The 72,089-nt window shown below is 39.4% G+C and overlaps 1 protein-coding gene across 2 annotated transcripts; it reads left to right on the plus strand.

The window, feature by feature from the left end:
• Positions 1–27,700: 27,700 nt before the first annotated feature.
• On the plus strand, positions 27,701–52,221 carry ptchd1 (patched domain containing 1). Of its 2 annotated transcripts, XM_042334466.1 has the most exons (4): positions 27,701–28,112; position 30,526; positions 32,539–33,006; positions 50,404–52,221. In XM_042334466.1, the coding sequence occupies exons 1-4, from the start codon at positions 27,756–27,758 to the stop codon at positions 52,056–52,058; spliced, it is 2,481 nt and encodes an 826-aa protein (XP_042190400.1). In that variant the 5' UTR covers positions 27,701–27,755; the 3' UTR covers positions 52,059–52,221. The 2 variants fall into 2 exon arrangements, with proteins under 2 accessions (XP_042190400.1, XP_007908779.2); XM_007910588.2 differs by lacking the exon at position 30,526 and having other exon boundaries at positions 32,346–33,006.
• The last annotated feature ends 19,868 nt before the right edge of the window (positions 52,222–72,089 follow it).

Here is a 72,089-nt window from a genome sequence, read left to right on the forward strand (position 1 = left end):
CAATAGTCTCCAAATCCATTACAACTGTATGTAGTTGATTAATGGCGCACATTATTTCCAATTTTGTGTTTTTTTTGATCGGTTTCTTGCCCCCATCCTAATTATTTGGCATTTGTCAACATTGAACATCATCTGCCACCTATTGACTCAAAGAATCCCAAGTTCTCAATCTAATTGCATTATTTGGTTTCCCTTCAATTATGATACCCTTACTCCAGTGATTTGTATACATCACAAATAACAGGGATCTTAAGGATAATCCCAGGAATAAAAGTATAATAGTTGTCTGTATTGGAACAATCACACCTCAAATCAAAATATATCAAGGTATTTTGTGTTTTTTTTTATATATCAAGATATTCTCAGGTAGTTTAAGTTAAATTAATTTCATGTACTATTAATGAATTGTTAAGTTCATCATTTAATAGTATTTCTATGATATGAATTATGCTCTATTAATGATATCACGTGAAGTTTCTTAATTACATCCCATAATGTAATTAAATCCTTTTTTATTTTAATAAAGTATTCTCTAATTGTATGTGTCATAAAATATTGATTGTAAATCCTCCTGTATAATGGAAGAAAAATTATCTCAGTAATCATGTAGAATACATAATTATTAGGTCTCTTTCATACCTAGAATGAGTACCTCACTGCCAGCCTCCTTGCCCTGTTGATTTGCCTGGAAAAAGAGAAAAAATACTTCTAAAATACAGATTTAGGGCTCAGTCTTAATACTCACCTAATTATTTCCAGACAAAAATGGTTTAAAATGATGGGGTCCAGTTTGCAATATGCCCCAATAGATTTTCTTAATTAAGATTAAGAAATCCAAATGGGCATTCCTTTCACTAGCCAGAGTTATGTCACGTTAAAGGGGCGTAGCAGTAAACGCAAAATATAATGGCAAAAAATACTTTCAATATGAAACAGTAAGAGGGTAGTCAGGGAAACCATTAAAACCCGAGGGGATTCAAAGGAGGGGGGGAGAGTGGAAAAGAAAATGAACGAAACAAAGCAAACATACCATAAATGCCCCCAACGTCCAGCAAACATTGTTTGAGCTCCAAGATTTCACAAAACTGAGATTCTAGATAGGGTCAAGGGGCTGACAACCAACAAATCCCCTGGGACCAATATGTGAAGCGTACAGTCACACCAGGTGCTTTGTACAGCGTCTGCTGAATAAAGAATTTCAGTCTGATGTATTCAGTGAGAATGTTTGTAAAGCACTGATTAGTGGCGTTACAATCAACCTCCTGCAATTTAGCAGCTTCCCTCAGACTTTACCCCTGATTATAAGATTATTGGCTATTACTTTACAGAAACTCTGCCAAGCGTTTAGAGTTGTGTAGACATTATTGGTGCTACAGCAAATGCAAGTATTGTTATTACTACTGATGGTCTTATTAGTCCCATGGAAAAAATAGCATTCTAATCAGCAGCTAAACATTGAAACCCCATTCACTTTTGACTGAGGTTGAGACGCAGAAGATTTGCACCTGGCAAGTGTACATGGTTGATACAAATCTCCTGCTGACTTAAGATGACAATCCAAATTCTTTCAGCAACTGCAATAATTCCTCTCAAACAAAGTGACTTGAACAATCCTTTGTATAAATTGTTTAAGATCTCATTCAGTGAAGGTCATCCACACAAACAGAACAATGATGCTATAGAAATAATGTTATAAGTGGGGCTCAGGAGAGTTTCCCAGGCAATGAATTGAACTCCGTTTCCCATGGAACTCTTTACATGGGTCCCGTGGCTATGGTTGAATTACACTTACTGAAAAACTTGCATTACCACGTACAGTTTGTATTTTAAATATTTATAAAAAGACTATTAACTGTTATTTTACAAATTTGGCTTTGTGAGGTATGCATTGCATTTCAAGGGCAGCTTTAGTACCCTGAGTGATATCTATTTAAAGCTTGAGATTGTCTGCTTCAGCATAGTGAGTCATATTTGGAAATCCAATATCTTGCACTTGTTTTTATTTTGGTCATCAGTGACTGCCATTTGTCACTGTGCCAAAAGAATCCACAATTTAGAAGATGCCCCCTGCATCTTTTATTCAATACACTCGATGTCTTCTCTAGAGCGGTGCAGAACCATGATTCCGACTTGGTGGTACCAAGCGTAATGTCCGACTGTGCGGCCCAGTGGTCAAGATGTTGAGTTCAGCGTGTAAATCCCCAGGTAAGTTAAGATGTTAAAATGTGCAATCAACCAAAATCAACTTGGAAACATTTCCTAAACTGAGATCCATGACAGTACCATCTGTACTTTTCATCTAATTTAAATAGAGCCCAATTTAGACTTGGCAATAAGCAGTCTCGTCTTTGCCATTTTCTCTTTCACTCGACCTTCACCCAACATGCTCTGAAGGAGAATGTTCATCAACTGGTATTCATCCCATTCTTTCAATCTCTTTTATTTAATCTGATATCAATGGAAGTAGCTGTAGAACTTGGGAACTTTATAGAAATTATTCTGCCTTTATTCTTGGCCCAAAGTTTCAAGACATTTTGCACTTTTCAATAAAGAACGATTTTGTACTGGGTTCTTCAGATTCTCTGGAACTAAAACAAAATCTATGATTATCACATAGAATTCTCATATGGCACAGTCGAGTTGGCTTAGAATAGGTGAGTTAAATATAGTTTAAAATGCAATTCACAAACTAGAAATTTCTGCTAAAGGCGACTTCTGGTTTCTGAATCAAATTTGGGGTTTTGATTCAAAACTTTGAAATCTGTTTTCAAAAATCACAAAAAAGGGAAAAAAGGCTGATGATCCTGCAGGTCAGCAAAATACTCTTTACCAGCCGGTGTTTTGTTTTGTAAACTTTTGTTGAACTGTTCAGCCTTTTCTCAGCTGAGAAACCACCTGAAAGCAAAATGCCGACACCAGCGTAATTTGCAGGTTGTACATATGGCTTTTCAACTTCTAAATCATTTTTATTTTGTAGATCACAAAAAGCGCCTTCCGTTTGAAGCGCTGGATGCGTAGGCTGGTTTCTGTTGTTCTCCAACTCGTAAGTAATTTGTAATGGGGCCAAGCTCTGTCATGTTGTCCACTAGTAGGAATTGGCTGCAGTTTCCTGAGGAATACTTTTGAGCGGTCTTGCTCCAGGATAGAGAATGGCTCTGTGAACTTCAGGCACAAGGTGCATAAATGTGTCAATATATAGTTAAACCGAGGGACAGTTGTTCTCAAAGGGAAAAATCTAACCTTCCAAGAAAGATATATAATCTGAGATGACACTCTGATGCAGTGCTGGGCATATGCTACGTTGTTGGAAGTGCCTTCCTTCGATGAGATGTTAAATCAAAGTGGAGTCCTGTAGCTCAAGTGGGTAGAGCACTCACCTCGCAAGCGAGAGTCCTGGGTTAGATTCCCGGCAGGGCGAAATGTTGGGCAAATTTCCTTACTCCACATGCCCGTTTACCCAGCAGTAACTAGGAACTCAGTTGTTAGTCAATTGGCAGATCGCTTTTCTGGGGGTAATAATTCCTTCAAAAAAAAATTATTTGGTCACTCAAGCCATGAGTGTTTCTGGGACACTGCTATGCGCAATTGGCTACCACGTTTCGCCCACAAAATATACAATCAATTCACTTTACAGTATATTCTGTGAAACACTTTGCGACATCTTGAAGACCTGGTAAGGCGCTATATCGAATGCAAGGATTATTATTATTATCTGCCTATTCAGATGGATGTTAGAGATCCCATGGCACTGTTCAAAAAGAAAAGGGAGATTCATTTCATAGCTGTTTTATGGGACTTCTCTTTGTGCAAATTGGCTGCCGCATTCACTCACAAAATACACAGTAACTCCACTTTGCAGTATATCCAGTGAAGCACTTTGAGACATCCTCCCAAGTGAAAGGCACAAAATCAAATGTAGGCTTATTATTATAATTTTTGTGTAGCCTCTGCAGTTTGGTGTCTCCGGTCTAGAATACCTGACACTAGAATACTTTAAATTCACTTTCTAAGAATAGTCACGAAAGCACTGATCATTGTAGCATGCTGTAACCTTGCCTTGTTTTTGATACCTTTATTGAAGTAAATAATAAGCATCAGACCCTGCACATCGTGAGTGCTTACTAGCACCAGTGTGACAGACACCCATCACATTACCATTCACATATTCAGCAACAATCAACCGAGTTACATCTGCTGACATTGACTGAGCTATTATTGACTCCCAACCCACAGTGCTCTTCAATGAGATTTTATATCTGCCAAGTGCCCATCCATCTCAGTGAAAATATTTCTCGTTATCAAGCGCATGTCAAGTGGATACATTGATACCTGGTTTATTTAGAAGATGCACACACATATAAGATTTTTTGTAAAAAACGTCCAGCATCATGGGGTGCATCGATCAGAATGGAAAGATAGTTCTGCTTTCATTAGTCCATTAATACTCCTTTGAATTAGCCTCTCATGATGCATGTTTTCTCCGAGCAAAACCCTGTATGATTCTACTGACTGGAAAGACATCTTTCACTAGGGAATTAATTTGATCAGTCAATGCCAGAGGGCATTACATTTCACAAGCAGTGTAGCAATTTAACTTCTGCATGTGTAATCTATTCAGACAGTAGATTAATAGCAGTACATATTATCCTATGTTGCCCCTTAACAGCCTGGATTTGAGATTTATGAATATTTGAGTTTGGGAGATGTATCAGGTGCTTGTCTCCACAGTGGATGCAGCTGACTATTTTCAACAACCTTGCAGAATATGAATAATTTGGATGATGAAAAGCTTCTCCTTCCAAAAGTGAATGTTGCTGGTTATTATGCCTGGAACTAAGCGCTTGGTCAGGGTGATGCTGCGCATACACAGAAGCAGCACATTCAACAGGATGTCAATTAGTACACTTAAGGCGGGGGTGAGAGAGGGCAGGGAGGGTAGGGTTGGGAGGGTGGCCGAAGGCATGATCTAAGAGGAGGATCTTGAGATATGTCTTGAAGGAGGCAAGGGAGGGAGCAACCGAACGGACCATGGGATGGAGATCCAAAGAGTGGGGCCAGAGAGTCTGAAGGCCCAAGCACCGGTGATGGGGCAGGCCGCGTGGGGGCCAAGGATCAGGCTGGAGCCTGCTGGGAGGAAGGAGCGGACAGGTTGATGTGGGTTTAGCAGGTCACAGAGGTAGGAAGGCGCAAGGCCATGAAGGCAAGGACGAGGATTTTGAATTCTATTCTCTGGGGGATGGGGAGCCAGTGGAGCCTGGCGAGGGTAGAGTTGATGGGGTCACGGAGTTGGTGCAGGAGAGGACACGAGCTGTAGAGTTCTGGATAATCTGCAGCTTGTGGAGGGAAGAGTTGAGCAGGCCAACAAGCAGTGAGTTGGCATAGTCGAGCCCAATTGTGATAAAAGCGTGGATGAGGGATTCAGCAGCCTGAGGAGTGAGGTAGTGGGGAAGCCGGGTGATGTTGCGGAGGTGCGGTAAGGCAGAGTGGATCATGGTTTGATATGGAGAAACAAATTCACAAAGAGTGGAAGTAGTTGCCTGAAGTGGTGGTTGAATCAGATACTATAGATGCATATAATCCATATCAAATGCAAGGATTATTATTATTATTTGAGAGTGCTTAACAGGGAATGTGACCACCATCCACATCTTTCCAAAGCTGACTGATCTCTAGGCTCACAAATTTTTCTACAGTTTTTTTAATAAATTGTAAACAAAATACCTGCAATATTGCTGACTTACACCACAAGTTAATGCTGTGCTGTGGATTACTTCCCCTCTCCCCTCCTTTGGGTTGAAGTTCATGTTCCATGATGGAAAGAATACAGTGTAGGTTTACTAGTATGATACCAAGGTTGGCAGATTGCTGTTATTAGGATAGACTGGATAGAATAGGCCTTTTTTTTTGCAAGAGAGATGTAATAAAATTATAAAACGGTTCAAGCTGTTTCCACTTGCTGGGGAGTCCATAGCTATAGGGGATATAAGTATAAGATAGTGACAAAAGATCTAAAAAAGAATTTAGAAGGAACTACTTTACATAGAGTAGAAGCAGTTGCCTGAAGTGGTGTTTGAATCAGATACTGTAGATGCTTTCAAGAAGCTAAACTCTCACATGGCGGGAGAGGGGAATAGAAGGCTATGGAAGGGAATAAGAAATCGGTCCTCTTTGACCGTGCTTACGGCCACTTCCCACCTCCCCCCAGCTCGGAGTCAGGCTCTGCCACTGTTAAGCACTCTGAGATGCTACCCTGGGTGGAGGATGCTATATAAGTGCAAGTTGTTGTTGTTGTGAAAGCGTGAAAGGCGCTTTATAAATGGAATCTTGTTGTTGTTGTTGTTGTTGTTGAATGGTTGAGCCGAGTGGACTGGTTGAGCCGAATGGCTTGTTTCCTTACTGTACATTCTTTGGAAATCTTTGTCCACTGCTGGTTTCTCTTAAGAGACCTGACAATGTGGATATCACTGAACTCCCCAAACTGGGTGGGCACAGCCATCTTAAAGAAGACAGTCTAAGTGCTCTGGGACCGTCTAGCATCCATCTAGCAACTGTGATGAGTCCTGCAATGTGAAATGTTTCATTCTAACATCTTCTTCAGGACCGATGCTCAATATACTGACTCCACTGGTTCTGCTTACTGTTCTCCCTCCACGCAGTGCAAGGCTGTTGTCAGTCAAAGGTTCTTTGAGCTTAGTGATGTTTAGTTCGATGGGATTATGTGACAGTCTTGAGTGATTTGTGTAGAAGATAAATATATTTACTTCAGTGTTGCGTTACCACCAGTACCAACATACGACAATATGTAAAAATGAGCAGTAACATTGCAACACACAGAATAATCCAGGCACTTTTTTTTATGAAGGAATATTCCTGAAAAAGACCTGCAACATGTTCATCCATTAATATTCATATAAAAACAATTTTGGGGAGCGTTCTCATGTCACATTACAATGCAGGTCACAGAGCAAACTGACAAACACTGTACTTTCATGAAAAATGCACAATTCAGTCTATAAGTAACTCAAAATGTATTATTTCAGTTGTTACATGGAATGGTTCCCTAAATTCACATACATTTTGGATGAATTTTGCAGTATTTCTTTACAGCATTTCTTAATTAAGACATTCCTAAATCTGTAGCTTAAGTTGCTATTTTCAAAGCAGGTTTCCAGGTGGTGATGTGTGTGATATATTTCCAATTATTGGAAGGAATCCTCACACAGATTTCTTAATTCAGAATTAAATTCTGTTAAGAAATACCACAGAATTGATCCCTTTTAAAGAAGGAGTTTTGTCAGCAAAGTAAATAATAATAATAATCCTTGCATTTAATATAGCGCCTTATCATGTCTTTGAGATGTCTAAAAACGCTTCACAGAATATACTGTAAAATAAATTGACTGTATATTTTGTGGGTGAAAAGCCAATTGCGCACAGCAGTGTCCCACAAACAGTCATGGTTTGAGTGATCACATTTTTTTAAGGGATTACCCCCAGAAAAGCGATCTGCCAATCAACTAACTGGGTTCCTACTTACTGCTCGGTAAACAGGCATGTGGATGTAAGAAAATCTACCCAATATCAAACCCAGGTCCTCTCACTTGCGAAGCGAGTGCTTTAATCATTGAGGTACAGGTATGGAATGAGAAAATACCATTTCCCTACACGGTACGGACAACCTACACCACTGTAGAGTCCACCTCCTTTATAATCTCATGTGAGAAATGTTTTGCAAAGGTAAATTACCAAAAAATTCAGGAATTCTTCTATCTCCATTATTATTATTATTATTCATCCCTGGCTTTCACTGAAACAGAAATTGTTAAGGGAAGACGTGTTAGAGTCCTTTAAAACTCTGAGAGGTTTTAATATAGTTGATGGGTGAAATCATTTCCATTGGCCGATGAGGCAGTAACGAGAGGGTATCAATCAAAGATTAGCAAGTAAAGTAGCTAAGGGGGAGATTAAGGGAATTTTTTTGCTGAAAGAATTGTTAAGATATGGAATGATGTCCTAGGTGCAATGACTGAGGCAGAATCTGTATTTGCTTTTCAAGGCGGAACTGGATAGATATCTGAAAAGGAGTAAATTTGTACGGTTTAGGGAAAAGGCAGATAAATGAGCCTTATCACGTCTTCGAGACGTCTCAAAGCACTTCACAGAATATACTGTAAAGTGAATTGACTGTAAATTTTGTGGGAGAAACACGGCAGCCATTTGCACAGGCCATGTCCCACAAACAGTCGTGAATCTATCATGTCTAGCAGAGTGTTGATTCATTTCAGTCCATATCTATAATGAAATATTTTTGATGTAATTGGGCAGCATAAAACAATTACTATTGATGTGAGGAGTAATTTTACATCCATAAATAAATATTCAAACACCTTGTCAACTTTTGTGATTCCTAATGTGCTTGGTATATATACGCCCGACCCAAGTAATTTCAAGCAAAGTATTGTCAAGTACTTAATAGAGTTTGTTAGTCTGCCTTCAAGCCACCAACCAAAATAGAATTTCCTTGTTAACTTCACCAACAAGTAGAGAATTTGCACCAGGCTGAAATCATCCTGCGCAGCCTCAATTCAAAACAGGCCGCTGGCTGATAAACAGCTTATTACGGGTAACACTTTCCATAGCTGTCCTGCTTCATCAAGGAAAAACATTTATTTTATAAGAAGATTTTAGCAACGCCCCCAGCTTTCAGAATTCAAATAAATTGTACCACAAAGATAAATCTCACACATGAAACATTTGGTCATGGTGCTTTTGGCAAACAGATGAATAGCACAGCCAGCAATTAGCATTTCCATGTTAAAAGATATTTTCCAGTCCTAAAGGCACACTACACAGAGCATTAAATACCAAAGGTCTGGGGCATGATATTTGCTTTTTTATTTTGATCATCATTTCACAACACTGTGAATGTAGTACACTCGTAGGATCCTTAATAAAGGTGGGCTAGTAGCAGCATTGTGAGCTTCCTAATAACAATACCGTGTGTATGTATTATATATATAATATATATAAATTACATATACATAGTACCTTTCATACTGGAATCTCAAAGTACTTTACAAAGACTGAGTGGGAGTCCAAGTTGGAGGGAGATAGGGACAGAAGGGGGTGGTGCCTGAACACACAAAGTACAAAGTTTTTAAATGAGTTTTGAAAGCAGAGAGGGAAGGGATGAAGAATTTGGAAGACAATTCCAGAGGAAAGGATAAATTGACTGAAAGTTCACTCATAGATGGTAGGATGCAGCAGTTTGAGGAGCAAGAAGCAGGATCGGTGGCTGGAGGATTAGAATACAGAAGACAGCAAACATAGGGTGGGTAAGGCCATTAGGGCATTGGAAAAGAAGGCGGAGGACCTTAAAATTGATCTGCTGGGGAATAATAAGTCAGTCAAGCTGGTAGAGGATGAGTTTGGTGGATTCATGGAGCCTTAAGTCCTTCGGATGAGACATTAAATTGAGTTCTCGTCTGCCTGTTAACGATCCAATGGCACTATTCGAAAAGAGAAGGGAGTTTCTCCCAGTGTTCTGGCCATCAATCCCCCCAAATAAAATTGACTTCATGGCTGTGCACAAACTGTCTGCCATGTTTGACCTACAAAATGCACAGTCAAAACCACTTTCCAGTATTTTCTGTGAAGCACTCAACAACGTGATAAGGCGCTATATCAAATGGAAGGATTATTATGTGGAGAGATTGCAGACTACAGAATTCTGAATGCTCTTGAGCTTGTGGAGGGTGAAGCTGGGGAGACCAGCGGTCAGCACACAGGAAAAATCAAGTTTGAAGGTGACATGCATGAGGATTTGGGCTGCTAGGGGGGAGGGGGAGGAGTGGTTCAGGTGGGGAAGGTGGACAATTTTGTGGAGATGGAGGCAAACAGAATAAAAGGTTTACAAGAGAATTAAGGGTTGAACCAAACCAAATTAAGATGTTATATAGCAGTCTAGGCAGAGGGAGTTATCAGGTTTCTAGCTTTGGTATGACAATGAGGGATGCAGATGAAGTAAATGGGGGAAGAGACAATTATATAATAAAGATAGGGAGAAGTAATATAAGTAATAACAAATTTGGGACAAGAGAAACAAGAATTGTAGTTACTGTTATGTACACTTATGCAGCAGAATACCACACATAAAAATAGATCTCATTCACTTTGCCAAGTCTGCAATGAAAATCAAATCAATCAGTGTGACCTTAGAAGAAGTTCAAGCCAAACAAGTCATTTAAATGTATCTTTGAGTGCAAGACTTAGGTTTTAGGCTTTGTACAGAAAATGCTGGCAGCATAGGCCCTGCTATATATGATTACAGGAACCATAGCAACTTTGTGCTCTTCCTAATACATTAATGTAATTTTTTGCTTTTGGGCATAACTATGGAACACAAAGATTCTATTCTTTAGATCTTCATCAAAACCCATCAGCTTTATGTGCAGTGCATGTATAGTGTGAACTGAAGGCTGAATTACTGTTCTCAGAGAATGTGAAGGAAATGCTCTGAAATAACAACAACAAGATTCCATTTATAGAGCGCCATTCACGTTGGGATGACGTCCCAAGGCGCTGGACAGTTGGGTCAGGACCCGAGCAAGGGGGAAATGGTCAGGGTGAGGGGAGGGAAGGGAGGGAGCGAGGAGGGGGTAGAGAGTCGAGAGGGGAGCTGAAGGCATGGTCAAAGAGAAAGGCCTTGAAAGAGGAAGGGAGGAAGCAAGGCGAAGGCACTGGGGTATGGAGTTCCAGAGCCTACGGGCTGAGAGGCTGAAGGCCACCGATGGTAGGGCGGTTGGGGCGGGGGATGTGGAGCAGACCGGAGCCAGAGGAATGGAGGGTACGGGCAGGTAAGTAGGGGATAGTAGGTCAGAGAGGTAGGAGGGAGCAAGGCCGTGAATGGACTTGTAGGTGAGGATGAGGATCTTGAATTCGACCCTCTGGGGGATGGGGAGCCAGTGGAGGCGAGCGAGGGTGGGAGTGATGTGGTCCCGAAGCCTGGTGCGGGACAGTACACGAGCTGCAGAGTTCTGAATGACCTGCAGCTTGTGGAGGGAGGTGCCGGGAAGGCCGGCGAGGAGAGAGTTCCCATAGTCCAGCCTTGAGGTGATAAATAACAGGTCAGTTCAAATATCTTGTAAGGATTTGGAACCACAGTTAATTTGTCCAATGAACGATGTTTGCATTTAGTATAATATCTTTCACATCAGGAGTATGTCCCAAAGTGCTTCGGAGGATATATTGTAAAGTCCATTGATTATATTTTGTAGCCAAACGTGGCATCCCAATTGCACATAGCAATGTCCCACAAACAGCCATGAAACAAATGACAAATTTTATTCAGTGGTCAGCCAAGATACTGGGAGAAACACACCTCTTTTCGAGTAGTGCCATGTGTTGTTTAACGTGCATCTGAACAGATGGGCCTCGTTTAACGTCTTATCCGAAGGACGCCACCAACAATGCAATACACCGGTAGCACTGTATTAGATTGTTACCTTGGACTATGTGAGTTCAAAGTCATGACGTGGTGCTTGAACTCCCGATCGCTCAGAGACCAGAGTGGTACCAATTGAGCCAGACTGACACATAATGTGTTTTTTTAATTAATTGTAGATTTCAGAAGAATTTTTAAATCTATATTAATATTAATTGCACTGTGGAACATACCTTGGGTAGTATACAAACCAAATTAACCATAATAATTTGAGTTGTGTCGAAGATGCTATAACAAATGTAAGGATATTATTTATTTACATGTGGGCATAATGTGTTGAATGTGGGAATGCAAATGAAATAAATGATATAGTTAAATAAATCAATTCAAATCTCTTTGATGAATATTATATGGAGAAATAAAATGCCACAATAAAATGGTGTTACTAAAAGTGGAATGAGAATTAGCATAATTTCATGCCACAACACAATCCAAGGGGTATTTGATTGTACAGCAGCAGCGTTCTCATTAGGCTCAAGCACATTTCTGAGCACAATAAACCAGTACAAGTAAATGCTCCATAAGCCTCAGTGGTGCTATCGCATAATATTCACAACAACTTGCATTTACATAGCATTCTTCACGTAGGGCAGCATTGCGGAACACTTCACGAATTCACAAGAGAGGTTTAGATGAAGAATGCCCTTCAGTCCATTTCATTTCATCCTTCTAGAACACACAACTTATTTTTCTTCCTTAGAGCATGAAGTTGTTTTTTAATGAATCCAGCATCCTTGTTTTAACAACCTTTTCCTGGTAACCTGCAGGGAGATCGAAAGCGCGATCGAAGAGGAGAGTCTTGAGATGGGTCTTGAAGGTGGCGAGGGAGGGGGCAAGACGGTGGGACTGCGGGATGGAGTTCCAGAGGGTGGGGGCAGAGTGGCGGAAGGCCCGCCCGCCGATAGTGGGGCGAGCAAGGTGGGGGACGTGAAGTAGGCCGGAGCCCGCCGAGCGGTGGGAATGAACAGGATAGTAGGGGGTTAGGAGGTCGGAGAGGTAGGGGGAGCAAGACTGTGGAGGGCTTTGAAGGTGAGGACCAGGGTCTTGAACTGTACCCTCCATGTGATGGGAAGCCAGTGGAGTCGAGTAAAGATGAGGGCGATAGGTTCGCGGAGCCTAGTGCGGGAGAGGACACTGGCTGAAGAGTTCTGGATGATCTGCAGTCTATGGAGGGAGAAGTTGGGGAGGCCGACAAGCAATGAGTTTGCACAGTCAAGCCTCGATGTATGAGGGTTTCAGTGGCCTTGGGGTGTGAGACAGTGCCGCAGCCGGGCGACGTTGCGGAGGTGGGGGAAGGCAGAGTGGGTCATGGTACAGATGTGGGGTAGAAAGGATAGTTGAGGGTCAAGCAAAACCCCAAGTTTCCGGACTGACTCAGTGAGGTGGAGGGTGCAACCATGGATGGTGATGCTATCAGCGCCTGAGGTGTGGAGGCACTGAGGGGAGCCAATCAGGAGAGCCTCTGTCTTGTTGACGTTCAACTGAAGAATGTTAGCTCTCATCCAGGACTTGATGTCTGATACACATTCTGTCAGGACAGCAGTGGTCCTGGAGTCAAGGGTGGAAGCAGAGGTACAGTTGGGTGTCATCTGCATACATGTGAAAGTTGATCCTATGTCTGTGGATGATGTCACCAAGAGGGAGCATATAGATGTTGAAGAGGAGGGGACCAAGGACAGAGCCCCGAGGAACGCCGCACAAGATGGTTCGGGGGCTAGAGGAGAAGCTGTTTGAGGAGATGAAATTCAGGCGGTGTGAGAGGTACAATCTGAGCCAGTCAAGGACAGCGCCGTGGAGGTTGAGGTGAGAGGAGAGGCGGTGTATGAGGATAGAGTGGTCGACGGTGTCGAAAGCAGCAGAGAGGTCAAGGAGGACGAGGAGGCAGAGGGAGCCCTGGTCGCAGATGGACAGAATGTCATTTGTCACTTTGACCAGGGCTGTTTCTGTGCTGTGGGCGGCACACCTGAACAACCACCTGAAGAACAGGCAGAACCTCCCTAATGTTCACTAATTCCTTCAAAATGTTAGTCAGTATTTCGCAAACTTTGCCTTGTCTCTCTGAATTGTTCAGTGCCGAGTTCTTCTGGATTGCATTGCCTGAAAGGGTGGTGGAAGCCAATTCGATAACAACTTTTAAGAGAGAAGTAGATAATTATTTGGGGAGGACATATTTGCAGGGCTATGGGGAGAGCGGGGGAGTGGGATTGAATTGGATAGCTCTTTTCAAAGAGTCGGCACAGACACGATGGGCCGAATGGTCTCCTTCTGTGCTGTATAATTCTATGATTCTATGAAGTGAATTCACTGTTATATTTTGCGAGCGAAATGCGGCAGCCAATTACACACAGCAGTGTCCCATAAACAGTCATGGATTGAGTGACCAAATTATTATTGTTATTTTATTTTTTTGAAGGGATTATAATCTCCGGAAAAGCAATCCGCCAATTGACTACCAACCAGGTTTCTATTTACTACTTGGTAAACAGAGGTGTAGAGAGTAAAAAAAAAACTTGCCCAATGTTTCACCCTGCCAGGAATCAAGCCCAGGTCCTCTCATTTGCGAGGCAAGTAATCTGATCACTAAGCTACAGGACTCCACATCATATTTACACTCCTTAAATTTAGACCAGGAATCTGACAAAATAAATTGAAAATTGAACTTGAATGATGGCAACAGATTGAAGAAGGACAGTTGTTCGAACATCCACTGATGAGTCATGTCAACAACAAAGAACAACATCTTACATTTGTATAGCGCCTTTTATGTCGGGTGGACGTCCCAATACACTGGACAGTCAGGAATTTGGACCCGAGCAGGGGATTGGGATCAGGAGGGGTGGAAGGCAGGATGGGTAGAGATAAGTGGGTGTCCGAAGAAACGGTCGGACTTGAGAACAGACTTATGAAGATAATCTTAACTATGTTCTGTTCTCACTGGGCCATCAGCAAGAATGTTTCGATCCACTGTTTTGTAATTAACCATCAGCTTCCAATTACTGTCTGGAACAAACAATTGGGATATGAATTGAACTTTTATAATAACAATAATCTTTGAATTTGCGACAGCGCCTTTCACATCAGGAAGACATCCCAAAGTGCAAAGCTTATTATCATCTGAAACTCCATTTTGTCTGCTTACAAAATAATTCTTCCTCTCCAGTCTTGGTTATACGAGCTGACAGAGAATTACACTTCAAACTGAAGGTAACGAAGGATTGCAAAAAGCAGGAGATACCGAGATCAAAGCAGCACCTTTCTGTTATCTTAGTGACTGTACACAGTGAAACGCAAATTGGAAAAAACATTGAACTGCTACTTACCAGAGTAATTATTTTCAGTTCTTAGATTAGTTCTCATAATTCTCAGATAATCCAGTGAATAAAAAGATGGAGTTTTCAACTATATAAAGGGGGAATTCATCAAATTAAATTGTCTTTCAGATTTCATGGAGCAGAAACTGCATATCAACTGGGGAAATCATTAAGCAAGTCTGACCCTTCAAAACTTACCACCGCAACCATAGGGGATCTCATGCCCTCATTCTTTATAATTACTTAGACTCTTTTAGGTACAAAGTATAAGAGTCCTTACTGTGTACTAAACAAGCATTGGACAGTGAGATATGCATGTTTTAAGCAAAAATATAAGTAGGCTAAATAATTGTGTGTGTTCTAAGATGTTGGTTAAATTCAAATGCATTTACAAAAGAATTCTTCCCCTCCGGTCTTGGTTATGCAAACTGAAGATAGTGAAGGAATACAAAAAGCAGAGCTGCAGAGATCAAAGCAGCGCTTTGATCATTAGGCCAAACCAGCATTTGTCCCCATTGGGGTCAAATGAAGCCTGTGTTTAATACCTAAGCAATAATCTGCGATACCAAAAAGGGCTTCACATGGCTCTGGGGACTGTTTATAATTAACCATTAGCTGGCAATTTGGAACAAACAATTGGGACATGAATTGAACTTTTATAATAACAATAATCTTTCCATTTGCTATAGCACCTTTCACGTTGGAAGGATATCCCAAAGTGCCTCACAGGATGTACTGCAAAGTGCAGTAACTGTGTGTGTTTTGTGGGTGAACGTGGCAGCCATTTTGCACACAACAATGTTCCACAAGCAGCCATAGTATAAGTGATCAATTTTATTTAGGGAATTGTTGGTCTGGACACAAAGAGAAACTCCCAATTTCTTTTTGAACAGTGCCATGGGATCTTTAACGTTCATTTGAATTGGCAGATGGGGCCTCAGTTTAAAGTCTCATCTGAAGGTCAGCACCTCCAACAATGCAGTATATCTTCAGCATTGCATTGGAGTGTCATCTTAGACTGAATGAGTTCCAGTCCTGACGTAGGCATAAACTGACAATCTTCTGACTCAGATGCAAGAGTGCTACCAACTGAGCCGAGCTGACACTGGATGCTTAGTCATTTAATTTGAGATTCAAAGCACATTGGTAAAGGGATGAACAGGATATCAAAATCAACACAATTTAAAAGAAGCTTGAATAGGCTAAATGTTATCTATGAGGTATATTTTGTGACAAAATGCATATAATCAGGTCTTTGATGTTGGTGGCTATTCATTAGTCCAGGACTTTTCATTGTAATAATGCTATTTGTCACTTCAAGTTCATTACGCAATTACAATTTAAATCAGCAAATACGTACATTCTGCAGACAAAAACAGCCTGGCAGGTCTTTGTTTTTAATACATCTAGGAGGATGCCTCTCTACCAAGAGACCTAGTGATCACATAATGAACATTCAGGAATTAGAAAATCAATAAATAAAAGTCATAGAGGTGTAACTTAATTTAAACTGTAGTATTGGTTGTACAGACATTACATCATTTGCATTTTCAATATTATGGAACACTGAGTAATTCAGTAAGACACATATTAACAAACAATCAATCTTGTTTTGTCACAAATTAAAAGTTGGGAACCAGTGCCCCAATGTTACAAATAACTTATTGAACTAAGAATAAAGTCCTGTTTATATTCAGGAGATTATGAGTACATATCTGGGGTTGTTGCTTATATTCTGTTAAATTGTTGTTGCTTATATGAGTTAAATTATAATAAATACACAACAACCATATAACTCTTGCCTCTGAGTCAGAATGTTGTGACTTCAACATTCACATTGGGACTTCAAGCATAGAGCAGTGAGAGATGTGAGAGTTTCTCCGGGTATCCAGTCTAAGAATCCCCAGATAAAATTGATCATTCAATTCATGGCTGTTGTGTTCAAATTGTCGGTGACACTTACCTACAGGTGTAGAGTCATACTTATCATTATAACATATGGTTCAGCCTCCATGGGACTATACTCTTGTATGAGATGCTATACTACAGTATGAGATATAATAACAATCCTTGCATTTGATCATCTTATCATGTCATTAAAACGTCTCAAATCGCAGACTCAGTGGCGAGAGTGCTACTGAATGAACCAGGCTGACATCCATATATCTATGAACATCTATACTTACAAGCTTTGTTGTGGGTATTAAGATAACATGATAAAAAATAAAACATTTTATTGTTCTTACGGTATCTATTCTACGAAGGGAGCTATTTCCTTCACCACTATTTCTCATTTGCATTATCCACTAAGACGTTACTTACCCATAGAATTACATAGAATATGCAGCACAGAAACAGGCCATTCAGCCCAACTGGTCTATGTCGGGGTTTATTCTCCACATGAGCCTCCTCCTGCCCTTCCTCAACTAAGCCTTCAAGGATAACCTTCTATTCCTTTCTCCCTCATGTACTTATCTAGCTTCCCCTTAAATGAGTGTAGAAGTCCTTAGTAATCAATTGTTAATCTCCAAATTCCGTGAATAGGATCATTATTTCAAATGGGGATATCATTAGGCATATCTATTTAAGACTTATTCATCTCACCAGTGACAAACCCTTTTCTTACTCATGTTCGGTATCTATGTATTATACAGCACCCCCATGTGGTGATGTTGAAAAAAAAGCTTAACTCTTATTTATTTTCAAATATTGCCACCTCTTCCTTTATAACCTTGCATCCATTGCATTGAAAAATGGTTCCAACATGCTTCTCACAAACAGCTGTTGTTGTTTGGTTGACGGATCTTTACCAGTTGGCAGGCCCACTTTTCATAGGTAAAGTTTCTCATAGATTAGTTTTCTGATGAAAAGTTCCATCATAATATTTTCTGTTATTAGACTGCCCTTTTATGCAACTTAGTAACTTCTGTACCAACACTGATCCTCAAAACACCCTCTTTGAAGTGGGTAAAAAGCCTCATCCATTTTTGTTTGGTAACATTGTTATTCTGTAGCAGGCGTTAGCCTAGCTCAGTTGGAAGCATTTTTGACTTTTGAGTCACAAAGATGTGAATTCGAGCACTGCATCGAGTTCTTAATCCAGGGAGAAATGATTTGCACTGGTCAGCGAGTTGGTAACTAGAGGAAGTCGATTTAATGATCGAAGGTAAATGAAAAGCTTAGAATTGTTTTCTGCACAGATTGGTTGTTGGGATATAGAATGCCTTACCTAGAAAACACGGTTGGGGTATGATCCACATTATCTTTTAAAAGTGGATCAGACAAATATCTGAAAAGGAGAAATATAAGATGGAACAAGAAAAAGGCAAGAGTACGGGACTGAGCACACACCTCTTTCAGAGAGGCAGTACAGGCACAATAGATTGAAAGATCTCCTTGTGCGCTGTACATTTATATGGATTAAAGCAGATAATAATAATAATAATAATAATGTTAAGATGTTAAGAAATGCACCAGAAACTGACGTTGTGTAGGATAATTCAGTATAATACAGTATATAGGAAATGTTTACCTATTCCTTCAGCTTTTGGGGAAGGGAGGATCTTATGAATATTATATTATTTGTGGTGCTTCTACACTGTTACCAGTGTTTGTTGTCACTCACTAGGTGGCAGCACACCCTTTCCAGTATGTCATTTCCTCCTTTTCAGATCCCAGTATCTGCCATTTTTTTTATTTGGATGTGCAGTAAGTGTAATGGTAAATTGTAGGCTCTAGAGTGGTTGTTAAGGTGTTCTTTTCGTTTATTATTGATTGTCTAAGATTGATCTCCCAAGGAGGATTAAATAGGAACAGGAGGAGGCCATTCAGCCCAACGAGCCTGTTCCACCAGTTTATCAGATCTTGTCAAATCTTTTAATACCGACGACCTGTCTTTCACCATACCCCTTAATACCCCTACTATCCAAGCACCTGTCTCTCTGTTAAACTCCAGCAGTTTCCCAAAGCACATTCTGGGGTCCCCGGGCTTTGGTCTTACCAATCTGCCTGATATTTAGATGTAAGTCCTAATATAGGTCCTGATATGTAGAGCTTGAACCCATAACTTTCTGACTCAGAGGCAAGAGTCACCAACTGAGCCAGGCTGAAACCTGAAAAGTTGACACTATTAAAACATTGTAAATAGAATTTTATCCCATTTTTGACATGATTGTTCAAGTGACTCCAGAAGGACAGTTCAAAATACAGTATTCTACGTAGGTCTATTGCTTATATTAGTACTTTCAAAAGACTCTAGTGTTCGCAGCTCTAGACAGTGAATAACTGTATCCCACAATTTCTTTAAGCAGTGCCCTTCAAAGGTTTCTTCAATTTATAATGAAGGTCAATTATTGTCAACATAATATCAATCAAACTGGACTTTTGTTAGCCTCAAGGATGTTCAGAAAGTGACTTCCTATCTCAAGCAGTATGCTATTAACCTAATCCTTACATGAATGTCAGAATCATCAAAGCTGAGTTGCTAATACATTGTTTCACCGACAAAATACACAATCAAAACCACGTTACAGTATATCTTGTAAAGCCCTTTGAGACGTCTTGACAACGTGATAAGGCACTATACCAAATGCAAGGATTATTATTATGAATGTCAATGAACTTCATTCTAGCAGCTTTAAAGAGACTGAATTTCCTCATACATTACTCCAAGAACCTGTTAGAATTCACTCAAAATATTTCAGCCACAAAGTTTACTTTAGAAACACCCAGCCCTTTGTTAATAAAAAGTCAACTGAGAAAGACAGAAAGAGTCCTGCATTGTGAATGGAAGCATGCTCGAGATTAGGAATGCATATCCTAATTGATGTTTCAGATATGAACTAATCATCGAGAAGCACTCTAATCTGATGTTCAAGGACATCAGAGCAACTACTCACTTGTTCTCTCCTCCTCCTCGCTCTCCTCCCCGCATATGCTTACTTGGCTTAGTTTGAGACGTACTTCAGGCGCTATACCAAATGCAAGGATTATTATTATTATTAGTTGCATATTATCATGTTTTTAGTTTAAATGGTTTTGGTTAAAATTAACCCTTTGAGGAGTTGAATGGGTAGGTTTGGATGGACAAGTGGTCTACTGGTGCCTGAAATTTTTTATGTTACTATTTAAAAATAAGGTGTGAAGAGACACTTTTTTTTAGAACCTTTTTAGAACCTTCAGTGATGTTTTCAAGTTTTGCTGTTCTGCTCTTGTGATAATACGAGTGAATACTGTTCACTGTTCTCATTAATGATGACACTGAGGTGGAAATTTCATATCACTGATGGGAATTGTCTGTTCCCCGGATACATATCACCAGCGGTTTTAAAACAGGACATGACAAAAACATGGGAATGTGAACAGACATGTCGTCGAACAGCAACTTGTATTTATAAAGCAGCCTTCAGGCGGAGGAGCCCTTAGTGTTGGAGCTTGATGCCAAGTTAGGCAGAGAGCGGAGGTGACCATAGGCACGGTTGAAGAGGAAAGTCTTCAGGTGTGATCTGAAGAAGGACAAGGAGGGGGCAGTGTGAAGGAATTGAAGCAGAGAGTTCCAGAGTCTCGGGGCGAGTGGCTGAAAGCTGGGTCGCTGATGGTGGAGTGGTGGGGACGAGTGAAGTGCACGAGGCCGAAGCAAGCTGAGTGAAGGGGGCGGTTGGAGTAGTGCGGTGTAAGCAGTTGGAGAGGTAGGGACGTACAAGGCCATAAAATCATTTGTACATGAGTCAAAATTGATCTGTTTTGCAATAGGGAGCCAGTGGAGCTTGGCAAGGACTGCAGTGATGGAAATGTGGAGTTAGGATCCGTGAGGCTAATGGCAGTGGAGTTTGAATTACCTGTAAGTGAATTTTATGGCTGGTGGAACCGGCAAGATTGGTGAGGATGGCTTTGGAAAAATTAAGGCGAGAGGTGATCAATGTATGAATAAGAGTTCGGCTGCATTAGGTGTGAGGTATGATCAGGAGCCGGCAATGTGATGGAGGTGGAGGTAAGTGGTTCTGGACAGGGATAAGATGTGGGGTAGCAAGGACAGCTGGAGATCACACTCGATGCCTTAAGTTGCGTAAGTCTGAAGGATAGGCAAGGGAGTTTAAGGAGATCAGAGCTTCCTTCTCCTACTACAAGTGAGAAGACGTTGACAACAGCCAAAGAGGATGGCTTCCATCTTGTCAACACTTAGAAACATTTAGGAGCATGTGACAATTTAGAGGCCTGTATAAGCATGATGTGCTATTGTCACACTTGTGTGTGTGACAATAGGCTGCACATGCTGCTAAATGGACGCCTGCTGTTGCTGCAGTTGTAGTTCCATCTCACATCTCAGTGCTCAGTGAAGAAAGTGGTGCCACAGCTGCGTTTACTAAACCGACAATTCAGGAGTATTTCATTTATTGACTGGTAATTAGATCAGCAGAAATAAGAGGGTCAATTTTGCTTTGCTCACTTAAATTTAAATTGCTTCACATGATTTATATAAACATGTTTTTATTCACTAACCTCGTCATAAGACAATTTCTTTGTTGCCAAGATAAATGTATGCACTACACCTATCAAATTAAAACATTCTGATTGCATTTTCATAAAATAATTTGACTTTGAAAGAGTGTTCTGCCAAAGTTACCTTATCATACTGTGACACTATTGTTCAGGTTCGTAAAGCAAGATTTCTTCTGGTCTAGACTTAGTAGGATGCTCTCAAGCATTAGAAATTGTCTGGTTTTAATTATTCAAGGTTTGAGAGGTACTCTACTATCTAAGGACCATTAATAATAATAATAATAATAAAAGCCTTGTATTTGACAATGCCATATCACATTTTTGAGGTCTCAAAGCACTTCACAGAATATACTGTAAAGTGAATTAACTGATTGTTTCCTTTAATTCATAAAATGAAAACCTGGATGTTTTATTGGCGTCTATTTTTTTGCCCGAAAAAGGGAAATCAAGATGAAAAATTCATCCCAAAAACAACTCAGATAAACTTGGTGAAAATCCTGATCTGTTTGGGGATATTCGCGTAACCCTCGCATCTCAAAATCTGCCTCACTGCAATGGCAGTTCCAGTTTCCATTGTACCATTGGATAGAAATAAAGGAAAGAACCAGGATTACAAACATAAATAGCAGTGGACAAAACCTTGTATTCACCCTCACGTCAAATTTCATTTTAGCTTTAGAAAAATTGCTGTTTTATTTATAATGTATCACTTTCTTTGACAGCTTTTTAACTGAGAGCGTTCCTCGAAATAAAATGGCCTGTTTTGGTAAACTATTTAATTAATAAATGTTACATTTAATAAACTGTTGCAGCTTTTTATTAGTTCTGCTCTTTGCTGCAAAGGTGACATAAAAAGAAGTCTCCTAGGTCAAGTGATGCATTGCCACCAGTTAAGCCAGTTATTTGCAATTACTACAAGTAATTGGATGTCATTCATCATATTACATTATTTAATTGATCAATATAACATCACATTCACAGCAAAGGCAGATATTATGATGGATAGATTGAAGGCCCAATGTAGATGTAAGTTGTTGTTGATAAACATTATAGTGTATCGTCAATAATAATAATCCTTGCATTTGACGTAGCGCCTCATTACATCTTCAAGACGTCTCAAAGCACTTCACAGAATATACTGTAAAGTGTAGTGTCCGTGTATATGTGGAGTCCTGTAGCTCAGTGGTTAGAGCACTCGCTTTGCAAGCGAGAGACCTGAGTTCAATTCCAGGCAGAGGGCGAAACCTTGGGCAAGTTTCCTTACTCCACACAGAGCCTAATAATAATCCCTCCAAAAAACCCAAAACAATAATAAATTGGTCATTTTCAATCTACGACTGTTTGTGGGACATTTCTGTGCGCAATTGGCTGCCGCGTTCGCCCACAAATATACAGTCAATTCACTTTACAGTGTGTTCTGTAAAGCGTTTTGGGACGTCCTCCCGACGTGAAAAGCGCTATATCAAATGCAAGGATTATTATTATTATTATAAAACAAAAGTGTTAGCTTCATTACTTCCTACAGATTTTTTTTAATAGGCAAAAGTTTACAAGGCACGATTAGAATAAAATTCACAGGATTTTTGTGCACTGATCATTTCAATGGAGCAGAAATTATAAGTGTACCAATGGAACTGCTAATCTGCAAGAGGCAAGTAATTTAGCGAGTATATATGGATAGGGGCGTAAGTATACAGACCAAATTATTTTGAATTGTTTCAGGCTTTTTTGATGGTTGTAGTACTAGTGCCAAGTCAATTATCTCCTCATTTAACAAAAGGCAAAATACTGCAGATGCTGGAAATCTGAAATAAAAACAGACGTCGCTGGGAACACTCAGCAAGTCACACAGCATCTCCTCATCTAATTTGCATGAGCTAGTTGGGCGTTTGTCAAATTGCATGATTTGGGGTACGATGCAATCAAAGACTAACTAGGAATGACAGGATCCAGTGTACACAACCTTTTTGGAGATTCTGAGAGAAGATTCCCAGTGACAACAGGTACTGATTTTGAGGAACATTCAAGCTGTTATTTGGAGAAGTGCACGGATTATAATAATAATAATAATAATAATCCTTGCATTTGACATAGCGCTTTTCACATCTTCTAGACGTCTCAAAGTGCTTCACAGAATGTACTGTAAAGTGAATTGACTGTATATTTGTGGGCGAAACGTGGCAGCCAATTGTGCACAGCATTGTCCCACATTACCGCATTATCAATTATTTATCTTAAAAAAGTTCAGTGGCAAATATAATTTGTGCAGTATTTTCAAACTTTGCATCCTGCTATTTTGAATTCCTTCCACATTTTAAAATATTTTACAGTGTAGAGAGCATAATTCTACTCCTGTCATGATTACATGTTCTATACTAATTTAATTTAGATTTTAAATCAATTTAAAATTATGCCTTTTTTAATTTACCAGGATAGTTTTATGTATTTATTTTGGAATCAAAGTTTGTATTGATCATTTCTTCAACCTGTGTTTCTGCTCACACCCCACTCCTCTACCTGTCGCCTTCACTCAGCTGGCTCTTGTCTTCTGCACATGCCTCACCCCCTCTGCTCCACAACTGGCAGCCGTACTTTATGCCCTGAATCTCTGGAATTCATAGTCTCAATCCCTCCATCTTGCCCCTCTTTGCCCAAACTTCAAATCATACCTGAAGATTTTCCTCTCCAATCTTGCCTTTTGTTACCTCTCCTCTCTTCCCATCAAACAATGGTGCTGCTAAGCACTCTGAGACACTACCCATGTGAAGGGTGCTACATAAATGCTAAGTTATTGTTGGTGGTGATGTTTTTTGTTAATCCTGGCATTCAATCCGTCATTTTTATCTAAAAATTGCAGATGACTGCTGACTTGTCAGTACAATGTGAATTGTATTTGTAAAGAGAGCTTCTGAAGTGATCTATTTTAATGGAGTTTCTCTTTTTTTTCAATGCCCTCCCTGGAAAGCAATATTCCATTCTGAAGCAGGATGAAGCAGGATGAAACTCTGAAATCCTGAACTAGATGTGTAAAAGAAGAGTGTGTTAACTTATTCTACCATGTTCTGTATCTAAATGTTGGAAGATTGGGAATTCCTTTCATTGGGAATTTTAATTGAAAACCTGTAGCTTTCTTCCCACCTCCTCCTCCACAAAACAAGCTTATTAAAGCATTCTTTGCAAAGATTCGGAAATTACCTTCGGAATTCACAAGATTAATGGAGAAAAGAAAGTGTGTTTTAATGCTGATGAAAAACATAGTTGTGCAGCAACCATAACAAATTGCATTTAGATAGTTTATTTTACATAAAATAAAGTATCAGTGTTCTTGCATTTGATATACTGTAAAACCTATGAAGTTGAAAAGTCTCAAATCACCAGTAATTTAAAATTAAGTACAGTATTGGTGGCAATCACAGTAGCAAATTTGCACACCAGAGTGTTCCACAAACAATCAGATGATGAATGATACAATTTAATTGTAGGATTGCTGGCCAATACACCAGATCATATACTTGGTATGAATGAAGAAGGCTCTTTGGCCTTTTGGCCCATCCGATCTCATTCCTCTATAATACCCACCCAACCATCCTTCTATCACAGCATCAAGCTGCTTGATGGATGAGTCCACGTCCTGGCCTCAACCACCCTCCCCGGAAACCTGTTCCAGTCATTAGTTACCCTCTAAGGAAAGAGAAAATTCATGGTATCGGTCCTGAAATTACCTTTACAACTCTTAATAGATGTCCACTTTGATTGTCTTGATGCATCATCCTAAAGTATTGCCTTTGGGTTTACTTTTTCAAACCCATTTAAATATGTATACATCCCTATGAGGTTCCCTCTGAGACTTCTCTCAAAACTGAAGAGCCCTAGCTTGTCTAATCCTTGCTCATAGGTCATTCCTTTACATTAAGGATCATCCTCATTGCTCCCCTCTGCACTGCCTCTAGGCCCTATGCGGAACTCTAAGCGTGACTTGACCAGCGCACTATACAGCCTGAGTATAACCTCTGGGGATCTCAGATCAACTGGTTACTAGGAGAAAATCTGTTCTCTTTTCAAATACTGTCGTGAATGGGTTATTTGCCATCAGGCAGGACATCAGTTCAACATCTCATCCTGATAATGGCACCTCCAGCAATTCAGCCTTCCCCCAGCACTACACTGGACTGTCAACCTTGACTCTGAGCTCGAAGGTCCCAACAGGACATAGATGAACACACAAGGACCAGGTCCAGAGGCAAATGTTCTACCCACCGCTCAAAGCTGACACTTGGATGAAATAAGAGATTTAAAGATGCTGACCAAAGGAAGTATTGTAGTCGCTTTAATACTGTTTCAGACATTCAAACGTTTGCCATGGAACACCATGGTTGAATTATTTAGAAGAATGCAGGATTCAGATACCCAATTCAGTGCCAGCTTCACAACAACACATTTATAGTTACATAGCACTTGTGAGGACGTTTTTAGACGTCTTAAACGTTTTAGAGGTACAGTACAAGAGTTAATTCGATTAATGGAATAACTGGAACCTAATACAGCATTCACACGAGCTTTGTGTTTGTGGATGAAATCCCCTAAAGATGTACACTGATCCAGAAAGACTCCTTCAACACCGAAGCAGCCTGAGACTAGAGACTCAGCTCAAGTTAAGACACGTTTCTGTGCAATGTATTTCTAAAAACAAAGCGTCCGTCTAAAACATGTGCAATGTCTGTGAAATCACGTCTGCCATCCAGGACTCTTTTGCCCTACTGTGCTGTGCTGAGCTGAGCTTGTCTTAAACTTTGTGCAAATCGGGCCAAGGAGAAAATAACAGGGAGAAGCCCCAGCTTCCTTGTGTAATGGACCATCCTCCACATACGCTGTGTGTGTGTGTCTGTGTGTGTGAGACCTGCTGTTGTTGCTGTGCGCACAGCCCCCCGTTGCTGTGCTTTGTTGTATACTGTACTGTACAGTCGGGCGATGCAGCATGTTAGCTGGCAGCCTGGCTTTGCTTTCACTCAACAGCAGCCATCCATCCAGCCAGCCAGCCAGCCAGCCAGCCAGCCAGCAGCCAGCCAGCCAGCAGCCAGCCAGCCATCCAGCCAGCCAGCCAGCAGCCAGCCAGCCATCCATCCATCCATCCATCCATCCATCCATCCATCCAGCCAGCCAGCCAGAGCCGTGGATCCTCCTGCTCTGCTTTCGCTGTGTAGCTATTTGCAGGTGTGTTATTTTGCACAGTAAGTGTCAGCTCGCAGTCTCGGCAGCAGTTTTGTGCATCAGTTGCAAACGCTTTCTTTTATCTGCTGTAACGTCGAATCAGCGGACTCTCTCTCTCACTCTCTCCAGTCCAATCCAATAGCGCCATCCCATCCAGCTCCTTGCTCTGGTTTTTCCCTGCCTTGCCCTGCCCTGCCCTGCCTTGCCTTGCCCTGCCCTGTCTTGCCTTACCCTGCCTTGCCCTGCCTTGCCTTGCTCTGCCTTGCCTTGCCTTGCCTTGCCCTGCCTTGCCTTGCTCTGCTCTGCCTTGCCCTGCCTTGCCTTGCCTTGCTCTGCTCTGCTCTGCCTTGCCTTGCTCTGCCCTGCCTTGCCTTGCCCTGCCTTTGCCTTGCCTTGCTCTGCCTTGCCTTGCCTTGCCCTGCCTTGCCTTGCCCTGCCTTGCCTTGCCTTGCCTTGCTCTGCCTTGCCCTGCCTTGCCTTGTCTTGCCTTGCTCTGCCTTGCCTTGCCCTGCCTTGCCTTGCCCTGCCTTACCTGCCGGGGATTAAAGCTGATGCTAATGGAGCATCTAATAAAAAGCACAAAGTGGATTTTATGAATCCATTCTCCCTCCCAGGACACTTCCTCTCTGAGAGATCGGTGCAGCCAGTCATCGTGTGGGTTATTTTCTCTGTGTGTGTGTGTGTGTGTGTGTGTGGTGTGGGGGGGGTGGGGGGGGGGGGGGGGGCAGACATGCATCAGCAGCAGGAATGATGTGGACCTACACGCAGGGGAAGGAGGAGGAGATGGAGATGATGGGGGGTGGGCGGATGGGTGGGAGGTGGTTAGTGTGGTTGGTGCTGGTGGTGGTGGTGGCAAAGCTTTGAATTAAAATAGCCGCTATTCGTGTGCGTGTGAGTGCGTGGTGTGTGCGAGTGAGTGCGTGTGAGTGCGTGAGTGTGTGTGAGTGTGTGTGTGTGTGTGTGTGTGTGTGCAAACCCCCACCCACCACCCACCAAAAAAAAAAAGAGAAAAGTATATATATTTTTTTCTTCTTCCACCTCGTTTCGTTCGAAGGAGCGGGAGGACACACACACCCACACACACACACACACCCACACCCACACACACACACACACCCACCCACACACACCCCCCCACCCACACCTGTGCCGGGCCAGAGCTGATGGTTCGGTCCCGGCTACTGGAGACCGTCAGATCGCGTGTGACCGCCCTCACCCTCCTCCCGGGCTGGAGAATGCTGCGGCAGCTTCTGCACAGGGGGCTCAAGACCTGCTTCTACCGGCTCGGCTTCTTCATCGGGAACCACCCGGTCTTCTTCGCCTCGGCCCCCGTGCTGCTGGCCATCCTGTTCGGGGCCAGCTTCAGCCGCTACCGGGTGGAGGACAACGTGGAGTACCTGTTCGCCCCCCGGCACAGCCTGGCCAAGATCGAGCGCACCCTGGTCAACAGCCTCTTCCCGGTCAACGCGTCCAAACACCTGCTCTACTCGGACCTGCAGAGCCCGGGACCGTACGGCCGCATCATCGTCACCGGCTCCCCCCCGGCAGCCGGCAATCTGCTGGACACACACCACTCCCAACTCATCCTGAAGGTGATCACTCTGCACACACACACACACTCGCACGCACTCACTCTCTCCCCTCCTCTCCTTCTCTCCTCTCCCCTTTCCCTCCTCTCCTCTTCTCCTCTCCTCTCTCCTCTCCCCTCTCCCTTCTCTCCCCTCTCCTCCTCTCCTCCTCTCCTCTCCCTTCCCTCTCCTCTCCTCTTCTCCTCTCCTCCCCTTCTCCTCTCCCCTCTCCCTTCTCTCCCCTCTCCTCTCCTCTTCTCCTCCCTCCCTTCTCCTCTCCCCTCTCCCTTCTCTCCCCTCCTCTCCTCTCCTCCCCTTCTCCTCTCCCCTCTCCCCTCCTCTCCTCTTCTCCTGTCCTCTCCCCTCCCCCTTTCCTCTCCCCTCCTCTCCTCCTCTCCTCCTCTCCCCTCGTCTCCTCTCTCCTCCTCTCCCCTCCTCCCCTCTCCTCCTCTCCCCTCTCCTCCTCTCCCTCTCCCTTCCCTCCCTTCCTCCTCTCCCCTCCTCTCCTCTCCTCTCCTCCTCCCCTCTCCTCCTCTCCCCCTCTCCTCCTCTCCTCTCCTCCCCTCCCCTCCTCACGCTGCCTTTCACCCATTGCATTGTAACGGGGAGGAAAGTGGGAGAAATAATGCACCTTAAGCCTCGCAGCAAAACCGTGGAAGGTCTTTTCTTTTGTCGTGCGTTTGGTCCAAAGATCGGCTCATATTCATATGCATATTCATATTATTATTATTATATCCATTTTAATAGGAGTGGTGGTGGTGGGGAGTAAGGGGAGGGGGTTGGGGGGGTTGGGTGGTGAGGAAAGGGGAGAAATATTAACCCCAAAGCCCACAGCGTACAGTGAATGCCTTTTTTGTTGTAGTGTTTTTTTTTGTGTTTTATCCAAAGATCATCTTCTATTCGTGTTATTATACATTATTTAAAACTGTATTTTTTTTTTAAAAAATCATATGCATTTTTTTAATCATACCATATTGTTATAAAATAATGTACTTTATAAATGATTTAATAAATTATTATTTCTAATAATATTGTACATTATATTATGCAGTGTTTTAAAGGGGTGGAGATGGGGGTGGGGGGAGGGGGGGGGAGTGGGGGGTGGGGGAGGAATCGCGGTTAAGCAGCTTCATTTATTTGCTAAGTGGTGGTGCTGAAAGAATTGAAGGAAATATTGAATCAAACATGTAGAGGGGGAAAAAAACCAAGAGATTTCCTTGATTAGTCTCAATGGCTGTAAACAGCCCCAAAAGGTTGTTTTAAAGGGAAAGAAAGGATCTCGAGGTGATACTTTCTGATGGGAAGAATGACTGGTGCTGAAAGAATGACTGGAGCAATGCCATTTCCAGCTGCTTGTCCCGTTTGCAGGTAAGTTGGGATGCTCTGGGGTTGGTTCCCGAGCAGGATGCGCTTGCTTGGTCCTGACCAAACCTGGGAGAGAGGGAGAGATGGAGAGAGGGAGTGATGGAGAGAGATGGAGAGAGCAGCTCTCTTTCTCTCTCTCTCTCTCTGTACGATCCGGGTACCACAGCAGTAACCCAGCCCTAAATGGACGTGCTGCCAGGATCCACTCAGATGCGATCCAGAGCATCTCCGGCAAACGACGAGTGCAAAGCGAGACTGTGAGATGGGAAGCATTTCCTGGTCAGTTCAGGGCAATCGTACATTCAGACAGGGCAGGACGAGGAGGCTGGTGGGGGTGGGGTGGGGGCATGTGCTGAAAAGGGCAGGGAAATGGTTGCACTCACCAGTCAGCTCAGCTGGTGCGTTGTGTGATTGGGTGTGAATGAGGATGGCGACTGGGGGACAACTGTCACCATCTCCCCTGCTTGCATATGGGAATGTGCTCTTTAATGCAATAAACTGGACATCTCTGCTTCCAAGTACCGTAACGTTGACATTTGTTGCCAGTTACCCCCCCCCCCCCCCCCCCACCCCACTCACTCCCACATCATCCTGACCCATTCACAACCCATGTTGTATCAACCGCCTTTATTCACTCACTCACTCACTCACTGACATATGTTCTTTTCACAGTTACACATAAGTTCGTTTTATAGGAAGAAATACAAATATGTTGTAAAACACATGTTCCAAGGATGTGTCATTGACTATCAGTATATTTTATACGGACATAATTACACTTTTGTAATAAAAACGGAATCAAATTTGGGGCCACTTTTTGGGCGACATAAAATGATCAACATTACCAATAGTTAAAAGGGAAGTCTAGATTAAGTACTCTCAATAGAAAGTATTATCTCTACATTTTTCTTTCCGTTTAAATGGTTATCTTTGTGCTGTTTTACTGTTTACGGCTATTCAGATTAATCAAAAAACCTGTTTTATAGGTGTTGGATTCAATATTTTCTTTAATATTTGAAATAATAGCCCAGTTCCCCACCATCATTTCACCCACACAGCTTTGGATATACAGGGTAGACAATGACATCTGTGATTTATAAGACTATTTTTCCAATATTCTCCATGATGCAAACATGATTCTACAAAATAATTTAAGGATTTGTGCTTTGCATACTTGCATGCACCACTTCAACTCATCTTTCGTCTTTGGCAGTCTCAGAACCGTGACCTAGGGACTAGGCCCTCTGGGACACTACCCAGGGTGAGGGCGCTATATAAATGCAAATTGTTGTTGTTGTCTGGGAGTATAGATCGGTGGAGTGACCATACAAACCATGTTCCCAAGATTGACTTCTCTCAGAAAGCTTTTAATGTCTTCATAATGAAAGATGTTTGGAGAAAAACACATTTCTGTGAACTTGGTACAATTACTTTAGCTCCCGTCTGTATTTTGGACTTTTATTTGGAAGTGGATTCAACAATGGGTTTAAACTTTGAAGACTTGCTCTATTTTGATGCTGTTCAGCACGTTGGGATGTCCTCCCCACGTGAAAGACACTATACAAATGTAATGTTGTTGTTGTTGTTTGTGCCTGTATTATTCAATAGAAACTGCCAATGTTAATTTAACTGATTATTATTCAATTTGCAGTATTAAATGAATAGGGGAGATATTGACTACTTCCTTATGGAATTTCAAAGCTAAAGCCCATTCACAAATAATTTGCAAAGACAGCAATTGAAACACAGAGAAAGTGAACTGGGGTCATTGTAATGTACTATGGATAATCATGTGAAACAATCAAGTTGTCAGCTGGATTTCCTTTAAAGTCTATTGGTATACAAATCTTGATAGTTGTATATGTGTGTGTGGGGGGGGGGAAGAAAATTAACTTAAACATAAATAAGCAACAACAACAACAAATTACATTTGTATAGTGCCTTTCACATCAGGAGGACATCCCAAGGCATTGGACGGTCAGGGATCCACATCCAAGCTGGTGGTTGGGATCAGAAGGGGTGGAGGGTGGGGAGGGTCGGGGTTGGAGGGTGACCAAAGGCACAGTCGAAGAGGAGAGTCTTGAGACGGGTCAAGGAGGGACTCGGATGGAGTTCAGTGAGTAAAAGATTTGTAGGCGAGGAAAGGAAACTGGGAACCCGTAAAAGTTATGCACTTGAAATTAGTTACCCTACAAGCAAATCTTTAGCAAGTTCAATTTTGGGGGGATTTAATAAGTGCAGTACATGCAGCTGGAATAGCCATCTGTGTTACATACAGTTGTTTGTAATATGGTTGGTTTATTCTGTAGCCTGGGATGCTCATTTCCCATGAAAAAAATGGGCATGTTCTCAATGAGTGGTTGTTGTGAGATTGGTTGTTTAGCTATGCTTTCTGGGCTTCCAAGCTTAAGAGTAGCCAATTTTTCAAGGTTAATTAGGTATACACTGTGCCTTCTAAATTGAAATCGTACATACAGTGCTATTGTTCCAGTTTTTAAAAAAAAACACCAACAATGAGACAGTGAACACAACAGCAGTGTTCTGAGACTATAATGTTCTGTTTAGCTGTTTATCCTGGATTGCAATCTTAAGCTACTAATACTAAACAGAAAGCTTCATTCCACTCCATGTACGATTAGCACTGATAAAATTAGATTAGTGAGATGACTGGAGTTTACCTTGGTACTATGTTTTTGCCATCAGTAATGCTTACATCATGATTACTACTCTCAATTACTTTCAATCAATTGTTTTTCTGACACGTTGTGAAGTTTTACTTAACTCTTATAAATGCAAGTGAAATTAATTCCTGTAAAGTATAGGAATGATGTAGAATTGTTGCTTTTTTGGTAAAAATGAGTCCTACAAAATCTTTTTATTTCTTCTTTCAAGTTACACTCCTCTGTGACCAGAATCCAAGTCCCGATGATGGGCTTCAATTACTCTTTTGCCCATATGTGCATTTTAAAGGACGATAAAATGTGCGCATTGGATGACATCGTTCAAGTGCTGGAAGAGCTGAGAGCGGCTCGTGCTGTGAATCGCACTGGAATTATCATCAACTATCCAAATACCTATCTTAGAGATGGCCAAGAGGTGTTTATAGGGCATCAGCTTGGAGGTGTTATGTTACAGAGCAAAGATCGGGTTAAATCTGCCAGAGCTGTGCAGATCACCTACTACCTTCAAACCCGCAACTCTTTAAGTGATTTGGTTGCGGAGAAATGGGAATCCGCCTTCTGTGAAACTGTGGAAAGCTTCCAGAAATCCAACAAAGAGCTGAAGCTGTATCCGTTCACATCATCGACTTTGAGGGAGGATTTTCAGAAGACCAGTCAAGTATCAGAATGGTACCTGATAACCAGCCTGGTGGTGGTATTGATATTGGCTGTGCTGTGCTGCTCCATGCAAGACTGTGTCCGTAGCAAGCCCTGGCTTGGGCTCCTGGGTCTGGTGACAATGGGCCTTGCCGCTCTCACCTCTGCAGGGATCATCAACTTGATGGGAGGGAAATACAACTCTACCTTCCTAGGAATTCCCTTCATTGTCTTAGGTAATTATGCACCTGTAACTGGCATCCATATTTGAGTTTTTGCCAACTTTCTAATGTAGAGACATCCACATGGATCTAGAACCGCTCAATTTATCCTTTGAGGACTGACAAATGCAAAACTTCTCAAAAACAAGCTTGTTTTATATCAAATGTATCTTCTAAAATAATCTTCTGCAAAATTAATACAGAGCACACAGATTGCAATTCCCAAGAACCATAGAAATATAGAATTTGATCTTGAATAACTGGGAATTAAAATTTAATCATCTTCTAAAACCTACGGTTAAAAGAATGACTGACTTTTTCTTAAATTTCCTTATTTTAAAGTCTTGATACAAATTTCAGATAGCGTGTTAGTGTATGTTTGATTCGTGTTTGATGAAGAATAGGAATTTATGGCACAGAAGGCCATTCAACCCATTGTATCTGGGCTGGACCTTTGAAAGAGTAACCCATTCAGTCCCATTTATCTGCCTGTTTCCCATACCTTGGTAAATCAAACAGAATCTTGTGCCTTAGACATGAGAAGTTCCCATGGTTTGGTTTAACCATGGGCCTCAGATGTTGCTGCAGTCCTGAAAGGGTTAAACATGTTAAACATGTCAAAATGTGATTTACCTGTGAGAATCCATTCTTTCCCATCAAAGCTGAAATTTATTTCTAGTCATACAGATAGAAATTGTTTCTGATCTTGCAGGCTTCATTCTCTCAGTCTTTTCTCACCATTCCTCAAGCTCAATTTACATTTTTGTAACAACTGTGTAAAACTGATACTGCTTTGACCTGACTTAAATAGGCATTTTTAAAACTCAAGGAGTTGTAGCTGTTCACATAACCTGTGCCCGTAATAAATAGCTGTCTTTTACTGTAGAAACAACAAATGCAGTCAAACCTATTAAAGCAACCACCTGTTATCAACAACCACCCTCGAACAGTTCTGACCGATTTTCCATAATAAACCACCTCGATTTAGCAACCACCTCCCTGAAGCAACAGCGTCCCCTCTTTTTGTTAACCCTGTTGGTGTTTTGACATCCTTTCAGTAGCCAGTTCTAAGTGAATTTAAGTTTACCAATTTCCGTAGGGCCATGTATAGATTCCCGCCAGACTCCCAGATGGAGAAGGGTTTAGTGTGGTTCAAGGGAATTGCTAGACATTTACCTTAGGATTTGATCTCCTCTCAATTGCAAATGCAGGAAAGTCGAATCTGAGAAATGGAGTAACAATTCTGCAGTTTGCTTTTTGTGTATAAAATTAACTAGAATATCCCTCTTTGTAATATTACCATGTATTTGATGTTGGTATATACTGACAAAATTAATTAGTGCAGTAAATTCATCTTATTTATAAAAACTACCTGTAGTTTGATTTATGGGTTTGTTTGTGCCTGTATTTTTATATACACTTAGAAATTGTACACACACCAATGAATCCTTACTTAGCCTTACATAAAGACCACTTTGGTCCAGTCCACTAAGTGGTTGCTGAAGACAGACAGGATTGTCTGTGGTTAAACGCAATGCAATGAAGTCCTTTGCTTGTCTGTGCTATCTCCAGCTGAATTCAATCCCAATACCATAGCTGCTAACATTTTTGTTAGAAAAGTGGGGGGGGGGAGTGTAGAATCTGCTAGATATTACTAGGTCACATTGTAAGTATTATTCTGTACAGCATGCCTAAATACTGCTATTAACGTCTAGTGGCAATGTATAAGCACTACACCAATTTTAAACACTGCACCAACATATAAATGTGTGGTGCAGGAATTTTACATTAAGTAGTATCGTTTCTCCTGTTTTTCCTGTTGCATTGGTTGCTGCAGTACGAAAATCCTCCCCTGAAATTTATAAATAGTAAGTTTGCTCCAGAGTAAGTACAAGATTTTATTTTCCAAGGAGACATTTATTTTGATCCTCACTCCCATTCCCAGAGAGGGAAAATCTTAACATTGAAAATCTCAGTTGATTAACTGTGGTGCTATTTGCACTTTACTTGTGGCTGCTTTTGAAGTTATAACCAGAAAGGGACAACAAGGAACCTTGTCTTTAATAACTCACTATCCTGAAGATTAGTGAAACTATAAACCTCAGGACTGCTTTATGCTAATTATTTTGCAGTCATAAAGAATCTTTACAGAGCAATTTACCAAAGAGTTATAGAATTTGATCTTAAATAACTGGGAGCTAAATTTTAAGTGGGGTTTCATCTCCTAAAACCCATGTATTCTTAAATGTCCTTATTTCAAAGTCTATGCACCGATTTCAGATAGCATGTTCATGTTTAATAAAGACATGGAATGAATGGCACATAAACCAGATAATTCCCTTCAAAGCTGGTGTCAAGAATATGTATTTAAATGTTTACCACTCATCCAGAGCTAACCGCAGTACTAACTCTGTATTTACGTTGTAAACAAGGAGCAGTATCACATGATTTTTGCCATGTTAAGATAATACTGTACAAGAAGTTGATGGAGGAGGAAGGATTGCAAAGCTGGCTCTTATACAGAACTGCATTACTTTAAGAACTATCCTACACAGGAATCATGCCGCACTGCAGAACAGTGTAGACTCTTTTTTGGTGGATCGGTGATTCCTACAAATCACTTTTGCGCTTTTGGTCAAAGAGGAAAGACTTCAAGTGCAATCTAAAGATGGGAAAAGAAGAGGCAAGGTGGAGGGACTGAGGCAGGGAATTCCAGAGTAATTACAATAAGAATTATTTTTAGTATTTAGCACTTGTACTCAAAAATACTCATCCAAAATAAAGTAGCTTTGGTGGGCTTTACCACAGCATTTAATATAGGATCTTTGATACAATCCATTGCAAAAAATATCCATTAAACCACTGTGTGACAATTGCACATTTTGTATTCTATGGCTAACCGTGAAGCGTGGTTATTGTGGTATTTTAAGAACACATTGTGCACATTTGATATTTTCTCATTTTGACATATGGTTACACGATGAGCTGTATGGGTTTGGATTTAAAAAAGATGCTTTGATACATTATGGTTTGCCCTTTGTGCTTTTAATCCAGTTGTAAAGTCAATAAGAAGAGTCTAGCATATTACATTTAATATATTATATATTATATAATATATATTATTATATATTATATAGTTTGACTCAATTACACAGCAGAATATTGTTACGATTTATAGTAAATAATAGCATGGCATGTTTTTGGTAGTTTTAATAGCACAACTAGATTGAATCTAGTTGTGTTATTAATGCTGAATGAAAAACGATAAAATGTGAAAATTCTAACTTTGTGGCTTTTTGACATTTTGGGTGCTTGAAGCATTTATTAGCTTTACCTACATATTCTTGAATTATTCTACCTTTAAATTATGAATGAGTAAGGAATTACTGATTTCTGAAGCGGTCTGTTTGATATTTTGAGGATAAATTTACCTTTCAGAACTGATTGTTATAATTGACAATTACCTCTTCAAGAGATGTGAATTCAATTATCTGTGGGTTAGTTAATAATACCCTTAAGTTATGAAGGCTCATATGGCAGGCTTGGTAATGTGAATGTATTACTCAGTGGATGTACATCTCATATGATACTTTCAGATACACAAATACAGACAGCAAAACAACAGGTTCAGAATTGTGAAAGGCAATTTTAAGACAAATACCAGGAAGTATTACTTTGCACTGTTGGTAATTAATGACTGTGATGGGTTTCCAGGAAGGATGGTGGGCAGGGAACTGGTCTTATTTAAGAAATAGCTGGATACTATGATGGCAGTTCTTTATGGATGAAATCAAATAAGATGAAGGGATATTTTTCCTACACTTTTTCTGGCCTTCCTACACATCACAGTAAACAGTTGTTTAGTGTGTCGGCGTGGCTCAGCTGGTCAGACTCATACCTCTGAATCAGAAGGTTGTGGCTTCAAGCTCCACTTCCGGATTTTGAACTCAAAAAGTCTAAGTTGATATTCCATCACAGTGCAGCGGGAGTGCTGCATTATTGAAAGGGCCATCCTTCAGATGAGTCATTAAACCACTTTCCAGTGTATCTTGTGAAGCATTTTGTGATGTCCTCCCAGTGTGAAAGCTGCTATATCAAATGCAAGGATTATTATTAATAATAGTTGTTGCTGTCTGTCCAAAGAATTGTGAATGCAGAAGTTAATACAATGGAGAGATAGAATGGAAGGAGATTCAGAAGGAGTCAATAGACAGGCCTGCTCATTTTTGTATTGAGAAGCCTAAGTGAAGAAATTCCTTAGTGCTGGTTGAAAGAGTAGGTAAGGGCAAGAGAAACAAGAAGCTTGTATGAGAAGGGAAAAACTGAGGGAGATAAGAAGTTTCATAGCCATACAATCAAAGGAAACAATGAGCTCTGGGAATCAGTGCAATAATCTTTCATTTCAATATCATGAGACCATAAGGGGGATAAAGAGTGTGTTGCGTGATGTATGTGAAGCTCAGAAAGAGCAAGGGAGGGCAGTTCAATTGAGAAATTAAATTACAACATGCTGTTGAAAAATTGATTGCTGCATTAACCTACAAATACCCAGGCATACACTTTTACAGAAAACTCTTGTGACAAAGCGCTATATCAAATGCAAGGATTTTTATTCTTCCATTCTGAAATCGTTTTGAATGCAGGGTCAAATACATATATTAGAATTCACATGATAAGCAACTGTGTACTATAAGGATATTCACATTATTAAAGAGCTTCTTTTATTCCTAGGCCTCAGTCACTCACCCTACCTTCAGGTTCATCAATTTTCAACTCTCATTTGCCAAATTCCAGATGAAGTGTTCAACACAGTTCAAACAATCAGAGTCAAGCTATTGCAACACACAAGCACAGGATTTTGCATAGTTTATAGTCCAGACTGCATGGCTTGCTGCAGACTATTTAGTACAACACACACAGCCACACACATTCTCGGGCCTGGCTGCATCACATTATATTTCAACAAATCTATGTAATCTATACTAATAAAGACCAAATATCTGTCTGTCTGTCCGATCGATGTAGAGACATGATTTATACCTCATCAGAATGGGGGAGCGTCATGGGCATAGTTTTTTGGGGGATCTCCTATTGCCGATGAGCAATATTAAAAAGTATATTAAAAAATGCTTTAATTAAGCTCCCAAAAAAGGTATGCATGGTATTCTGCAACAAAGTAGCTATCCATGGTATAAAGTAGCGATAGTGATCACACACCCTTCTAGAGAGATACATTTATACTAATAAAGACGAAATTGATGTAGAGACATGATTTATACTTCATCGGAAAGGTCTTGTATGGAGTGTCATGGGCATATTTTTTGGGGATCTCCTATCGTGACCTAAACAAGCTCATCACATATTTATGGACTCCCAACAAGGAGTCCTCCCAAACGAGTCCTGCCACAGAAGTCCTCCCAACAAGGAGTCCTCCGTACAGGAGTCCGCCCTACAGGAGTCCTCACAACCAGGAGTCCCCCCAACCCGGAGTTCTCCCACAGAAGTCCTCCTAACAGGAGTCCTCCCAACAAGAGTTCTCCCACTGAGTTTTCCCACTGAGCCCTCCCAACCGGAGTCCTCTCACAGGAGTCCTCCCAAAAGGATATGTGTGCAAATATGTGAACAAGTGATGCTAACGAGTTCAGTAGCACATTTTCTTAATCTTAAGGGATAAAATCCTTCAGAATCGAAGATCAAGCCTTTCAAGGACAAATAAAAATGCCAAACGAAAGACAGAAGGCCGATTAGATGAAACTGGTTGCAATCGTAGCTGCAACGGGTACAGCTAGTACATTATACAAAGATAAACTCAGTCTAGCAACTTGTTGATCCACTGTACAACCTATAATTGTAAGCAATCATTTGGTACAGGTACTGGTAAACGTGTAAAATTGTTGTTGTTTTTGATTGGTAACAAATAATATCATGTTTGGGCAAAGTGTAACAGGTAACTATTATTACAAAGTGATATCCAGAGTACAAATGCAGGGAAGCATGTCGGAGCGCTTAACAATAAAGGAGAGAGGGAAGGTGGAGGGAGGAAGGGAGGGAGGGAGGGAAGTAGGGAGGTGACGGTAGGCACAGTCAAAGAGGCGGGTCTTCAGTATAGAAAACAAGTATAGTCTTCAATACAGCACAGTATAGCCAACCAAAGTTTGCACCATAATTACAAGACCTCCCTCTCCCCAGTCTTAGATGAAGAAGAAAATGATAGACTGGAAACAAAGTTTTAAGAATAATAGAAAACCAGTTTCAAGGTTAAGACTGAATTTTAAAGTTTGCCAAAATTCAGAATTGGTACATAAACAGAGTAAACCTAAACCCAGGTGGAATTTCTTCTCTTTTTGTCTGAAACACTCTTGTTACATGCTTCCAGTGCCATTACAGTATAGATGCTGAATATCATTTTATTTTTATTTCGAGTGTTACCAATATTTTGTCCTGTTCTCCTCTCCTAAAAGCATTCTTGCTGGAATTCACTTTCAAGTGGATTGAAAGGGCAAAACCAACAATTTTCTAGTGCTGTCTGAACACTAAGATATGTGGTTACTTGAAACATTCTCAAGGCAATGCTATTGTATAATACTGTCTGTGGGTGTTGCTAGTGAGGAGATTGTTACAATGTTTTAGGCCAGTATGATTTTTGTGTGGGAGGGGAGTGTGCTAATAATTCTAATAATTCATGCTATAGTATAGCATTGATACCAGTAGTTGGGAAATTCCTGAATAATTTGATTTAAACTGACACAATGTTGGGTCTCATTTCATTGCATGTTACAGGGGATATTACATCTTGTGTTTACTTAAAAGGAATCTTGCCCACTCCGATGGCTCAGTTGGTAAAGCCACTGCCTTGTGTGAAACTGACCTGGACAGATCTGTAAAGTCCTGGATCTGATTCATGGTCTGGGTAAGTTGACATCTCAATTGGTCTGCTACAATTAGCTTCACCGCTCCAGGCGTGTCAAGGTTAACACTAGGAGGGCTTGAATGACAACTGCAAACAGAAGCCTAATATACTAATATTGGTGAGCTCTAGCACTGAATGTCATGTCACATAGTGAGCTCTGGTACTGTCCATGGGTTCATGATTGCATTGCAAGCGGATATTGTTGATACATAAAGGAGGTTGATGTGTATTGAGGATGACATTGAGTGAGCTTTAGTGGCATCTTGTGCTTTACTAGGGGTGCAGATGTTGACACAAACTTCAGGAAAAACTCTAAAGGGGTCATATTGTCATATATCAATATGGCTGAGAGATGAAAAAACTCTCATTCCAATGACTGTGCTTCCCATGTCAGGAATCGCATAGTCTAAACTGACACTCCAATGCAGCACCGCGGGCGTGCTACATTGTCAGAGGTGCCATCCTTTGGATGAGATTTTAAACCGAGATCTCGTCTGCTTGTTCAGGTGGATGTTAAAGATCCCATAGCACTATTCGAAAAGAGAAGGGAATTTCTCCCGTATCCTAGCCAACAATCTCCTGAATAGAATTGGTCACTCACTCCATGGCTGTTTGTTGAACATTGCTGTGCGCACCTGGCTGCTGCATTTTGCCCTCAAAATATACAGGCAATCCACTTCATAGTATATCCTGTGATCATCAATTACAATTTGAGACATCTCAACAACATGAAATGGTGCTGTATTAAATGTTAGGATTATTATTATTAGTGCTATTATTTTTATTTTACCTATTATTAGTAGTAGTATTATTACAAGAGGGCACAAATTCAGGATTCCAAAGGGGAATTTCAGAACAGACACCAGAGAGTATTTCTTCCGCAAGATGGTAATTAACTGGAACTGGACTGGAACAGGTTACCAGAAGGAGTGGTTCAGGCAGGATGATGGACTCATTTGAAAAACAGCTTGATTCTGTGATGGGAATAGGCTGGGGATTCTGGCATGATCAAATAGTTTAAAGGGCCTTCTTCATCCAAAGCTCTCTTGTGATCTTGAATTTCTGCTTGGTGAGGCTGCTTTGTTTGACCACAGAAGTGAACTTTCAAGTACTGTTTTACAGGATATTGATTCACTTAAGTCATTATCACGTAAATCAACATTGAAATGCTCTAATCTGAGATGCAAAATGATCACCAGAAATCAAGCAAGCTTCGGGTCATTTGCCATATTTGTAATTGAGATTTGCAATCTTTGTATCCTCTATCTCGCATTTTGTTTTTAGCCCAGCAGGACATTTGCACAGAATCCTGGCCTTGCTATTGAGTTAGTTGGTGTTCCGTGCATCCACCTAGCAAGCCCCAAAAATAAAGGGAGGAACCCACAAACAACCACAAACTGCAATGGTGGTTGTTTTTATAATGGCAGTTTCCGTTTCTGATTGAGTTCTTTCAATGCTGCTTTACAGGATGATGTTGAGTTATGTAAATTCATGTCCTGTAAAGTAGCAACTGAATGTCCACTCTCAGAATTAAACACACATGATCCCACTAAGCCGGCAGTTTTGGATCCTACCTTTATTTCGACAGAGGAGATGGGGGGAAGTTACTTGAAAACACATTTTAATTTTATTCTTAAATTTAGGATCAGAATGTGCTTCGGTTTACTGCAATTTTTCATTTTGTGTTTCGCCCACAAATATACAGTCGATTCACTTTACAGTCTATTCTGTGAAGCGCTTTGAGATGTCTAGAAGACATGAAAACGCACTATATCAAATGCAAGGATAACTATTATTATTAGTTTGACCCTAAGTCCCAAGTTGATAGTCCGCCACTGTCAAGCACTCCGGGATGCTACCCTGCGTGAAGAGTGCTATACAAATGCAAGTTGTTGTTGTTGTTCAAGTTCAACAACAACAACAACATTACGTTTATAGAGCACCTTCAATGTTGGGAGGACGTCCCAAGGCGCTGGACAGTCAGGGGTCAGGACCCGAGCATGGGGGAGGGGTGGGGTAGGGGTGAGGGAAGGCAGAGAGGTGGGAGGGCGACCAACGGCACGATTGAGGAGAAGGATCTTGAGACTGGCCTTGAAGGAGGCAAGGGAGGAAGCAAGGCGAAGGGACTGTGGGATGGAGTTCCAGAGTGTGGGGGCAGAGAGGCTGAAAGCTCGGCCACCGATGGTAGGGCAAATCGGGCGGGAGACATGGAGCAGGCCGGAGCCCGCTGCCCGCTGTTCAGAAGGGGAAAGGTGAACAGACAGATTAGATTAAACTACTCTAGATCACCCTAGGAAGCAATGGAAGTGGATAGAATCAACAAATTTCAATGTATGAGTATGAAGGTATATGATAGTGGTAGGGATTGGGGGTAGTTAGCAATGGCTTTGTAGAAAATCGAATATGCCAAAAGGATCACAATGTTGTTTTCTGGTTTAAGTGCACTCCCTTGTTCCTATTTTCAATAAATACTGTCACCTGATTACCAGGAAGTCAATTCATAGTGTCAGAAGTCTCCTGGCCACTCAATGCATTCCGTCACGAGAGGACCAGTTACTTAATGCTTATTGTCACCAGAATATTAAGGATTCAGTGCATACAGTCACCAGGCTATCAGGAAATCAATGAATTCAGTCATTTGACTCCCAGAACACTGAATCAATTCTGTCACTGGACTCCTAGGGACTCAAAGTATACTGCCACTAAACTACCAAATACTCCAGAAAACCTCCGGAAAAGCTTATTTGTGGGCTGGGAATTGTGTGAATTTTGCGCTTCTTCACCAGATTGTGGCTAGGAAATAAATATGAAACAATTTGCCTTTGAATTAAAACTGCTCCAGAAGTTACAATTTAAAATAAAAGAATTGTTATTTCAAATTCAAGATGACATCAATCCTAAACTGAAAGAGAAGCAGACTAGAGAAACCAGTCCCTGGTAGAGTTTGCTAGTAGAGCAGGCCAGACTTGCATTTAATATAGTGCCTTTTCACATCATCAAGATATCTGAAACAAGGTTCTGTGATGTACAGTGTCTGTGTATTTGAAGGCAAACACAGCAGCCAATCTACACACAGCATTGTCTCAAAGCTATGAAGTGAATGACCAATTTTTATCTGGTCGATTGTTAGCCTGGACACCGGAAGAAACTCCCCTCTCTTTTCAAATAGTGCCTTGGAATCTTTAATGTCCACCTGAACAGATAGACTGGATCTTAGTTTAACATCTCAATAAAGAATGGCACAATGCAACAGACCCTGTCATATCCCCAGGATCACATTGGCATGTTAGCCTAGATTATAAATTCATAGTCTTGACATAGGCTTGAACCCAGTACCTTCTGACTCAGAGGTGAGAGTATTACCAACTTAGCCAGGTTGACATCTAAATATAGGGTTTTTGGCACATATTTGATCTATTCCATCCCTAAGATGTACAAGTACATTTTTGATTTCCTTGTTTAATTAGTGTAATTCATAACTTCTTGTTCTCAAGAAACAATTGCTTGGGCACATCTAACATCAATTCCTGAGTAGTTCAGTAAATAATGATAATTTTCTTGTAATTGAGGGGGTCATTCACGAAGGCAACATGGTATATATCTCAACTGTTGATCTTGCTCATTCGGGGAGACTTAGTAACTTTCCCTTGCAAGGCATTCAGTGAATTAGTTATTATTTGTATTAGTGTTTATAACCCAGAGATACGATTGCCAAGTCCCAAGTCTGTGTTATGGTCATTAGAACTCTTTTAACTCTCTATCATGGAACTCCTTTTAGGCTAAGAATGATTCTCCCCAGGTGCCCAATCTTGCTTTCTAGCACGCTTAACATAATTGCTCCATTGCACAGTCCTGAAAAAAATCGTATTCATAGCAAAGCAAGTCAATGTTATTCACAGGCTCCTTGCAAAGACTCATAGAAGCATAGAATTATACAGAACAGAAGGAGACCATTCGGCCCATCGTCTTTGAAAAGAGCTATTCCAAATCAATCCCACTCCCCCGCTCTCTCTCAATAGCCCTACAAACTTGTCCTCCCCAAATAATTATTTAATTATCTAAAGAATAATAAAGCATTCGTTTTCATCCTCCAGGGACCTTATAAAAAGAATAGAAATAATTCTACAGTGAAATCCTAAATATGCAGTAATTTGGTAGGATAGTGGTTAAAGATGCCTTTTGTGGTTTGCTTTAATTGGCAGGAGCTATGTTCCTCTGGTTTGTGTGCCAGAAACCCAACAGCTGAAGTAGATTCTAATTAGTATCTGGGCTGTTAAAAGCCAAGCATTTGACAAGCAGGAAGCTTATTTCCATCTCCAGTGTAGAAGGCTTTAATCTCTGGCAATACAGTGGCCCTGCCAGTTTCTACTTGTCAGAATATTGCAAAATTACAAAAAGTACGAGGAGATAAACTGTTTCCTTGCTGTTTATTTTGGGGGCTGAATATCATCTCCACACATATTTCATACTGCAGAGCAGTAACTGTGACTGTTATTGATCTTATGGAATTCATTTGAGGATCCCATGGTCTTTTAATATAATGTGGACATTGAAGACTTATCCTTTGGGTCTTTGTTGTGCTCTTTGAGTAGTATTACTGGGTCTTCAATTAAGTTATCTGGGAAGGGTGCTACCAACTATCACAAGGTTGATTTGTTTGGCCACACATCACACTGCTGCTATTACTTTCATCATTCAAGTTTTACACAAAAATTCCCCAGTGAAACATAATACAAAAAAAATCTATTCTATGAATACCAAGGGATATACTCTGCTTATATTCAACAACCAATTTGTTGTTATTGTTTAAGTGTTATTTTGCTCTATTGAATAGATTTTGTGAATTTATCCTTGTGCACTTATAAATTGTCACAGTCCAATCTTAACTTATAATATAACTTTCAAAATATAAAATGAATTGATACATTTAAAATTCCATCACAGTTATTTATAAACACACAGGGGCAAATCCATCAAACCCGTGAATAGCATTTAGCTCACAGCCCAAAAAATCCTACATTAGAGAGCACAAAGCAGAAATATTGAGCCCAAATACTTAAAAGTTAAATGTTAATTGACCAACTAGTATAGATACTGAAAGATAAATGTGAAATGCTAAAGTTGGGGGAGTAGCTAATTGGGTTCTGTCTGGGGCTGAGTGGGTTCCATGGTGGAACGCCTAGCAGTGGAGGATCAGAATCAAGTTGATCCTCTGGAGCGGGTTCGGTAGTCTGGTTCCTGAGCCAGACAGGTCTCCAGTATGCCAGAGCGCTGAGGTAGGCAAGCCGGCTGTCTCACTGCAAGGACCTAGAGGGACAGATGAGTCTCTAGTCTCATGCTAACCCACACAAGTCCTAGGTGTCCTATTTGGGCAAGCAGCAGGAAGCTAACCAGGACTCTGCAGGGACAAGCAACATAGTTCTAATTGGTTGGACCCCATTGTATCTGTTCGGGGGTGGTTCTTCAGGCTTTAATCAATTATGTGAGGGATTTCATCTTTCTCTGATTCCATTGCCCTCCCGATGCCACAGTCACTAGTAATTCTTTCCATTGCATTTACTTTTTACAGGATCATAAAGTTGATTTGGATGAGGAAAGCCCTTCGGCCCATCTAATCTCATCCCTCCAGAACACCCATATCCTCCTCTACTAAAATATTCCTGTGGTCCAACATTTCGATTCCCAACTTATTTAGTTCTCTGCCTATCTCAATGTTGCCTCCAACATATCACTTTCACTCTTGCTCTGCTTATTAATTATTTTCTCCACCCAGGTTATGTCCAATGTTTAGGCATCATTTATAACATTCAAACCTCCAAATCATTTATGTGTGAAATAGATGCATGTAATAGACAAAACTGCAATTTGTTGTAAAAACAGAATATACTGTTGGAAACATGTTATATTCCATCCGTGCCAAAGAATTTCACAGTGTGCACATGGCTTTGTCACGTTTGGATTACTGAGTCTTCCTTAGGCAATAATGTTTATTTATGGTTGGCTGCATTATCCATAAGCTATATAAAAAAACATAATTTTTTTTTGTGGTATTATGCAGATATGAATACCTCTGTGTAACCACTTTATCAGTGGAGCTAGAAAGCATGACCATTTCTAAAGCCTGTATCTAATCTGAGTTATGCTGTTCTAGCAAAAGGCTTCAAAATGTAATTTAGTGGGGAGGGGATGCTGTAATTTACTTCCTGTGTTATTGGTGCAGAGCTGCAGTTGCATAAATGTAACCTACGGTAGCTCATATAAACTCCCTAATATCTGAATTAATTCTAGCAAATGAAACTGCATCTCTTTGCTGTGTTTTACAGTTGGACTACTTCAGAGTCAGTGTAATTATAAACAGCCGTGGATTAAACTGGAACCTGCTAGTAGCATAGAACCAGCAGGGGAGCATTGAAAATGTTCTTAGGCCACATCCTCCTGAAATGTAACCTGACATATTTTTTACAATATTACAGTATTTACATTTATATAGTGCTTTTCAAATCAGGAGGACTTCTCAAAGTGATGGCTTAATTGGCTGAACTCCAACTGTTCAGGGCATTGTTCTTCAGCCTCTACGTCAGGAATATAAACCTCCAAAGAGGGAGTCTGAGTCAGCGCCTAATGGTTGTCGAATAAAATATGTGGAGAATTGGAGATCGCTAACTGTTCGATGCTTAAGGCTGAATATCTGGCACAAGTTATTGATACTTCAGGCATGCCACACTAGTGTTCACTTGCAATATTAAAATGTGCAAAATACTATTGAGAGTTTGGTACTCTCAACTGAAAGCTAGCAATTTAAATGGCAGCTCCACTTAATCCAACATTGTGGATTGCAAAACCCAGGTTAGGGCACTGAGACTCAGTGTAGATGAAACCTTGTCTTAAAGAATTCTTCACAAGGGGATCTGAATGTGAAATAAAAGTTAATGCAAAATATGAATTGGACTAGGCTTAAATGAACAAGTTTCTTAACTATAATAAAAAAAGCTCCTAAGTTCTGTTTTGAAGAAAGATTCAGAAATGTCCAAGGGTAAGTGTGATATCTTATAGCATAGATAATATAGTATGTCCAGTCCATTTAAGAAATACAATGATGTTCATACATTTTTGGACTGCTGATTTTGGATTTGTGAATTTAGTGAATCCTCCAAATACTGTTCAAGACTGAATCCAAATTGTTCATCCACAGAGGCATGTTTATGCATTCCCAGTTACTGAGGTCTATTTACTTTACAGTTGAAACAGAAGAAATAAATATATATAAACGGTTCGGTGGAGAAATATGTTCTTACTGCATTAAGAAATGTGGTTAACAAAGTGTACAATAGATTGGTAAATGGAAGGAAGGACTGTATTCATCCAGGCCTTATCAGCATTATGGACTAGGAATCAGCACTATTGAGTACAGATCAGACCTTTGGATACAGGGATCACATCACACCCTTTGGACAGGGGATCAGCACTATTGAACACTAGAAATATACAACATATTTGGCCCATTATGTCTTGCTGATTCTTTAGAAGAGCAATCTATTCAGTCTCATTTACATTTTTTTCCCCATATCCTTGCAATTTTTATTTTTTAGATATCTATCTAGTTCCCCTTAAAGCTAATATGGATTCTGTTTCAACAACCCAACCAGAAGATCATTCTTCACCCTATCTAATGACCTCTATCAAGTCTTCCCTTGACATTTTCTGTTCCATTTCATCTAGTCTCTTGCCCAGCCTAGCATTGGGTCCATGTCCTACAGTTTGATACAATGAGCTAGGAAAGAGCACTGTGGATTGGCTGGGGTGGGGGTTGGGGGGTGGGTGTCTACAGACCAGAGATAATCACTCTGGACAGGAATCACCACTCAAAGAGAACGAGGACCCATGCAATCCCTAGTGTACCAGGCAATCGGGTACATGTAGCACTACAGATTGTCATAAATATATTGAATACCACTTGATCAACAGAAAATAGACATTGTTAGTTAGCCCCAACCCTGATATAATTATTTGAATGCGTTGTCATATGAAATTGGATAAATGTAGCCCAATTCTCCAGTAGCACCAGTCTATAAAGTGTATTCCATTAATAAAAGAGGAAAAATAAATATTAAAAACAAAAATACTTCTATGGCTCCAAACACAGATGGTTCCTCCTCTATGCTTGAAAATGAATTGAACATTTCCTTTTCTTATGTAAGGAGACGTTCCGAATGTGCACAACATTGCCAATTTATTTAATAGCCATAGTATTACAAATACAAGTTTTACATTTTCCTAGTAGTCAATGTCAAAAAGCCAGAATTAGTAATAAATTTGGAGTAAAATCACATTCAGTTGGCATCCCTGCAAGAATGAGTCGAGCTATAAGACAAGCATAGACAAAGGGAAATAAATAGTAATTACATCTATTTTGCATGATCTTGTCTGAAATTGCCTGACTTTTTGACTGAAATTGCATGATTTTCAAAGAGAAATTCTGCATCGAAAATTAACCTTCATGTAGAAATCAGTGACATTTTAATGTCAGAATGATGAAACCTTACAAGAAATTTAACATTATTTCTGAATGGGGTGTGAGAATTTTAGTTAACCTCTCTCTCCCTGTTGCTGCCATCATTTGTTATGTGTGACAAAGGATTTCTGTAACTCTTTGTTACATCTCTCATAACCAGACTAAGTCTCCTATGATCTAGAATTGCACCCTCTCTTGGGTCACAGAGCTTTCCTTGTCAGTTCAGCCAGTCTAACAATATGACCTTTAATAATTAATATTATATCATGCAGGCCTTTGATAACTCTGTCTCCTTTGGTAAGGGGCGTTTCTTTAGAGATACAACTGAAAGCCAATTAAATCACAAATAGATTTATTTTATCATGGGATTTAAACAATTTAGCTAAATATTTAACTACAGCATAAGAGCACCACATTAGATTAATATTAGAAACAACAACAACAAATTACATTCATATAGCGCCTTTTACATCGGGAGGACATCCCAAAGTGCTGTACTTTGGGATGACCTCTGGGGGTTGGATGCAAGAGGGTTGGAGGCCAAAGGGGGGCAGTGGGAAGTTGACTGAAGGTGCAATCAAAGAGAAAGATCTTGAGACCTTGAAGGAGGTGAAGGAAGAGGTTACTGACTGGTTGAGTCCCATGCTGCAAGGGATTTCAATTCATTTCCAGATGTATGAATGGAGCATAAAAGTACTTAATCAAGGTGCAGGTGTTGTTAACAAACATTGTTGTAATTCTGCCCTTTTTATGGAATTTACGACAAATTTGTGATAATTAGAATTAACCAATCAAAATGTGATGTAAACATAATTTGGGAATCACGTTGTAACTTGATACACAAAAGAAAAGAATTATATCACAGCTGTGAAGCTAAGGAAGAGCTCAAAATGAAAAATAATACTTGTATTTGATGTAGCATCTCACCATGTCAAAACATTTCAAAGTACTTCATGCAATGAATTATTCTGAAGTGTATAGAAAAGAATTGGAATTTTACAGTTCACAATGAGGCCGTTTGGTATATCATGCCTATGTCGGCTCACTGAAAGAGTTATCTGTTTAAACCCACACATTTACCCTTTCTCCATAACCTTTTCTATTTTACTTTTTCAAATATTTGGCTAATTTCTTTTTAAAATACTATTATGGATTATGCTCCAACCATCGCTTTTGAAATAGCAATTCATATCTGAATAATTCTTCTTCAAAGATATTCATTCTCCTGAAGTCTCCCTTAGAATGACCTATGAAAGTAACACACGTTACAGGCATTTTATTTCTCCAATGCCAACCTTGATACCATAATTGTATAATGGAAACCACCTCCACTGCCAAAGTCAGTAAAGACCATCAACAATGGTGTGTTAGTAATGAAGAAACCAGCATGTACTAAGCTAGTATCTCACATAATTTCAACAACTACAATAAATTCTACCTTCTGTAAAAAAATAAAGCATTTTTTATTTATCTTGGGAAATGGATAATGCTGGCAGGGCCAACACCACGACGATGTTGTGTAGAGCATCTGGATTTTGACCCAATGATGATGAAGGAATGGTGAAACATAGTCAAAAGAGTTTCTTTTTTGAGATTAAATAACTCTTATGGAAATACACCTCACTCTCATGTTATTTGCCAAAGGTTATGTGGTGGTATATTTCTTACCTCGGACTAAAATATCTAATTATAAATTACAATAATAAATTGGTCATTTTCAATCTACGACTGTTTGTGGGACATTGCTGTGCGCAATTGGCTGCCGCGTTCGCCCACAAATATACAGTCAATTCACTTTACAGTCTATTCTGTGAAGCGCTTTGGGACGTCCTCCCGACGTGAAAAGCGCTATATCAAATGCAAGGATTATTATTATTATTATTATTATAATTATAAAATAACCTGCTTTTTGGACTAAAAACTAGTAGTAGCTTTGATTCTGTGATTTTTTAATCAAACTCTATCTTTTTGTTCCCCTCCTGTCCCTCAGGTCATGGACTGTATGGAATGTTTGAAATGCTTTCATCGTGGAGGAAAACCAAGGAAGATCAGCATGTAAAGGAGAGAATAGCCACAGTGTATGCTGATACTATGCTGCCCATTACACTCACCACTGCCATGTACATGGTTACATTTGGCATTGGTGCCAGTCCCTTCACCAACATAGAAGCTGTGAAGGTGTTCTGTGCTAACACATGCATATCAATCTTTTTTAACTACCTCTATCTGATGTCATTTTATGGCTCCAATTTGGTGTTTACTGGCTACTTAGAAATTAATTACCAGCACAGTATTTTTTGCAGAAAGGTGCCAAAACCTGAAGATCTACGAGGTAAGCCTGCATGGTACAGATTTTTCATGATGTCCAGATTTAGTGAGGAGGCGACAGACTCCGCTGAAAGTAGCACCTATGAAAATCATTTTCTGCTATGGTTTCTGAAACATTATTATTGTGACTGGATAACAAACACTTATGTCAAACCTTTTGTTGTTCTGTTTTATCTTGTTTATATCTCCTTTGCCTTAATGGGCTATCTGCAGGTCAGTGAAGGTTTGGACCTCAGTAATGTTGTTGCTTCACAGTCACGCACTGTTTCATATACAACTGTTCAGCAGAAATATTTCAGTAACTACAGTCCTGTCATTGGCTTTTATATTTATGAACCAATAGAATACTGGAATGCCAGCGTTCAAGAAGATCTGCTGGAAATCACTGAAGGATTTGTGAGAATATCATGGTTCGAAACTTATTTAAATTATCTTAGAAAACAAAATGTAACTACTTCGGTGTCCAAAAAGTACTTCATAGAAACCTTACGAAATTCCTTCTTAAAAACTCCACAGTACTCCCACTTCTCAGACGATATCATATTTGTGGAGAAATCCAACAATGAGATGGAAGTTGTTGCCTCTCGGATGTATTTGGTAGCCAAGACAGCAGAGAATACAAGAGAGGAAATTTATGATCTGCTGGAAACTCTGAGGAAACTGTCTCTTACGTATAAGGTTAAATTTATGATTTTCAACCCGTCTTTTATCTATATGGATCGATATGCTTCTTCCATTGGAGCACCTCTGCAGAATTCTTGCATTAGTGCACTGTTTGTCCTCTTCTTCTCTGCATTCCTTGTAGCAAATTCTTTAGTAAATGTCTGGGTCACTCTGACTGTGGTTTCCGTGGAGTTTGGAGTTATAGGCTTCATGACACTCTGGAAAGTAGAACTGGATTGCATCTCTGTATTGTGCTTAATATATGGAATAAACTACACCATCGACAATTGTGCACCATTCATATCCACATTTGTCTTAGGAAAAGAATTTACAAGGACAAAGTGGGTTAAAAATGCTCTGGAACTACATGGAGTAGCTATTTTGCAGAGCAACTTTTGCTACACAATCGGTATGATTCCTCTTACTGCTGTGCCTTCTAATCTGATCTGTACACTATTCAGGTGTTTCTTTCTAATAGCGTTTTTCACCTTTCTCCACTGCTTTGCCATTTTACCTGTGATTTTGACCTTTGTGCCACCCTCCAAGAAAAAACGGACAGAAAGGAAAAGCAACGAAAATCATGAGGAAATCGAATGCATGGAAATGGTAGACCTAGACAGCACTCGGGTGGTTGATCAAATCACGTCAGTTTGATGGACTTAGCTCGTGAGGACATGTGGAGAGAAAGTGAGCATATAAAACTGTGGTCTGAATGAACACAGCAGTAGGCAAAACAATATCGTGAACAGGGGGGAAAGGAGTGAAAATTACAGTGAGAAAAACTGATAATACGTAAGTAGCTTATATTGAAGAGTAATATTGAGAAATCAGGCAGCTCAGGTTGTAGGATGGCTACTGCTCTTTATATTTGTTCAGTATTAAAGGAATACTCCAAGGATATTTTGGAATGACTGTGACTATTAAATACTTCCTGTGCTCATTTCCACAGTGCCACTGTGTCTGACGTGCGAGTGCTGAATCAATAATAATCCTTGGATTTGATATAGCGCCTTATCACATCTTCAAGATGTCTCAAAGCGCTTCACAGAATATACTATAAAGTAACTATATTTTGTGGGCGAATCAAAGGGAACATGAAAACAGTTTATTAAAAGAGATTAGTATTGTTCCCCCCCTCCCCGTCAGATAGTATATTTGCAGTTTCTAATTGATACTTAGAGCGGCCCAATATTGAACATTCAACACTCCACTTAATCATTCACCAGTTTAAAGCACTCTCGTGGTTTGAAACTGTTTACAGAAATTGTCTAATAGCGATAATCATTGCAAAATATAAGATAGACATTGAAGACTTAGTACCTGATAGACCAATGTGGAACAAGAAACCTGAAATATACTTCCCATTTCTCATCACCATAGTCAGGGGCTGCTAAAAAGATAACACCTGATTTCAGAGCTCTTCGCATGTACTACGTGCACACACATCCATACGCCTTTAAAATCTGTGACAAGTTTTCTTTTCTTTTAAGAGTGCGTTTGTAAATGCCGTTTATTAACAAAATATTGTCCTTTGAATGTTCTTGAGTTATCCAAAAGACCATGGCACTGACGCTGAAATCAATTCACACCGACTGTATTTAAACCTCAACGAAGTATGTTGCCAAGTTCTAGGCAGCACAGCTTAATTTGGAAGTAAATTATATTACATACAGTATCTTTTGGTGAATCACTGTAAAATCACACATTGATTCCCAAATTGGGACTTTAATCTCATATAGTCTAGGGCCTAGACTCTAGGCTGACACTCCAGTACAGTGCCAGGGGTATACTGCATTGTTGGAAGTGCTATCCTTCGGATGAGTTGTTACACCAAGGGCCCACCTGCCTGTTCAGGTGAACATTAAACATCCCATAGCACAATTGAAAAGAGAAGGGAGTTTCTTCTGGTGTCCTGGCCAATAATCGCCCAAATAAAACTCGTCATTCACTTGATGGCTGTTTGTGGGACATTGTTGTATGCAAATTTGCTGCCATATTCATCTACAAAATACACGGTTACTACACTTTACAATTTATCCTGTGAAGTGGTTTGATACATCTTCCTGACATGAAAGGTGCTGCTTCAAATATAAGTACCATAAAAGTTTAATTTTTGACATTCAGGTCTGGTTTGTGTGAGCCTACCAGGAATATTCCTTCAGTACTCCATGAACAATTCTAAATAGGAACACCAATTTATTACCTATCGATGATGGATCAGACTTCAGGTTCATTTGACAAGGCTGAGCCACTCCACAGCCCAGCAGCACAATGTCATTCTTCAGTACCCTGTATTTTGGTTCCACAATCTCTCTAACAATACAGTTTATGATTAATTGTCCAATACGTAATTCCAGTAACAGTAACAGAATTAATGTTGATATCTTTGCAGCTTAGTGCATTAGGTTTTGTGCAGTCATGAAGTGCAGATTGCTCAGAACAAATGTAAACATGAAATATCTCCAAATTATTTATTGATTTTGTAGAAACAGAGAAAAACGTTTAAATGTCTGGTCTGAACCTAAATGGTAAATGTGGATAAACCAAGTGCAGAAAACAGATTTTAATAAAAGACTTGTCATCTGACCTTTTGCTGCAGAATTGGTTTCCAAGAGCTTTCATAGCTGCTTAGTGATCTGTGGACTAAAACTATATGTAATCTTTAGTACTTAACAACTATAGGTGCTATTACACCTTGCCCTAGGTCCCTATCCTATAGATCACAGAGAATGGATGGAATATGGCTTACATGCTGCTTTGCTAGCACTCAGGGGTTTAAAACTATAAAGAAAAGTGGTTCGACAGAGTTTCAGTATAGATTAATTTCCATTATTCCCCATGAAGTATCATCATCGAATACAGAAATATAAACTTAAAAGATCCTAAGATATAAGAGCTCAGCAAATTGGATCATTTAGTAGATTTAACTTACCTCATTAGCCAGTACATATCTAGAAGCACATACTAAAGAATTAGGAACATTGTCCTATTAGACATTCTCACAGATTTCAGGGTAAGTTGGCAGAGAGGAGAGACCTCAAGAAGAGAACAAAGTACCAATATACAGATCAGAAATCGTATAATCTTAGTTCCTTTTGAATGCATTTTTAAGTTTTAAGAGAAACCCAATAATTTTGTGTTAAGCTTCACAGATGGTACTTATACTTTACTGGTCATTAATATAGAAACACTGTATACTGTTTTACCACTGACAAATGTTCCCTATTTGTCTCCTCTAAACTATCACCTGTAGTTTTCACACAAAAAGTAAATTGTACTTACTATAACTATATTTAAATGCTGGTTGGAATTTTACAAGGTGACATGTAGATAAAAGGACTGTCTGTTTATATATGGTATATTTGTACCATAGTAAAATATTTGCACAGTCCATTTGTAAATATGCAAATATATCCAGCAAATGTTTATGAAGGAATTTATCCAAGGCATGACATTTCTCATGGTCTTAGCCTTAAGAACATTGCCTAAAACTTTAAGATCATATGGAATTTGAGAAAATTCTTAAAATCAGTCTTATTATGGTAGTTCCTTTCAAAAAGCACTTCCGAATTGAGATTAAATTTAAAAGTTAGCCAAAATTCTACATAATCTTAAATTCTAAGAAAATAGCCTTAAGGCTTAGATCAAGAGAACTTTTGAAACTGATTTATTGTACTGTATTTAATTATTGTGTTCCAATGAAGTGATGGGATTGATAGCAGCAGATATTAGGAAAAGGCTAGGGATTACTCTAATGGTATTATGGTACTGACAAATACATTGGTAATTTTCTTAGCCGTGTTTCTTGGCTTCAACATTTAACAAACTTGTTGCAATTCTCTTTGACAGTGGGGTTGAAAAAGGTTTTGTAGGAATGTCGGCAGCATAAATGTTTCACACCACAAAAAGGTACCTTAGGACATAAAGTGAGTCTTCTCCAGGAAGTCCATTGTATGTTAAAGCAACACATGAGAAGTCAGCCCCAACCCTACATCACCTCATAGCCAAGTTCTCTCAAGTTGGTTTAATGAACATGGACTTTATACTTTGCGTCCTGAAGCATTTTTTTCAAGATGAGATACAATTTATACCAACACAAGTGTTTATGACAAGTGCTTTTTCAACCTTTTTATGCCAAAACACAGCCAGTCCTTATCTCATATTCTGGGTTACTTTCCCTCAAGATCCACTACTATAAGTTTTGTCGTGCCATTTCATAGTTCAAGTGTGATGGATGATCCTTAAGTCTTATAATGATGGCAAGATAAATCTCATACTAACATCTATTTATTTGTCATAAATACAATCAATGTTTTCAGATTTGTATTTTTGTTGTGGAAATATCATTGTTTTGGCACGAATGGGGTTTAAAACTGTGGGAAGATGAAACTCAGTTGAATCTGTAAAGCAGTGCCTGAAATAAGGCAACATGAGCATGTAGTGCATTATTGCACTTCCGCAAACAAATACGCTCAGCACGTTAAATGTAGCACACATCAAAGCATGAAGTCAGATTATCACTTAGTTACAGCACAACATTTTTCATGGAATAGCTTTCCATTTCCATGTCGAACCTCACATTTTTTATTTTTTTAAATCACAAATAGGTTACATTTTTGCATTTTTTAAAAAAAAATAATTTTGTCCTGAAGATTCACTTCAGTTTCAGACATTTATAGCATTCTGCTAATACATACCTATAGGCTGGACTACCACTAGAGTAAATGGGAAGACAAAACACATTTCATTTTTCAAGTTCAATGCCTGAGCCATATTCTGCTATTAGTGCTAGCTCTGAGGTCTTGCAATTTTCCTCTAAGATACTTTCAAACTTAAAGTGTTAGGTGTTTGACTATTAGGTGGAACCCAGAGAGATGCTAGCATCTAATTAACAACTTTTAAACAACATTTCAGGTTAGTTTTTTTTTCTCCTACAGTGGAGTTGATAAAGTGAAACAGATTCTTAAAATAAAGTAGTTGATTCCTTAAAAAAAATCCTTTCAAATTCCCCTATGGCATTGCCCCTTCCTAACTAGCCCTATTCTCCCAGTGCAATCTGCTCTTCCAACTCTGATTTACTGATCGTTCCTTGTGCCCTCCTTCCCAACATGATTAGAGAGCATTTGCTATTGACATATGCCCATGCTCTCTGGAACTCACTCTTAAAATCCCTTTGCTTTGCTCCTTTTATGCTGCTTCTAAAACCCTTTTAAAAACCTATTCTTTCGACCAGTCAACACCCTGACATTCTGTTACATCTCTTTACTGTCCGCTACTCCTTAACGGCTTTCAGAAACTTTGAGATGGTCACCTTACATGAAAGGCACCATATCAATCAAATGTTCTTTGAAACAGAGCTGCATTAATATCTCATTAAGAATGAGATTGAATATTTCATGCATATAGGTATAGATGATCAAGAACTCTACAGAATATAATGTTTGCTATGCTGCTGGAACTATGGATAAATGACCTGCAGAATGAAGATGGTAAGAGATAAATAAGGCAGTTTGTAAGATTACTGTATATTAATATTTTGGACTCTTTCTTGGTTACCTTTAAGGGAAGAAAATGTTGTAATATTTGCATTTTCCAGAGCTTTGCACCTTCAGAAGTCGGTTGAGTGAGTTGGATAAAATCAATGCTGTGTGTAAATTGCATATGGTCTATAAAGGAAATGGGCTGAATGGCTTTTTAAATTGACTAGTTATTGTTGCAAAGCAAGTGCAAGAAAATAGAGGCAAGACGGTCTCTGTTAATGTAAATTTTAAAGAATCAGCTCAATACTATTGTTAAAACATTTATTTAATATTTTTTTATTAGTAGTATGCATTTTTGTCTTTCTTGTTTTTAGACAGGCAGAGTTAAGTTAAGTTAAGCCTGACTTGAAAACACTGACCGGGCACTGTGGTTAAATAATAGTCTGTTCATTTATCATAATCCCCAACCACAAAAATCATCAAATAATCCATTATTGTTCTTGATCAATTGAAACCATGGGGTCTGAGAAGATCCAAAATATATTTTGCAGAGATATAATGATTGTTTATATTCTTGGATTGAATTTTATTACAAGATGCACCTTTTGTACTCGTGTTTCGAAATTGTTCTGATAAAGTTCATTTTCATCTATGAAGGTACATTCACAGCCAAAAGTAATTTCATCTTGATTGTATCAATATGTATTATATTAATGTTCCTTATCTATTCTATTCATACCTCAGTGAACAAAAGAATACTTTGGGATAAAATATTTGTTGAACTTTTAACTGAAGAGAGTTGAGATACATTTAATATACTTTGACAGTGGTGTTTTGATGTTCCACTTTAATGAAACCATAAGCAGCAGTAAAGTACATAAACAATATAATATGTTACAACCCAGATGATGTACAAGGAACAGTAGAATTAACATGTTCTGTCAGTGAAGAAGATCCTCCAATTCACATATGACTTATGAATTATGTCTTCCTAATGAATGGAGCAATTGCTATCGAGTTTTTTTTAAACAAACATGATTTACATAATATTTATTTAGTTTCAATAGATGTTCACTGCTGCTTCGAGATTTGACTGCCTATTTTCTGGATACTATAATAATACTTGCATTGATACAGTGCCTTTCATGTCGGGAGGACGTCTCAAAATGCTCTGTAGGATTTACTGTAACGTTTAGTGACTGTATACTTTGTAAGTGAACATTGTGGGATAAAATAATAATGTCAATGAACTATTTTAATCCCAATTATTAGCAAATTGATGACTTCATACAAAATATTAAAAAGTAGAATATATTTTCAGACCTGCTGCTAGGCAATATATAGAAAGGATTCTGTTTTACAGTGTAAGAATGTAAATATATTTACATTTGGAAATGTCTGAAACATTCACAGTAGTTGGCAGGAGGGAAATGTAGATCTTGTTACAATGTTAACACTGATAAATTTCCTGTCAATCTTGGTTCCTCTAAAATCCTGGATGTCAACAAGATTTATCAAAGCATTTCTTGTAGAAAAATAGTTAAAAACAGAAAAACTTGACAATGACATACAATTTTGAAGACTTGAGTTTTAGACATTGTAATGGCAAAAAAAGGCTCACTTTAAAGCTGACCTGTTCTTCAATTACTGGTTGTCTTCAGTCTAAAAGAGCAGTGCATAACCCACCCATCATAAGGCGGGGCAAAATCTTAGGCAAGTTCTCTTACTCGACATGCCTCTGCTTATCTAGCAGTAAGTAGGAACCTGGCTGTTAGTCAATTGGTAGATCATTTTTCTGGGGGGAATCATCCTTTCAAAAACTAATAAAAAATAAATAATTTGGCCACTCAATCCATGACTTATTTGTGGGACACTTCTGTGCGCAATTAGCTGTTGCGTTTCGCCCACAAAATATACAGTATATTTTGTGAAGTGCTTTGAGACGTCTCAAAGATGTGATAAGGCGCTATATCAAATGCAAGGATTATTATCCAAACTGTTTTTAATTAAAAAACATACAATAGCCTATATTAAATGGCTAACATTAAATAACCATGATTTTATTAAAAAAATACATATCATTGTGTTATATTCCCATTGTGTATATTATACTTGAATTGACATTGATTAAAATCATTTGGTATGTACCTAACTTTGTAGGAACCAGAAATAGATTCAGTTTGAGGGACATTCCTGTGAATCAGTGTCACAGACTTCTAGAAATCTATTAAGAAATGTCCCAGTGTTTGTTAACATTAACATTACTAACTCCATGTTCACATATGGTATATGGAAATGTTGCAGTTTGACTGCTTTATTAACTAAGGCAAAATGTTTATGAAATCTTTTTATAGTTGTGCCAATGTCTATGCAGAACAATTTCAAATGGTACAAAGTACTTCTCCAACCGAAATTAACTGGCATGGAGTTTGATGATGAACATCTTCAGGTTTCTCCTATTCCTGGTTCTAATATTGTTTTCATTTCTCTGATAATGCATTTGCTCATTGTTTTAAGCTGGTTTATTTTTTAAATTCTGCATTCTCTGTATATTTGATGTTTTTTCTGAACACTGATTTGCTTTTACATTCCCTATTGCCTACCTTTGATCAACAGTATTTAGATGTCGTAGCATCGCTCTGATACCTTCGATATACTATGTTTCAATGATGAAAGGGACTGTTAGCATATACTTTGATACACGAAAATCACTGTAACAGTATTGCATCAAAAGTAGAATTGTAATAATGCAACAATCATCATTGTAAACCAGATCTGTAATTAATATACAGTAATCTGCAGAGTTCTAAGATGAGCTGAATAATTGTAGCTTCACTGGAAACTGCATCAGAAATGTCATCAGATCAGGATCAACTTTTATATCCAGATATGTATAAAATGACTGCACTATGTAAAGATGTTCTTAATAGTTACTTGGTCTAACTAGTGCACTGAAGACTTAAGTACCAAATTAATTCAACTTTTAGTCTATTTTGAGGGTCATATTTAAAATAGAAATGTGTGTAATAATGCTACTGTGCAAAATATGCCTTGTAGATATTAGTTGCATCTCTGGTATCCCTTCCAGAACAGTTCTGATCAGCCTGCAAGATTGTTGAAGTGAAATAAATGTCATTTCTGTATCTGTCTTAGCTTTTATTGTTATTGTCAGCGGGGTCACTGTGAATGAAATAATGTATAGCAAATACTTAATTATTTTTAAAAAGCTAAATTTAACTGTTTAGAAAAGCTTTAGTGTTCTAACATTGCATTCTATTATGAATTTTGGATCAGCATATTTCTGATAAATTCATGTCCTGCCTGATATCAGCAACCATAAAAAATCACCTTGATTGCACTTCATATGTATATGTTCTGAATTGTAAATTCTAAATCCCCTCTGCAGCCTTGCCCCACCCTACCTTCAGTGCTCCAAGATTCGTGAAGGGCACTATGTAAATGCAAGTTGTTGTTCCTTTGCAACCCTACCGCCTCACCACTCCCTCTGTTCAGGAAACACCAGCTTGGTCATGTCCTATGCCCATCAATGGGTGGGCTTTCAACCACTCTGACCCCGTTCTCTGGAACTCCATCCTGGAGTTACTCCATCTCGCCCCCTCCTTTAAATTATACGTTTTTGGTCACCTTCCCCCCCCCCCCACCCTCCACTTCCTCAGCTCCCCCCACTCCCAGTTTGGCACCCAGCCAGCTATGTAAAGCATGTTGAGACATCCTCCTGAAATGAAAGGTGCTACATAAATGTAATGCAATGCTGCCAACCACATTTAATTTAAAGCTGGAGGGTAAAGATCGAAGGAAGGAAAGGAAGAAAGGAAGAGTGCTCAGCAGATAACCATTATATTCAATGTGTTTATCTGATTTTTTCCATTGAATAAAAGTAGAAATTGCTGAAAATCAACAGAAGGTTAATCAGCATCTGAAAAATATAATGAATCCATCATATATAGTGTGATTGTGACAATAACTTGTGATTGTTTCAATGTTCATGTTAAAATTTTAGGTATGGTTCTTCATGAGATGCTGATTGAGCTGCTGTAGATTTCCAGTCTTCCTGGTTTTATTTTAGATTTCCAATATTTCCAGTTTTCCTTTTAATTCCTTTCATGCTTATTTACGTTTCTTATTTTTTCTTCATTGAGTTTATTAACAACATAATAACAATTTGGTCACTGAATCCACGACCATTTGTGGGAGTTCGCAATTGGCTGCTGTGTTTCACACGCAAAATATACAGTCAATTCACTTTACAGTATATTCTGTGAATCGCTTTGATATGTTTCAAACAGGTGATAAGATGTTATACCAAATTCAAGGATGATTATTAATTTCTCTTTCTGTTATTATTTAGTAAATTTTGGTTTTGCTTCATATTTATTAAAATATTCTTTGAATTATATTGGTCACAATCATACTATAATGAATTATTGTATGATTGTGACATTAACCTGTGTTTGTATCAATGTTCATCTTCAGATTTAAATAGAAATAAAATGCAACTTCAGTAGAACTGGAGATTTCTCTTCAAATTAGCATTAGTTTAATTAGAGCAAAGAAAGTTATAGACACATAAGCTTGAGTATCGATATTTTTCTCTGTTGTCATTTATAAGTTCTCTACTCTATTTCTTTTGAAAACTAACAGGTCAGTCAAATCTCTGAATAATAACTTCATCACTGGAAATCAAATCTCAAAACCTCTGATCAGTTAGCTTTAGAAAAATAAATGTTCAAATTTACGTTTGTTGCTTAATTATGGATGGAAACAATAAACAGCATTTTTTATTTAGAAACAATAGTTTCGGAGAGACAGGCTGGATGCGTACAAAACATCTATTTTCAAATATTTTATACATCATTTCTCTTAGCACAGTGCAGAGCCAAGTAAGTGCACCTTAGCAGAATGTAGAACAAAGCAAATGTGTCTTAGAACAGTGTAGAGCCAAATAATTGTATCTTCATGCAGCATAGACCTCATCAACTGTGTCTTAGTATCATATAGAACCAAGCAAATGTGGCTTACCACAGTATAGAGCCAAATATTGTACACTTTAGCAGAGAGTAGATCCAAGAAACTGTGTCTTAACGTGGATTAAAACAAAGTAAAATAGCTTAGCAGTGTTTAGAGCCAAACAAATGTGAGACAGCATCTTGCACAGCCAAACAAATCAAGCTCAACATATAAGTCAATCCTTGTATTAACAAAGTATGTGGCGTAAAAGTCAGCCAACTATGTCATTATGGGAACATTACATTGCAGGATAATGATCAGCATTGAGATTTTATCAATAGTCCTGGAGTCCTGTAGCTCAGTGATTAGAGCACTCGCTTTGCAAGCGAGAGACCTGAGTTCAATTCCAGGCAGAGGGCGAAACCTTGGGCAAGTTTCCTTACTCCACACAGAGCCTAATAATAATAATCCCTCCAAAACCAAAAACAATAATAAATTGGTCATTTTCAATCTACGACTGTTTGTGGGACATTGCTGTGCGCAATTGGCTGCCGCGTTCGCCCACAAATATACAGTCAATTCACTTTACAGTGTGTTCTGTGAAGCGCTTTGGGACGTCCTCCCGACGTGAAAAGCGCTATATCAAATGCAAGGATTATTATTATTATTATTATTGAAAAAAATAACAAGGTGTCACCCAACTGGCACATTAATTTTTTGCTTTCAATCACAAGCTATGCGGTTTTAGATTATTAAACTCTAGCAGTACTCCAACACACATTCTGGGGTTGCCTGCGCTAATGCACTTTGGATTTAGGTAAGCAGGATGCTTCCATTCCAATACGCAGGGATTTCCATGTGTAGATGGGATGCATGGAAATCTCAATTTGGTGAAGATACTCTTTAAGTATGGTAATGGATTTCCATATGTATCAGACAGTCAGCTAACCCCCCAAACATTTGCCATTTCAGGAGACACCACTTCAATAGTTTGTTTTACAGGAAAATTACGGAACAGTTCATAGACATTTCTGGTATCTTGAGCTCTGAGTTAATAATTCAAAGCGCACAGAGCTGAATTTGTGATGGGACATGAAACAGAGACCCACAATTCCTCATGGTTCTCGCCTATCATTATTGTCTTCAAATTCAAGATAATGTAGAATCTTTGAAAATGCTCAAATTATTTGTTCATTTGGAAGTTGCTTTCAAGAACTATGGAAACCTACCAGTTTGCAGATTAAGTCTAAACTGATAAAATTTATAAAATTTTGCATGATCTTATGATCTAAAATAATACTTTTAAGGCTTAGAACTCAGTTTCAGATCTTTGATTCATTGTTTTCATGCCATCATTATTGCAATGAAGTGCTGACACCAACAACAGAAAAAAAAACTAGTGATTATTGGGATGCTATTCTGTTTAGAGTAACAGCAAATACTTTGGTAATTTCCTCGGTTGTGTTCATTCAAAAATTAAGAAACTTGTTACAATGCTCTCTGGAGTTGAAAAAGCATCTGTTGGAAAAACAGCTGCATAAATGGTGCCTCACACTGGAAAAAGTACCTTGGGATGTAAAGCAAGTCTTCTCCAGGGATTACTATGTATGTCAAAGTAAGATCTCAGTAGTTCACCTCAAAGTCAAGTTCTCACAGGTTGGTACGTTATGCACGGTGGAGAATACGTACTTTACATTCTGAGGCACTTTTCCCACACAAGGTTCAATTTATACTGCCATTTTCAGAACTAGTGCTTTATCAACCTTACTGTATCCAGACACATTCAGACCTTATCTCATACTCTATATGTTTTCTTCAGGGTCCATTATTATAATTTTGTGTGGTGCCATTTCATAGTTCAAATGTGATGAATGAATGATGGCAAATAAATCTTTTGACATAAGTTTATACTTTAACTTATATATTGTAAATAGTGTGAAGCAATTTGAGACATTTTCCCGACGTGATAAGGCACTATATCAAGTTTACATAATTGATTTTTGTAATTTAAAATTAATGTTTGAAAAACACACATAACCACTGGGGCATTCATACTAACCAAACTATAGGAATAAAGAAATATATTGCAATATGGTTCGAATTTATCACCTAATATTGTTTTTCTATACACTTGGCAAAGGGGGACCCCTATAATTTCTCACACGAACCCCAAAAATGGAACGTAGGGACAATGAGGATCTAACTGATCTATACTCCTCCAACCACAAAGTGGTCTTTGATCAGTTTTTTTTTCAAATGTAAATGCTGCTCACTCAAACACCACTTAAAAATATGATTTTACTATTAAAGTCATATTTGGAAACTAAGGAGTGATTTTTGTTACAACAATGCTCTACATTTCTCATATGCACTGGTAAACTTTTTATATATTTCAATAGAATATGAGTGATTTAGACATGGTGTGGATTGTGAGTCTGTATACAAACAATATACATTAGATTTAGATATATGCTGCAAATTAATACCATATGTGAGAAATTGTCACCATCAATGGCAACATTTGCCTTATTATTAGTTAAGTCATCTTTATTATATAGTCCATACTCCAAATGGTTAATATATCATGTTGTATAAGATACACATTAATGTTCAAATTGTCAACAGTAATCTATCTGTCACATTACTCTCACCTTGTTGTAATTTGTATTTATCATATTAATAAACTCAAGTTTCAGTTAACATATGTAAAAGACTCAGTATAACATATCCATGAACTCATTGAAATAGGCTTTATCCAAAGCTGCTATTTGGAGGGCCTTCCAGTTACAGAATGAAAGAAATGTCTAGCCTATGATGTGTGTAGTTGTTTAGCAGGAAATGTGAACATGTAGCAATAGTCTTGATTGGTTAGCCAGTTAACTGTTGACATATGTGTATGTTTTACAAGGCAATGTCTGTTTCTGTTAAATAGTTTAACTTTTATTGTGTTTCTTTATTTTAACATTTAGATGGAGTGCTAGTGCTTAAAGAATGACTTTAAGAAATGAGTACTTGTGCACAATCTGTAGGTTCAAAATCCAAAATAATTTTAATAAATGTTGAGAATAATCAGAAATATAAAAGCAGTTTATGCATGACCCTTTCTACCAATTTCTGTACAGTTACATATCTCTAAGTAGAATTAACTCACACGTGTTTGCTATGAATTGTAGCAAATAGAGCTCACCTCCATTTATAGATGAAAAGGGTAGTTTAGACTGGAAGTTAAAAGACCATTGTCTTCACAAAAAAAATCTTAACTTGTATGAACAACAAGAGCTGTTAATCACTTTTGTCACGATAATTTCAAGTACAAGTAGCATATCACATTTCCAAGCAGATTTTGCCATTGTGTTCTGCGTTTCTAAGGAGACAAGAACAAAACTGTCAAATATTTTTTCCGAAAATGGCAGTCCTTTAAATTGCAAGAGAAAGAATAATACAGTATCGGAAAGAATTGGACATCACAAATGCTATGACTTTGTTTTTCTAAATTGATAACATCAATTTTGTATTCTCCTGAGCTGGCTTTCAATTTGTTAGAGTTTAGGGGCACATAAATCCTATCAGAAAAATTCCAAAGGGTTTCCATATATGTTACTAACTAAACTGTTTAAAGTTTTATTTTTTGATAATTCATGGATTGTTTTTCATCATCGCAGTTACCAATTCACGTTACACGGAATATCTATAAAGATAATGTCAAAGTATCAAAGTAATTTCAAGGCAAATGTATAAAATAAGCAGCCGCATTCATAAAGATTTCACACGGGATATATGAGGGAACATCTCATAGACGGCAAAAGCTGGAGGTTTAACTCTTACCTACGTTTACACAGAAAGTTCAATTTCAATGGAGATTACAGCATACTGCACTTCCACTCCCAATAATACATTTCCAAAATATGCGGTACCTTAACTAAACCTTTTTACATTTATCTCTTCCCTGGAGTGGTGTTATACATCATGCTCCATCCATGCATTCATTCAGAAACGTAACTCCCTTCTCGGCCAAAAGCCTCTATTTTTCCAACATTGTGGTAGAAAAAGTCCTGTGTAAACACCTTCTTGTTAAATCGTAGAGTTGCATTTTTGCATTATAGTAAACTCCTAATAACTCAACCCTGGCTTAACTTATCACTACCACTTAAGTCATCATGCTGTCAATATCCCGGCCGCATTTATTTATGTATTTGTACATACTCCTAACTCGCCATTCCAGATAACTCGTCACTGAGCTCTTTCCCCTTGGAGTGAAGAGTATCAGGAGTTTACCGTAATTATATTCGGTGAATTATAGGTTTTAGTTGCATACTAAATGAATATGTGTAGTTTGCCACCTTTCTATGCAAATTTACTGTGCAGAAAATGAGTTGAATTAAAACGCGTATAATGTGTCAATTTAGTTTCATCCATTCCACAAGCAGAGTCCCAGTGGAATAAGAAAACTGCCATTGCTTGCTGTGTAAAAATAATTGTTCATTTACTGCCATTGGTCAAGATATGCACTAAAAGAATCTTTGTAAATAACTATCAGGGTCAGAAGTGACAATGAGGTTCTTCTTTAAAACATGTCAGCCTGCTGAACATCTATGTTAATAAAATTCTGATATCACTTAAAACATTTAAGTAAATTGTTTTGTTTTGGAAAGATCTATTTTTGGAGCTTTTGAGATAGTTGTTCTTATGTGTTCGTACATTTTATGTAAAAAAGCCAATAAATTGAAGGTGTTTGTAATTTGTGTTGAGCAACTTATATCTCTTGGTAACTAATTATTAGTAGTATTATTAATAGACACATAAAAAAAAGTTTAAAAACACCAAGCTGGGTAATGCAATTCATTACCTTGTGATATCTTCTCGGGATCAAATCTGTTTCATGTGATTGGTAATACTGCTGATCTTGCTCTGCTTCTTCCCCCCTCCCAACCTATTGCCTTTCTTCTACATGTTTCTACCGCTTAGTGTGTGATTCAATTGCTGTATGCAAACTGAGGTGCAGGGGCAATACTCACGTCTTTGAAAACAGTAATAGGAAAAATCATTATATCAATAAAAACAATGCAAAACTACATAACCTAAGCATGCAGAATCTAGCTAGATTTCTCTTGTTCTCTTCTCCATAAATTGTTGAGCCAGACTAAAGGTGGGTGCTGTACAGAAGAAAGATATTCTAAACAGGAAAATGATTTTCAAACATTCCTGTCAAGAGGTTATGGGGAAGATCAGCCCGTTGACATTGTTTTTTTTTAGAAAGATGAATGGTGGTGAGTGGCCTGAGAGTAGGAATTAATTTTTAAAAACTTAAGGTATCTCAGAATTGTTAAGATTTACAAATTTTGTCAGATGTCATGAGCAGTAGGTTTCTCACAGCTCTGAAACGTCACTACTATGCAGAGCTCTGAGTTGCTTTCCTGTGTGAATAACAGTATACAAATGCAAGTTATTGTTGTTGAATTTTGGTAAAATTTTAAATTCAGTGTTAATTTGAAAGTTGGTGTTCAACAGTTCTTACACAATAATTTGCATTTATATAGAGCCCTTCGTGCAGAATAGCATTTTGAAGCACCTCACAATGAAGGGATTGGACACCAAGTGAGGATGAAAGGGGAGAGGAAACCCAAGGCACAGTCAGAGCCTTAAATGTTAAAATGAGACTTAAAGATACAGAAGATTAAAAAGGGGGCAAGACGGAGGGATTGAGGCAGGGAGTTCCAGAGGTTAGGATCATAGTGACTAAAGCCACAGCAACCAATGATTGCAAGGAGAAATCAAGGACTCAGAGCAGGTCTGCATCTGCCGAGCAAAGGGGGCAGTCAGTGAGGTGAAAGAAGGGGTGCAATGGAGTGGTATAAACAGGTTAGAGAGGTAGGGATGTGCTAGAATGTGAAGGGATTGCAAGTGAGGGTGAGGATCTTGAAATCTATGCTTTGGAGACAATAAATATATCTGTGGAAAAACTGCTTCCAAATTAAAACTGAATTGAAACTCTCATCAAATTCAGAGAGCTCTATATCCCCCTCTTGTGGAGAGGAAACAAAAGCCTTCGGGACCATGTAAGATTAAAGAAATAAAATAAACAAAATACTGTAAATATATAAAATATAATAAACATTAATATGGTGCAATTAACTGACAATTAATTGACAATATAATTCAGTGGTTTAGAACTGGTTTAGTAGTCAGTAAAATTAAATATTTTATGATACTTGTAAAAGTAGGTTTCATAGGAACAATTTCAATAAATATCAGTAGAGAATAAAATTTATTTTGCCTAACATATAACTACCAAAGTGACAATGGAAGGCTTGACTGTCCCAAAGTAAATCTTGTATCAAACAGATATTATGAGAGGAGATTAAACGTAGGCTATCTAACAGCCTGTATTTGCAAAGTTTTATAACCAAAAGTAAAGATTAAGGCTGTTATTAAGGCTGTTAACACAATTTGCGATGCTCAGTGTGGAAGACTAAAGAACTTCTGAGTGTAGCACCTCCCACCAAGAGAGGTGTCTCCCAAATTCAAATTGTGAAAACAATTTTTCTTTATATGAAACAGGTTTGATATAAATTATAGCTGCTGCAGGGACCTGTATTTTACTTTTATGATTGAATTATATAGTCAATTATTTATCAGTTAATTGCACCATATTCATGTTTTGTTATATTTTATATATCTACAGTATTTCTCGTTTATTTTGTTTCTTTAATCTTTTTGGTTTCATGCTTGTTTTTGCTCCACAATTCAAATGATTTGAATCACAATATCTTGTTCTCCCTGAACCAGAATCACTTTTACCAATTGGGCCAAAGGTGGCAGCTCAGTAACATGTGATTTCTGAGGCATGGAAAGTGTAGATTGTCCAGCGAGTCACAAGTTTATGCACCAAACCAAATATGAAACCAAAAACTTAATTTATAATCACACTCGTCTCACTTATTTAAAAAATGGCATTGAATTCCCAACATAAAAACCTGAATTCTCCAGTTGCCGTTTAGTCTTCTGCACTAAACATCGCAAAATATATTCATTAACTGTCACCAGTGTTAAGTCTCACTGAAACATTGCAAATTAAAGACATATTTTTGTGCAGAAATCGCTTGTTATGCAGTATTTAACATTTAAATTGAATCACTCCTTATTTCAATTTTCACACCAACCATCCTCATGGCTTTCCTGAATGAAATTGCCAATTTGTGTAGTTGTTGGTAGTTTTGTGTTGTCAGATCTTAAGAACTTGGTTGAGACTACCCAAAATAATTTCACAGCAGACACATCCATCAGTCTTGATTTAATTCCAGGTCCCAGAGGTGAAAGGATGTTTTGTTAATTATTAAATAATAATAACAATCCTAGCATCCCAGTGCCTTGGGACATCCTACTGACGTGAAAGGCACTATACAAATATAATTTGTTGTTGTTGTAGAGTTTAATATAGATTCTTTCATGTCAGGACGTCTGAAAGCACTTTAGAGGATTTATTGTAAAGTGTGGTAACTGTGCATTTTTGTAAGCAAGGACGGCAGTCAATTTGCGCATAGCAATGTCTCACAAACAGTCATGAATTTAATGACCAATTTTATTTGGGGGATTGTTGACCTAGACACTAGGGGAAACTGTATGTTTTGACCACAAAATACACAACAACAACTTGCATTTATAAAGCACCCAACACGCAGGGTAGCGTCCCAGAGTGCTAGACAATTGAGGAGCACGGCGCAGGGGGGAAGGGGAGGTGTCCGTAGGCACGGTTGAAGAGGAAGGTCTTCAGGCGCGACCTGAAGATGGGGCAGGAAGAGGTAAGACGGAGGGACGTAGGAAGAGTGGTCCAGAATCCAGCTAGGTTTCTCTTGTTCGGGGAGAAGAGGCTGAAAGCGCAGCCAACAATGGTGAAATGGAGGGCACAAGGGACATGCAGAAGGCCGGAGCCAGTCCCGTAGAGGCAGTGGATAGTGGACTGGGGGTAAGCAGATCAGAGGATTGGAGATGCCAAGGCATGAAAAGATTTGAAAACAAGTGTGAGGATCTTGAAATCGATCCGTTCAGTGTTAGGGAGCCAGTGAAGCCTGGCTAAAACTGGTGCGCTGTGGGTACGGAGTTTAGTGTTGATGAGTATGTGGGCGTCAGAGTTTTGGATCAGTTGGATCTTGTACATGGTGGAGCTGTGGAGACTGGCAAAGAGGGCACTTGAGAAGTCAACTTCGGGAGATGTTTCGGCTGCACCTGGAGTAAGGTACTGTCGGAGGTGGGCAATGTGGTGAAGATGGAGGAAGGTGGTCCTGGTCAGGGACCGGATGTGGGGAAGGAACGACAACAACAACAAAGTGAAGGCAGTTAGTTAGGTAAGACTCAAACCAAACTAATGGAGTCCCATTGAGATGGATCAGGGAGGAGACTTGGTGGAGGAGGATGGCATGGTTGACTTTGTCGAAGACGGCAGAGATGCCCAGGAGGATGAGGAGGCAGAGGGAGCCCTGGTCAGAGAGAGAGAGAGAGAGAGAGAGAGGGGGTGTCATTATATATTTATTTTATTTGTGACCTTGACAAGCGCCATCTCTTTCCTGTGGCAGGGTGGAACCCAGACTGGCAGGGCTCAAGGAGCAAGTGGAAGGAGAGGTATGAGTAAAACTGGGCGATGGGGCAGTTGGGACAACACCGCCGAGAGTCACGATGGGCCTGGTGGACAATACTCAAGCTGTATCAGAGGGAGGCAATAATGGAGTCCAGGAAAGAGAGAAGGTGAGGAGGGCGGTATAAGAGAAGATTGATTGGGAGAAGCGGGGAGTAGAAGGGGGAGCATTTTCAGGGGTGGCAGCTTGGGTCAGGGCAGCAGCTAAAACGCGCATGCGGAGACTGAGAGCAAAGTGGGACATGGTCAGCCCATAGGAATGGCGCGGAGTGGAGAGAGTGGGGATGGCATTCATGGCTTTGTTTGGACCAACAGAGAAGGAGAAGGATGGTGGATGGAGTGGAAAAGGAGGAGGTCAGGTTAGAGGTGAGGAATAGAAATGACAAAGGAAAAACGGCAAGCGGTATTCACGTCACGCAAGTGGATTTGGCCGTTGGTCCAGGCAAGAGATTTTGAAATGGAGTCTCTGCACCTGTAACCTCCTCACCTGTAACACCGAAACCTCAGCCCCCACGCCGGTCACTGCCTGCTGACTCACCAGGAGGCCTCGACTCTGGCCACTCCAACCTCCTTTGTGTCTTCAGGCTCAGGGCAAGGTTGATCTCTCGCCCGCCGACCTTGAATCGGCTCCTGTAAGCGCTTTCTCCGGTCTGCTCCTCTTCACCAACGTCTCCTAGTTCCCGTAGCACTCGTCTGCTTGCGTCTGCCAGGTTGCTTTGTAGTTGTCGACATTGCTGGAATCAGAGCTCAGCTCCTGGAATCAGCAGCTTGTTCCTGGAGAAACAGCGACGCTCCCCCAAGCGTACACAGAGTCACACCACTTTTACCGTACATCCTATGAAGCGCTTTGAGACATCTCAAAAAAGGGATAAAATGCTACATCAACTGCAAGGATTATTTTTTCATGTAAACCCGCTGGGGGATTATTGCCCTCGACACCAGGAGAAACCCCATTCTCTTTTCGAATAGGGACATGGGATCTTTTGTCCACCTGAATAGGCAGATGGAACCTCAGTTTATAGTCTTATCAAGCGGACAGCACCTCTGACAAAGCACCACTCCACCAGTGTCAGCCTCGACTGTGAGCTGTGAGCTCAAAGTCCCAATGTATAAATTGAACCCACGACTTTCTAACTCAGAGGTAAGAGTGCTACCAACTGAGATGATTGGATCTATAACTGCTTCCTAACAAAATGAATTCCACTGAAAGATCAGGTCAAAACAGTTCAAGTACAAATTAATTTTTCAGTTTTGGATTGCCAGATTATGTGAAATAGGTTACCAGAAAACCTAGGTTAAGTGTTTTCAGATAGTTTTGTATGTTTATAATGAAAATATAATGTCAAGCCTCTGGTGATTCTGCTTTTAATGGATTTTTCTGTAAACCTGGGAGTGAAAATTAGTCATATATAAAAGTTGATGTATCAGGGATGTATCTGAACTCCAAAGGATTATTGGCACATTGGCATTAATCACGGAAACGCATCATATTTTTCCCACATCCCGTCTCCTGTAATTGTCTCCCATCCGCTCCTAATGGCAATGAGTCATGCTTGATTGTAATTCCATAGGCAACAACAACAACAAAATTACAATTGTATAGTACCT

This window comes from Callorhinchus milii, unplaced genomic scaffold, assembly GCF_018977255.1.
Source record: "Callorhinchus milii isolate IMCB2004 unplaced genomic scaffold, IMCB_Cmil_1.0 Scaffold4, whole genome shotgun sequence".
In the NCBI taxonomy this organism is placed as follows: Eukaryota; Metazoa; Chordata; class Chondrichthyes; order Chimaeriformes; family Callorhinchidae; genus Callorhinchus; species Callorhinchus milii.

What these genes read in the sequence shown, in the direction of transcription:
- ptchd1 (XM_007910588.2), top strand. Translation starts at nt 27,756, where the DNA reads ATGCTGCGGCAGCTTCTGCACAGGGGGCTCAAGACCTGCTTCTACCGG. An exon ending in ACTCCCAACTCATCCTGAAG is followed by an intron (nt 28,113 to 32,345) that starts GTGATCACTCTG and finishes TCTTCTTTCAAG; the next exon opens with TTACACTCCTCTGTGACCAG. An exon ending in AATTCCCTTCATTGTCTTAG is followed by an intron (nt 33,007 to 50,403) that starts GTAATTATGCAC and finishes CCTGTCCCTCAG; the next exon opens with GTCATGGACTGTATGGAATG.